Source organism: Xiphias gladius, chromosome 8 (genome assembly GCF_016859285.1).
Source record: "Xiphias gladius isolate SHS-SW01 ecotype Sanya breed wild chromosome 8, ASM1685928v1, whole genome shotgun sequence".
In the NCBI taxonomy this organism is placed as follows: domain Eukaryota; kingdom Metazoa; phylum Chordata; class Actinopteri; order Istiophoriformes; family Xiphiidae; genus Xiphias; species Xiphias gladius.
In genome coordinates this window covers 15556804-15617751 of record NC_053407.1, presented here as the reverse complement: position 1 = coordinate 15617751, position 60948 = coordinate 15556804, and the positions used below count along the sequence as shown (strand labels likewise).

The 60948-nt window shown below is 41.4% G+C and overlaps 2 protein-coding genes across 7 annotated transcripts; one reads left to right on the top strand and one right to left on the bottom strand.

The window, feature by feature from the left end:
• The first annotated feature begins 2186 nt into the window (after positions 1-2186).
• On the top strand, positions 2187-18083 carry elapor2a (endosome-lysosome associated apoptosis and autophagy regulator family member 2a). 2 transcript variants are annotated; one of them, XM_040133133.1, is made up of 22 exons: positions 2187-2473; positions 4115-4235; positions 5844-6033; positions 6117-6264; positions 7224-7313; positions 8077-8182; positions 8292-8444; positions 10646-10734; positions 10843-11023; positions 11133-11261; positions 11902-11992; positions 12089-12191; positions 12279-12416; positions 14547-14810; positions 14923-15096; positions 15205-15391; positions 15546-15642; positions 15729-15830; positions 15968-16094; positions 16505-16683; positions 17112-17280; positions 17375-18083. In XM_040133133.1, exons 1-22 carry the CDS (start codon positions 2378-2380, stop codon positions 17441-17443), a joined length of 3003 nt encoding a protein of 1000 aa, XP_039989067.1. In that variant the 5' UTR covers positions 2187-2377; the 3' UTR covers positions 17444-18083. The 2 variants fall into 2 exon arrangements, with proteins under 2 accessions (XP_039989067.1, XP_039989068.1); XM_040133134.1 differs by lacking the exons at positions 2187-2473; positions 4115-4235; positions 5844-6033; positions 6117-6264 and adding an exon at positions 6916-7120.
• A 5840-nt stretch (positions 18084-23923) lies between these two features.
• On the bottom strand, positions 23924-43435 carry grm3 (glutamate receptor, metabotropic 3). Of its 5 annotated transcripts, none has more exons than XM_040133106.1 (12): positions 43118-43297; positions 41747-41890; positions 37687-37956; positions 36827-37181; positions 36560-36790; positions 30177-30419; positions 29867-30056; positions 28357-28666; positions 28052-28245; positions 27599-27731; positions 25710-25891; positions 23924-24081 (listed from the first exon to the last, which is right to left on the bottom strand). In XM_040133106.1, exons 1-12 carry the CDS (start codon positions 43280-43282, stop codon positions 24015-24017), a joined length of 2484 nt encoding a protein of 827 aa, XP_039989040.1. In that variant the 5' UTR covers positions 43283-43297; the 3' UTR covers positions 23924-24014. The 5 variants fall into 5 exon arrangements, with proteins under 5 accessions (XP_039989040.1, XP_039989042.1, XP_039989041.1 ...); XM_040133108.1 differs by having other exon boundaries at positions 36560-36787; positions 36830-37181; XM_040133107.1 differs by having other exon boundaries at positions 23924-24091; positions 25714-25891; positions 36560-36787; positions 36830-37181.
• Between the last annotated feature and the right edge of the window lie 17513 nt (positions 43436-60948).

Here is a 60948-nt window from a genome sequence, read left to right as displayed (position 1 = left end):
TGAACATTGTAACCTCCATGAAGGTTATTCATGGTTGTTGTATTAGACTACACTAGCTTTAGTGAGGTGTACCTCTTAAACAGGCAACTTAAGTGTAAAGTCACGAGTGGACTTCCATCTCTCACATCTAGATATAGAACTTCCAATTCTAGATTTTGAATGTCCACCTTTGGAACAATTCTGCATCTGGAACATTTACATCTCACCAGGAGCTCTCAAATTTAACACTGGACATTCAAAAGTAGATTTTTAAGTTATACACTTAGAATCCGGTGTGTTGGTTGGTTCACTGTTCTCAAATCTAAACTTAATTCAGTCTGAACACAATCTGTCACAGTGTGTGACAGTATCTCTTTCCCATCAAGCGCATGGTGGACTGTAGCTATTTTTTGGTAAAGGGTCTCTCTCCATGCTGAAAATAAAATCTGATATGAACACACAGCTCCATGTCTCTCAGTCCTTTTCTCCCACACAATCTCCTATTTAAGCAGCTTTGTGTTGTAAGTGTAGCAAACCCTGACAAACAGAACCTGGGTGTGATTATGAAACGTGCCTGAGCTCTTTTCTCTCAACATGCAAACAGAGGTATAGTTTGCACTCAGTACTATACTATTGTCTTCGAAGGACCTCTAAAGTTGTAAGACTATTTAATAAATGCATGTGATAACTGTCATTTTTTAGGGATAAACACCCTAAAAGATGACAGCTTCAAAGTCAGAGAGCAACTAATGGTCGTATTCTAGAGGAATGATGTGTCTTGTAAAGACGGTAATGCATTTTAAAGACACCTGAATGAGATTTAATGACACAGCTTTCCTTTAAAAAAAAAAAAAACAGAACAATGCTGCTGCACCATCATACAAGATTGTAGAGGCACTATTCCATTAAACTAAGCAGGGTGTTAAATGTTGGAATACACCTTCTGATAACACCTTCCCCCACTCTGGGAGGGAATTATGCGCTTCCAGTATCAGTTATGCCCAGTACGCAATCACTTTCATTGGGTGTAAACAGTACGCTACATGGGTACAGCAAGCTTTAATAGTTATAGTTGTTATGATAGAAAGTTTTTATAATAGAAGGTTACAATAGAAAGGGCAATACAGCAACATTATTTAGGCTATATACTCTTCTGTGTGCCAAACATTTAAAGCATTTTAACATTCAGAGCCTTATATTATTGAGATTCACAGCTGGCACAGTGCATTGGGGTTAGACTGTTTTCGTCTCACTTTATTATTACTCAACCTCTCTAGGATTGTTAAGGCATTAGAACTTTCTGGCAAACCTAGACAGGTGTATAACTACTATTCATACCCTACCATGTAGCATACAATCTACCCCTATTAAGGTACAGTTAGCCCTCCTCCATAACAGGCCTGGGCCTGGACTTTGCAGCTGAATAAACTACACTCACTCCACCAGACCTTCCGGGTTGCAGGCCATTTATGTCTATCAAAATTATTCCATTTAGGCAAGAAAATCCAAAATCCAAGCCGGAAGTTCTCATCAATGGGCAGATAAAACAACACAGAAAGCAGCCTTAATGACCCTGCGGTCATCAGAGCTTTGCTTCCCTCTGGCGGTCACAGACATGAACTGCAACAAACTGCATCTAGAACAATAAACTCCATCCACCCGAAGCTTGTTTTCAAGATAAGGACAAAATGCAGGTACATCTTTCAAACATCTCCATTGTCACAGCGACGGTAACCAAATAAAATCTGCAACGATGCCATCGGTAGGGACTGTTGGCGTGCCTTTAGAGCCCATTGTGTTCACCTAAACACATATAGCTCACAAATGATCACACATCATGTTGTGATTGTTCAGTCACAATAATCACAACATAAATATTTTTCTCCTGAGCGACGTCATATGAGCGTCAGAGCCGGCGGGTATTGGCACAAACGCAGCTGCGTGAAGTCAGCACGTACAACCGGAAAAACACCAGGCGTATTACTAAATTGCCTTCAAATTAAAGTGACGAAAGGGTACGTCTTTGGGAAAACGGAGGCTTCGTAGCACAAAATGACCACCGGTGTGCACATCAATGAAAATCACATCACAGTTACTGGAAAAAAAATAAACAAGCCGATGACCGATCTTACTTCAGAGACGCGTCGCTAGTTTTATTTTGAACACGTCAACCGGAAGTGCTCCTGTATTCTGCCGAGTTTGGGGGCTGATGAGGCAGCCTAGGAGCGCACAGTCAGAGGATAATCGCAGGTGGCGAGGGTTACAATCTGCCGACAAGAGGCAGCAGAAGCAAGTGTCGATTTGTATCCGACCAAACCTTAACCTGTCTCTCCTGGATCCAGGTTGTTGTTGTTGTTGCTTTTTTTTTTTTTCCCCCCGTCCCCCTGGATGATCCACAATGCGGTCCTCGGCTTGGTTCGTCGCCAGTTGCGCTCTCATCCTCTGCACGCTCCGGCTAATTGACGGCGCCAAAGGACAGCGGCAGTGTAGTGAGGTGAGAGATGCCCCCGCTTGATCAATAAGGCTCCATCCATCCATTACTCACTACCCCCGCTTTTATCGTAAGAGCTCGGCGCAGGGGGTGGCAGTGAGAAAGCCGCACTGGTTGGGCTGCTGTGGCGGCACACGCTGATAGTGAGTTAGTAATCCAGTGTCCATATCAAATACGATTAAAAATTGATGACCCATTTCCGGGTCGATTTGTGGTGTGATGTTGAAAGTCATCATTCGTAGCAGGCGGGTAGAACTAACTGCACCTCAACACTTGCTCTGTTTTTAAAGAGATCAATTTTGTACAACATGGAGGAGCATGAATCTGTAATGTGGTCTGGTTTATGTTGAACTTCACCACTCACCACACCACTGCTGTTCAGGCTGTTATCTAGTTTCCTGCATGAACTGGCCTTTCCTTCCTTCTGGTCTGGCTCAACTCAACACCTCCTCAGCCCAGGATGGCAGCACGGTCACACACAGACAGTCCTGAGATAGAGGAGCAACATTCCTCTTTTATTATTGGCTCAATCTCTGTTTTCACACTGGCAGAGAGATTACCGCAGCTCCCCAGTTAAAGCCTACATGCTGCTAAATTACTGTGCTGCTGCCTTCGGCTCTTGTGCAGCAGGACTCTTTTACTGGGATGACTGCATATGACATCAGAAGTGATTACTGGTTGAAAATACGGTGAAAAGTAGAGGCTATCATGCCGAATTATGGTGAGAGGTGAATACTGAATGTCTGCCATATCAGCTATTGATCGCAGCTCTTGTGGGTATCACAAGTGATAGTGAAGGTTTAGTGCAACAGGGTTCAGAATATAATTCCATTCTCTGTAGATTTCTTGTGTCTTGAGTTTGAGCATTGAGTTTGGTCTACAGTTATGCTCGCTTCAGCCCGATTCCTCTTGCCCTTTTTCAACAGTGTGACAGGGCTCTATCACTAGGCCCACAGACACCAGAGAAAATCACTCCACACACATCAGCCTGCATGTGCCGCGGTGTCAAAATCTGGTTTGGCTCAAGGAGCGACATTATGTAAACTGTCAGAAATTAGGACACCCTGCTCTGTGGATAGAAAGATCGAGAGAAGCTCTCTGGAGGGGAGGACAGTAAGCTAATGGTTCTCACTCCAGACCACAGGTTAAATCTATTACATTCGGTGATCAAGTGTCTTGGTGTTCTTCCCGAAAACGTAAAGAGCTGCTGGTAAAACGCCTCTGCCTGTTTCACCAGCAGCCCACAGATGCCCTAAACCCCAGTCCCCATCGCCATGGAGATGGTATGTTGTGTATCCAGGGTAGAAGAGTGGTTGCGGCTTGAGAGATAACACCGTAACCGGTGCTCATCTTTTGTAAAGCCTGAGCAGCTGGATATACAAGTTAATTTCAGTGTTTGTTGTTAATGCAGTAGCTTCATCCACTTAGTCTTCTTTGATTTGAAAAACATTCTCACCCTGAATGAGATGACTCAGGACTCTGATTTGGATGGAGGCCTTTTTTGGTGTGATGTTTTTCTGATCTGCCTCTGGCCTATATTTGCTTAATGTTTTAGTCTAAGATTGGTGTTGGGGCTGATTTCTTATGCAGATGCTTTGTGTGTGTGTGTGTGTGCGCGTGTGTGTGCGCGTGTGTAATTTGCAGGCAGACTACTACTATGAGTACACGGAGTGTGACAGTACAGGATCTCGGTGGAGAGTGGCCATCCCGCAGAGAACTGGGGCCTGCACTGGACTACCAGAGCCTGTACGCGGCACTGAGTGTAGTAAGTATATGTCGGTGTGTGTGTGTGTGCGTGTGTGTGTGCGTGTGTGTTTGCGTGTGTGTAAGAGCCTGAAAGTTGATTGTATCTCACCTACTTATCAGTAGCCTGGAATTTCCACCACTACTACCTAACTGACCTTGTTTGGATATCCTCAAACCAACCACAGAACAAAGCCACGGGCCAATAACCTCGGAGCAAAACACTGTCACATAATCGCTTTCTGCTGGCTCGCTGCACAAGCCACATCATCAACAGGCCATGTAGTCGCTCAAAATTATTGCATGTGTCTAATATGAGTTCTAGTAACTGGGAACAGATTTGAGCGTTTCTGTTAGAGTATCTTAGTTAGAAACAGTAAGTAAGTTAATAGAATTTGTGCTTTTACTGCTATTGTTTCGCAATAGAAACAGATCTGCTAAGTAAGTGAGTAGGTAGTGAGTCATAAGGAGTGTTAAATTCTTCTTTTCTCGGGTGGGTTACTGACTGACATCTGACTGGTAGGAAAAAAGTGGTTATTACGGTGGATCCAGAGAGGCAAACTCTAATAGTGTAAAAGTGCACGTATGTTCTACAAGGGGGTCATACAAGTTTGTTCTCTGATTGACCTCCCTAGAACAGGTTTTCCCTGTTGGCTCAATTGAGATTATCACTGGTCAAATCTGTGTGTAAGCTAATTGTGCATCCAGACAGGTCACTCACAGAATAAAGTGCATGGGTGTTTGCTTTCTGAATGTTAATGGGAAGCTAGTGTTTGCTGACATAGTCATTTTACATATGTATAACCTGCATAAATTGAAACCATTCCGGTTACAATACTGGATTGTTATGAGGTGAGTTAGATTTTATTGAGGAATATTAATTTACCCTCATTGTTGGACTTAACAACACAATGGACAGTTCCTTCCACACTGCTTATGGTCGTTTGCACCTTCATGCTGCATACGTCTGTAAAGAAATGTTTTCAGTCCTGCAGGGGCAAGAGAACTCTTGTTATTTTGACATTTTCTGTTTCCTTCTTCTTGTTTAGACTCCTTTTTAAAAAATGTACACTAGGAGAACACCTGTTTTCCTCATAACAACTTGCCAAAAATATTACATACAATATCATTATGCCCTCAATTGCACCATAATACAATGCAAGAATTAATCAAGTTAATCGACTTAACTGTCACCAATTAATTATGTCCCCATGAAAATGAGTGCCACAGCAAACTATCCTTACATCAAATCCAACCTACGAGCGCTTCCTCTTCATATAGTATGGACTACACAAATTGCATACCCACATACATTTTTTTGCATGGGTTGCAGGTAAGAGAAAAAGCTGACAGTGTCAGAACATTGGCAGATGCAGAAGGCACATTGGCTCAGTGGAAAAAGTGCAGAGACAGACACAGTGTGTAACAGGATGTAGGGATTAAGTTCCTCGATCAGTGTGGCTACATTATAGTGATTGCAGCTGAATGCAGCAGTGATTTGCATGACCATTTCTCTGTCATCTTTAGCCTGTTTCATTTTATCCTGTGATGAGGATTTTTGTGGCAGAACGTGAAATGTAATATTCATGTTCTTACCCTTCCTCTGTATCTCTTTTGCCTTGTCCGCCAGCCTTCTCTTGCCAGGCTGGGGAGTTCCTGGAGATGTCGGCTCAGGAATGTACCCAGTGTGCAGCAGGAAGCTACTCCCTCGGCAGCGGTATCCGTTTCGACCAATGGGATTCCATGCCTGCTGGATTCAGTAGCCTGGCAACCTCCCTGGAAAACAGCCCCAGCGGAGATGACAGACTCACCTGCAACAGGTGCGTGAGTAAGACGCAAGAAAAACTGAAGGCCAGGTTTTAAGTCAGTTGTAGAAATTAATTTTATATCTTTTTCCTTGCAGTTCATCCTGGGTGCCTCAAGGAAACTACCTGGAGTCCAACAGGGACGAATGCACAGTCTCACTCATCTATGCTGTCCATCTGAAGAAACAGGGCTCTGTCATCTTTGAGTACCAATATCCAGACAACAACCTGTTGTTTGAGTTCTTTGTGAGTTTGACGTATTCATTATCTTTTAATCTTTTTACTTCTTGGCAAATTCTATCTTTGTATTTGTATGTCTATGGATCTATTTATTTAATTGGACAGTGTGTTTACATTGTGTGCCTGTGTATACACTGCTAGTGAAATGTTTTTGGGCTGGCCTGTAGAGTGCTTTATGTTTTTTTTCTCATCATAAATGCACTGAATGCTAATGAAAGTGGAAAAAAAAAATGCTTGATCTATTTGGAAGTAGCTCCAGATTGTGATCATTCTAATTAGGTGGTTCATTCAGACAACAGGATGACATACTATATATTTGTCTTACAACTGATGCTGTAGTATATCTGTTGGGGGCTCCCAGAAATACATATTGGGCAGTTTCCTGGTGTAACCACAGCTCTCTTTTACTATCTGCTGTGAGCTGACATTTTTCCACGTCACATTTGACACCTCATTGCAGTAAAAGCAATAACATTATTAGTGGCATGGCTCGCTGCTGGGACATTTCAATGGAACAGAGCCATAATTAGTGCTGTTAATTGCACCTGTGCTTTTCCTACTATGGCGAGTGAAATGATGAGTCCTTAATTAGTGCTTAATTGAAGGCAGGTGTTACATCAGTTGTGAGACCAATTTTCTACTAGAGGTACAAATAGGAAACGATGAGAAAATGTCAACACAACATGAATCTGTATCAAAAACCAAACAAAAAAAATTATTAAATAACCACTAACTAACCGTTGTTAGTTAAACAGTCCACTATCGGATTAGACAGACTGGTTGAGACAGAGCTAAGGACTGCATGGTGTAAATTTCCAGTCCTTTTGAAATATGTGTTGTAAATGTGTCACTTCTGTACTGTGTGAGTATATGAGTATACATAATGAATATTGAAGTGATAAAACACTGCCTTAAAAGAGGTGAGAATATCAGCTGATGGACACTGATTATTTGTGCGTGGTTAGATCCAGAATGACCAGTGTCAGGAGATGGATCAGTCTACTGATGCGAAGTGGCTGAAGCTCACCAATCATGGTGAATGGGCGACCCATACGGTAAGTGCTGCATGCTGTAAGATGAACAGTGGCTATGGAAGTTGGATCTTTGACAGCTGGCCTCAGTCTTCCAACATAAATGTGTTGAACTGAGGCCAAGCAGCAAGAAAAAGGGTGGGTACAAGCAGGGTGCCTGCCACAGAATGAAGCTAGCAAACCCTATTGTTGTCTCCAGTATTTTTCCAGACACACTATAAAATTAGTCCAGTCCTGAATTATGGGGGAATAGAACAATCAGCTGTAATTCTAGGAGGAGTAATCAGTCCTTCTGAGAGCACATAATATTTTTTTTTTCTTCAACTAATTTTCAAGGTTAATGAAATGAGTATTAATGTGGGCAAAAACATACTATTTTTTCTGTTTTTAATGTTTTTTGGGCCAGCTAGGTCAAACCCAACAAGACTGAAATTTTTCTACAATATATAATGAATGTAAGGAAGTTTAGCAATTTAATCACCATAGGTAGAATATTACACATATAATAGCAGCATAACTTAGTCTTAGTGAAATGTTTTTTTTTTTTTTTTTAGTCTAATCAGATTTATAACTTCGACAAATCAAATATTTCATTTTCAGAATATGCAATGCGCAGTTTTATACTTTATTTTCACGAGTTTTTTTTTATTCTGATTGTAGTGAAAATGCAGCGAAATCTCAACTCTTCAGATCCAAATTTAAGATGATCTCTTAAAATGATTTAAAGACCCTTTGCACTGGTTATGTTTGTTTCATAGTTTAATAATACATGAAATTATGTGTCTAGGTGAACCTGAAATCTGGCACCAACATCCTCTACTGGAGGACAGGAGGGGTCTTGATGGGGACCAAAGTGGTGAAGCCTGTTTTACTGAAAAATGTCCAAATAGAGGGTCAGTGACATACTAGATTTCCCTCTTCTTTTTTTTTTTTTTTTTTTTTTTTTTTAACCCTCCCTCCATACTCGGTGACAAATTGTTGCACTAATTCTCCCCCTACCAGGAGTCGCCTATACATCAGAGTGTTTTCCGTGTAAGCCGGGGACGTTCAGTCGCGTCCCAGGCTCCTCCACATGTGAACCCTGTCCTCGGGACACCTACTCTGGCCACGGTGCCAGCTCCTGCACCCCCTGTAACACCACCACTCAGTATGCAGGTATGAACACGCTCTGAATATGTGCACATCTTTTTCGGTGTGTCAGACTCTTTGGAACAGCATAATGAAGCTGTACTGCAGTAATCAGTGCAGCCTAATTGTCATCAGCGCTGCTCACAGAATCGCACAACACAGCCCAGGGATAGAAATTGAGCTTGTCGTATTTTCAGCGACATTAGTCAAACTTTAGAAGAAGAAACATGATTGTTAGTTCAGTGACTTTTGCTTCCGTGATCACAAGGGACTAGCAGATTTTGGTAGATGTTGTGTGCTCTTGTATTTTTTATAAAGCTCCTAGATTGCTTACAATTTACATATTTGTTTTCTAATATACTATTTATGAGGAAAAAAGTAATATACTCTGTGATCTATTTGTGTATATTTCTCAACAGGGATTTAGTTGAATACATTTCCACAGTCCCGTAAAACAGTCTGTGTACTAGACCCTGTTTGAGAGGGACGGCCAGCTTTTCCAAATCAAGGTACAATAGAAGGTCATAGATGATCTCTGTTATAGTAAAATAAATCTTATTTACTTAAAGTTTTGTCCAGTCGTGCTATTTTAACCTGGTCTAATGTAATTAAAGGAGGATTAAGCGATTCTACAGAAAGTCTGTTGATATTCGAACTCAACAGCAAAACAAATACCACCCCTCCCTTCAGTGCTCCTTCAGAAGCTCTGCCCCCCAAATTCATGGATGCACATTGCCAAGACAATGACAATAACCACTGGGCTAGCAGTCATCAAATAAATGACATGCACACAAACACAGCATCCAAAACACAACAGAGTGAGAGTTAATTGTTTTGATTGTTCTTACAAAACTACAGTGAGAGAAGAGAGGACTGTAGGTTTTTAGCTAAGCTAACAAGGAAGGCAACGTTACCTGGCATAGCATTTCAAATTATGCATCAATCCAAATAAATCCACTGTGCTGGCAAACTTGTGTTTTGGAAGCTTTGTGGCTATAAAACCCTCCGCATGTTGTACGGACAAATACCATGATATGGAGCAAACAACGAAAAAGCAAGTAATGTGACTAACGTTAACTAGGTTGTGGGTTAGCAAACTCTCATTACAATTGCTGCTACGAAGCTAACATTCAGAGAGGACGAGACAGTCTCCCAGAACCAGCACACCAGTTGGAGACAGCAGTACTCACAACTGTCCTGCTACTATAGCTAACGTCACACCAACAACATATCTTGGCAAACTAGAGAGTAAGTTGAATGTCTGATGGCAAGTGATTTAACGTTACAGGACACACAAGTGTGACAGTTACCTGCTTGCTATCTAACCAGTTGGAATTAGCTACCACAAGCATTAGCAAACAGGACAAAACAATACTGACCTATTGGCTCTTTTCCAGTGTTTTGTTCTTCTGACCCTCTCCTCTTTCAGCACATTAGCATGTGCCAGACTTACAGTCTTCTGCTCCTACCCCCCCCCCCCCCAAATCTCCCCTCCAAATCTCCCCTCTTCTTCTTTCTCCTGTCCTAAGCACAAGGGCGAACGCCTGCTGTTGCTGATTGGCTGTGATAGTGTTGTGTGGCTCGGCCCGAGCCACTTTGTTTGTTTCCCATTTACAGAGCCAGGGCTGTGTAGTAACAATGGATTTTTTTTTCAGCGCACACACAGAACAGACAGCTAGTGAACCGTGAGGAGACATTAGCTGAAACTGACAAAGTGTATTGGATTAGAATCCTTACTATACCTTTAATTGTTAAGTCTAATCTAAACACTATGCGATTGTTTTTTACTGAGAAGGCTAGAGTATTCTGAACATTACATATTTAATTCAGTACACCTCTTTATGCGTATTGTATGTTGTATGCTTCACTGTTGTGTTTTTCATAGTCTCCAACCAGAACAGTCTTATTCAAGGGATATTACTCCTGTTCTTCTTATTTTCTTCATTTGAATTCACATCTGGTATCACACAATTGCTTTCCTCTACAGTATTTCAAATGGAACTGAATGGTTCTCTATTTAGTTGGGATTCTTGTGTTTTATTGATTTAGCTTGATGTCTTTTATGTGAAGGCTTTGTAATGTCTTTGAGAGACGTTATTATTTATTAAAGTAGTACGGTATTTGTGGGATTCTCGGTAAATGTTAAAATGTATTCTGCAGTTGCTCATTTTATGTTTTTTTAATTTTAATTTTTTTTTTTCCCCTTATCACCACTTTTCTTTTCTAAGCTGAGGGATCAGCTGTGTGTAAGGACAGACCTCCATGTTCCAGGAAGGACTATTTCCAGATTCACACAGCATGTGACCATGAAGGCAAGGTGAGAGGGAAAAAAAGGCCACTTTTAGATTAAACGCCCGAAGGAGCCCTATTCTGTAATTACAGTTTCTGTTCAATTCTGTAACCTTCCATCTCTGTGTAATTTCAGACGCAGGTCATATATAAATGGATTGAGCCTAAGATCTGTCTGGAGGGTGTGACTGGAGCTGAGACCTTGCCTCCAAGTGGAGAACGAGAGCCCTGCCCCCCTTGTAACCCTGGTTTCTATAACAATGACACAGCCACCTGCTCACCTTGCTCACCTGGGACCTACTCTGATGGGATGGAACGTACTGAGAACTTTATGGATTTATCTTGTATTCCTCTCTGCCATTTTTCTTCAGTTAGCTTTGTCTTTCTCTGTGTGGTTTTTTCCTAATTATTATTTCCATCCACCAGCATGTAAGCAGTGTCCAGCAGGCACTGAGCCCACCTTGGGTTATGAGTATAAATGGTGGAATATTCTTCCTGCAAACATGAAGACCTCCTGTTTCAATGTGGGCAACTCCAAATGTGACAGTATGAATGGTGGGTGTTTGTTTTTGGCACTTTACAGTATGTTCAGTAGTGCTCGCTCTTTATCTTGGTCTTTTATGCCTCTCTTAAAGGTATAGTTTGACATTTGAGAAATAAGCCTATTTGCTTCCTTGCTGAGAGTTAGATGAGAAGATTGATACCATTTTCGTTTCTGTGTTGTAAATATGAAGCTACCATCAGCAGCCATTTGGCTTAGCACAAAGATCGAAAACAAGGAGAAATTGCTAGCCTAGCTCTGTCTGAAGGTAACAGAATCCGCCTACCAGCATCTCTAAAGCTAAATAAACTAACGTTATATCTTACTGTTTTTGTGTGGATTAAACAAATAAGTTTTTGCCCCTGTAAAACCACAACATGTAGTTTTTACACATCTGTTTTTGTATGAATTTGCAGCTTTTTCCCTCAGTTTCCAGTCTTTGTGCTTAGCTAACCAGCTACTAGTGGAAGCTTCATATTTACTGCAAAGGTATAACAGTGGTATCGAACTTCTCATCCAACACTCAGCAAGAAAGTGAACAGGCCTATTTCCCACTCATTGAACTATTCCATTGAACTATTCCTTTCATGTTGGTAAACCATTGTATATGTATCTTGAAATGGATGAGTAATGTGGATGTGTTCTGTCCTTTAGGCTGGGAGGTGGCTGGTGATCACATCCAGAGTGGAGCAGGAAGCTCGGACAATGATTACCTCATCCTCAACATCCATGTTCCTGGCTTCAAGTAAGTGGAGTCTTGTGTTTATCAGTCTCCATCACTCTTCTTACTATTTCTTTCGACAGTCTAATTCCTCTTTTCTTGATTTGCATCCTGTGACAGGCTCCCTACGTCGGTGTCAAGCCATTCGGGAACAGAATTTGGTCGCATCACATTTGAATTTGAAACTTTGTGCACAGCTGATTGTGAGCTCTACTTCATGATGGTGAGAACAGCTCCTGACATATGTTTGCTGCTACATATATTATTATATAGATGTTTGGAGGAGAACTTTGTTGAATGAATCTTTTAGGATGTAAACAGGAAGAGTACCACAGTGGTGGAGTCATGGGAGAGAACCAAAACAAGACAGACTTACACACACGTCATGACAAAGAATGCCTCGGTTTCCTACACTTGGGCTTTCCAGAGGACTAACCAACCTTCAGATGTAAGTACGAGTACACACTTACACATGGATATTTAACTACTTTCAACTATGTTCAGTGGAAATGTATGGTATTTGTTGTTTATCATCTATAATTATATTCGTGTTGTGAAATTTTCTTTACATCAGGAATCATTATGCACTGTTTTCTTCTTGTCAGTAACTAAATGATAGCCCTCTGGACATTGTTTTCTTAAAGTCCAAGTTCACACCTATGATGAACATTTTTTTTCATGTTCCTAAAACATGGTTTCAGTTATGGCTAGACCATCTAGCCTTCAAATGTGGCAGCCCCCTGTTACTACTAAAACAGAGCCTTATGTGTAAGCATCTTTTCTTTAAATATTTTGGCTTCCTGCCATCTGCAGACGCCTCACCACCAGTATATGGATGTTATCTAGACTGTACTAAATGGATACAAGCAGTTTACGGAGTCTTGTCGTCTTAGCAAGCTTAGAGAGCTTGGACTGCTCTGGGAACCATTGCCAGTTGATATTCTACTGTAAGATGTACTATTTAACATCTAACAACATTTAGATTGAAAATGTGAAACTTACAGTGTCACTGTAAGTGTCAATACCTTTTATTACCGAGTTCATAGAAATGCATTAGGAAATCATGATCAGCAGAAGGAAGACATGGGTCATTCAGTGTCAAATCAACAGAGGCCCCCCGACTGGCCATCTTGGATTCGCTTCATACTTCATGTAAATAATGTCATTGTACCCAGCGACTAATGTGAAAAACTTTTGGCTCGAAACTTCTTTCGTTACTGAGCTATGGTGTCTTTCAAGAAGGGTTCGTGGCCCAAATAAACAGGTGTTGCTAAAAAATTTAAAACTTCCATAAGTCATTATTTTTGAACTATTCGTGCTACATGCTTTAAAATTTCAGGCATTGTTCTACACCATTAGATGTCTTTAACTTCTAAAATGGTTAGTCCACAGTTGCATATTTGCCAAGTTATGGCTTGCTCAAAATTGTATAAAAAAATTATTTCGTCCTTAGGAGCCCACCATTTCTACACTGAACCACATCAGATCTTTTAACTTTTTACATATAATACTAATTTTATAATACTCTCTTAGAAACTAGGTGCATGTATGAAAGAAATCAAAACTTCTGATTTGAGGCATTAAAAAGGAATGAAATGATTTCACATCTATATTTCCAGTGCATATTTGCCAATGTATGACTAAGTCTACCTCTGAAACAATCATACCACTGGAAAGACCATGTTTTAATTAGTAAATGCACAAAATATAATGTTGGTACCTTGAGCAAAATTGTATTTATTAGTGTATCAAACCAGCATGTTTTACTACAAAGGGACATTCTGCAGTTCTTTAGCAACATGGGGCCACTTGTTGGGTGCAGTGACATCATTTACATGAGATAATTTACATGAGAAGGAAATCCAGGATTGGCTTGATGGGAAAATTTTCTCAAATTTGTATATTTGACACGGAATTACCCACATGTTGGCTTTCCCTGTATTTGTATGTTGTTGCAGTAGCTGTTTGAGCTGTTGAGGTTAGGCTAGTGGTTTGTCACTGGGCCTTCAAAGGATCAGAAAACCTGGCCTGCCGTATTGCGGGTGAACCCTCATGTTTCTTGTCTTACGTCCAGAAGCAAGAAAGCCCTGAAAAACTTCCAGGCAGTTTTATCATCTTCACTCAATCTTGTAAATCCACTCCACACTAGGTAAACCAAACACTCCCTTCTGTTTGGTTTTAAAGATAATTTCTGTGGTGGTGTTTAAACCAAACTACAAATCAAACTTTTATCAATCTGCTCACACAGTACCTTGCATAATGTGTGAACATTGGAGTAATGATGTTTTTTGAGGGTAGGGCATCCAGCCCAGATGCTTACAACTTCAGTACTTATAAATTACCTGTTTTGCAGGAATGTTGGTCACTGAGGGCAGAACTTCATCTTGCTTAAAGTACAAATATTGTATGTTGTGTTCCACTCATGTGTAGTTGCTGGTGTTAGAGCTTCTGGAAAAAGTTGTTTTGTCTCTGTATAAACCTCTTTACTCCACAGTCCCTTTTTAGCAGCACACACACTTGGGTCATCACTGTAGTTCATTCTGTACCTTTTCTGTACCTGTTTGTTTCTCTCCTGCAGGTACGTCGGATAGTCAATGATGTGGCGCGAATCTACTCCATCTCGGTGAGTAACGCCGTGGACGGGGTGTCCTCTGGGTGTCGGGCTTGTGCCCTCAGCACCCAACCATCCAGTTCTACTTGTGTGCCTTGCCCGCCTGGACATTACATAGACACGCGCACCAGCCAGTGCACAGAGTGTCCACGTAACACATACCTTGTCTCTCACGCCACACCTGGCCCTGATGCCTGCAAACCCTGTGGACCAGCCAGCAAGAGTGACAAGGTTTGTTGCTGATGTTGGTAAAAGGAATCAAGCCATTCTTATCATTCATTTTTGTGAAACCTCATTATTTATATGACATACAATCATAGACCTGTGTTTGTGTTTTTTCCAGGACCATAATTTTTGTTACAGCGACTGTTACTTCACCCACACAGAGGGCAATGTCACTCTGACTTTTGACTTCAGCCTCCTTGGGTCTATTGGATCACTGATGAACGGTCCGAGCTTTACTTCCAAAGGAACTAAGTACTTCCACCAGTTCAATATCAGCCTGTGTGGAGGACAGGTGTGAAGAGATGAAAACAGACTCTCACACACACAAACACACACACAAACCCTTTTTTAAAAGTTTGTGTGTACAAATGCACTGCTATATGCTCTTTCTTTATTTAAGGGTCAGCTGGCAGTATGCACAGACAATGTAACGGACCTATCAATCGCTGACTCCCAGAGAGAGAGAAGTGAAGGAGCCAACGCTGTCAAGACCTTCATCTGTCAGTCAACAATAATCCCAGCTACTGGGCGAGGCTTCCACACAGCACTCTCCTCGCAGTCCATTAACCTGGCTGACACATTCCTTGGTTAGTATGGGATCATGGGTTTTATACTGCTGTTTGCCTCTTAATAGTAAATCAATGATACAGAGGAGATAAGACAAAAGAGCAAAGACAATAGTCATAATATTAATTGTGCATGTACACAATAAACCAACCTTTCTTTGTATGTTATTAACAGGAGCAACAGTAGAGAATACACTTGATGGAATAAGGGCTAGACCAGAGCTGTACCCTCAGACCTCTAAGAAAGTCCCTGATGTCAACTTCTACTACAGGTACCTCTGTCATTTCATACTTTCCTACATCAAAAAATATCAGCTCTCTAAGGTTCTCTCTTGCTTTCTGCGTATTTGTCGGTAAGGTCCTTGGAAGCGACCTCATCTTGTGAATCAGGTCGGAGTGCAGTGGTGACACTTCGCTGTAACCCAGAGAAAAGCACTAAAGGAGAACTTTCAGTCCCCAGGTACCACATCTCTATCAATGTTTCTCCAGTTTCCTTTGTGGAATTGCTCCTAAACATTTTTACTAACAACACACATAACCTTTGTCTATCCTGTGAAGTGGTGTACAAGTGACAAAGTCTGTGTTTGGCTATTCCAGTCAGTGTCCTGCAGGAACATGTGACGGCTGCACTTTTCATTTCTTGTGGGAGAGCTCAGGCGCTTGTCCCACATGCACAGAGAGAGACTACCATCAGATAGAGGGGGCCTGCAAGGGAGGACACCAGGTGTGTGTGGACATAGACTTTAGCCCATAAGTACTGGGGCAATTTTGTTGCACATTTGATTTGAAATGAAACAATATGCTGACTTTCAGCTTCAATTTGATGCTGTTTTTGCCCCCATCGAGTGGGCCTATTTAATACCTCCCATGCGTAAGAAAGGTTATGATTCCAACACTCTTCAATCAATGTGAATGCAAACATCCTTAATGCTGAAAGTCAGCACTTTACTAGTTTTTGTTTCACTTGAAATGCCATGTGCTGGAGTAGGCCCAAAACAATGAAAAACATCTCACTGTCTAAATACTTACAGACAGCACTGTAATTGTGCAAAATTCGTTTATATATTTTTCAGTGTATGTCCTGGTTCTGTCGCATTCTTACTTAGTGCTTTATATGCGTGTGTTCATCCTCAGGACCTGTTGTATGTGTGGACTGAACCGAAGCTGTGCATGGGAGGTGTGACCTTGCCTGAAAAGAAAATGTTGCCATGTGAGGGTATGGAGTTCTGGATACGGCTCGGTGCAGGGCTGGGAGCCTTCACTGCAGTGCTGCTTGTCTCCCTCACCTGCTATTTCTGGAAGAAGAACAAACGGTACCATTTCTTTCCTCCTTCATCCTTACTCAAGATTTTTCTTCTTTACCTATTCACTCTCTTCCTCTTCTTTTCTTTTTTCTTCTTTTCTCCCTGCCACACTTTTCTCCTCTCCCTACTCCCTGTCTTCTTCACTGTCCTTACTTTTTTCTTCCCTTCTTTTCTTTGTCCTTCCTACTCCGTCACCCCAGCTTCCATATATCCTTCACGCCTCCCTAACTCATTTTTCCCTTCTTTTTCACTCTTTTTGCTTTCCTTCCCTCTCTTCCTACTTTCTCTCTTCCTTTCTTCCAGTCTCCTGTTGTTTGATCCCAGCCCTCCTGCCATTCTTTCCCCATCACAGTTTTTGTCAGTATTCATGTGGGCAACATTATTGCTCTTCTTATATTTTGCGACAGTATTGATTCTGTCACTTGTCTCTTTGCTAGGTTGGAGTATAAGTACTCCCGGTTGGTGATGTCTGCCAATAAGGAGTGTGAGATGCCAGGAGCTGACAGCTGTGCTGTGATGGAGGGAGAGAACGAGGGAGACATGGAGGATGAAGTTGTCTACACAAAACCTTCTCTCCTTGGCAAACTCAAAGCCATAGCATCCAAGGTGAGAGTTACAGTACTGTTTTACTCTTACAGGAAGAAAATCCTGCTTTGGTAAAAAACTATTGCTAAATGAATGTGTTTGTTTCTGATTTTAGGGAAACGGTGAGAAGTATGAAAATGTGCAGCTAAACTCATCTCATTCGAAAGCATTGGTGTGGAGCTAGGATAGTGGTAAAGTGAGTGGAATAGAGGGGTAAGACCAGACCCTCAAGAGACTTTCCACTGATGGACCACTTTAATAAACCACCTCCTTTATGAGCTTTGGTTCCTGGAATACCAACCGTGTGTACATATACACACATACACACATTAGGCACCTAGAGCCAGGTTCAGAGAAGTCACACTGATATGCTGGCTTTAAAGCTTGGTACGACAGAGCCGTCCAACTCGAAACATAGTACTGTGAAGCAGGTGTGTGTGATAGACACTTTCTGGTAATATTCTGATTCAAACTGATGTCAGAAGGGCTGTTAGGAGAGCTCAGGGTAAGACCAGGACCTGTTTGAGATGTTCTGTTTATATTTATTTCGGTCTGTGTAGTGTATAATATTTCTTTAGACAGCAATTTTGCCATCAGGATTGCCAGGGTTAGTGTGTGTGTGCGCGCATCTTCCATAGACATTTGCACAGACTGATATATTTTGGCCAATAAAAGCCTATATCCTCTCAATTGTTTATTATTTTGCTTTGTTGAACTGCATTGAGATCTGCTGTTCAATTGAAAATGGAGATGTCATAATATGCGGATGAGGTTGTGGTGTTGACTGTCAATGTGCATCAAATAAATGATGATGTATTTGTGTATAAGCTGACCCAGTTTGATTGATTTCCCTTTTCAGCTATTTCTTTTGAAATCTACCAGAGGACTTGGAGACATAGGTTCAGTATGTATCTGGGTAAAAATTGCTTTGAAGCAGTCAGATTATAATGTGAAAGAACAAAAACAAGAACAAAAAACGTTTCTTCTTGCAGTGACAAATGTTCACTTGGAAAACTGACAGATAATTTCTCCCAATTATGTGTAACTTGTTTTGAGATTATTTTATGAGAATTTTTAATGGAGTTCCCTTCAAGGAAAAAAGTCACAATGGTTTCTGATCCACATAGCAGAATGAAAAAAATAATGTAACCCATTACTTACACTGTAAAAACATGCCATTATATATATTTACATGTCAGACATGTAAAATAAAATGTCATCATTTTTGACATATGCGGTTAACGTTGTGTAATCAGTGTTTTAACTTCCAGTTTGTAAAACAGTTAACGGTGCGCAGCAGCTCATTTATGTTACTGGACATTTCATGAATTGGAATTATTACCTGAAAAGCTCAGTTTCTCTCAGCTTTCATGAGGGCTGAATGTCATTGTGATACAATGATACACCTGATACAATGTCTCATATTTAGAACTGTCAGAGTAACAGGATAAGGTTGTCCGGATCAAATGCATTTCAGGTTTTCGGTTGTGAAGGTGGAATGGCTATGCACTTGGCCAAATTTATTTCCTTGTAAACATTAAGCTGTCCAAAGATTCATCTCTTGTGTGGCCTAAAATAATTCAGTGCTTCAAAAGCCTCCGTTGCTCGGCTTACAAAACTATTTTATCAAACTGTAGAGCTTTGGCTTGCCTTTATATAACAGCTGTGATATGTCAGAGGCTTAAAATGAGCTGATATGTTATCCTACAAGCTGGGGGCACTGCAGTTTAGAATTTTTTTAACATGATGTATTACTTCCAAATTGGTCATAAGACAAGATACACCAGCAGTTCTGGGATTGGCTACATTTTAAGGGTTTCTTGTATTTGAAACTAAATGACCTCATGATAAATGGGTTCGAGCTGTAACCCAACAACTGTTTGTTCGGTCAAACATGGCTATGAATATAATGACTTAGCTACGTAGTGTCATAGTTTGAGTTAATGATGTAATGTGAATGTTTTATCACTTGACACACACATTCATGTTCAAATAATCTTAGGCAGCATAATAATATTATTATGGTGGAACACAGTAACTGGTTAAATTTCAGGTTCTCACACCATGTCCAAGCAGCACTTTAAGTGTGAATATTTTGAAGATATATAAAAGAACCAGGTGGGAAAAACCAAAAAATCTAACCAATTAATTGTGTGACCCTTGTACCACCATGGCTTCATCTTATGTTATCTCTGACTTGAAATCATTAAAGATATTGGGACAATTTTGTGTTGGTACTCTTCTAATTCACGACTACATATTTTAATTGTTTTTTTTTGAGAAGATTTAAGCCTCTGTGGCTTCAAGACTTCCCTTTTCTCCTGGGCTCTCCTGTAGAGGGCGGTGGAAAACAGCAAGCCTCAGCACTGTTTAATCTCATTGTCTTTTATCATGTTTTTTTTGCTCCCTTGCAGGCAGAAATTAAGAACAAAAGTATGTGCAAACTAACCTGCGTCCAGTCTGTTAAACCCTGGGTGCTGCGGGGATGGAATTTCCTGCCTGTGCTGTACAGAGGTTTTTTCATCTGATGACCTAAGCTTACCACCAGAGGGCAATCATCACTAGGCTACAAGAAAAGAGTCAACATCCAGCTCTGCAAAAGTAATAACAATAGACGTTATGATGTAGTCTGGATTAAAAAAAAAAAAAAAAAAAAACTGAAATTATCTGCAGATATTTAAAGGCGTTTTAAAAGCAACTTTTCATGTCCCTTACTTTTCTACAGAAATCCACTCTAACACACACTGTGTCAGACTGTGTTGCTGAGGGCAGCAGAGGACAGAAAACTAGTGACAGACACTGTCCTATCTTTAGCTTTCTTTCCTTTTTCTTTCTATCTATGTGATCGTTTCTTTCTCTGAGCCTACACACTGGCGTGCATTGTCCTGAGGCAGGGAGCACTCCGCTAGATGGTTTAATTGAAGTGCCATCACTTAAGGAACAGATTAGGCAGGAGTGTTAGAGCCATCTTTCAACATTTGCCAGCACACGCTATGAATAGAGCCCGTTTGTCCGTGTGAAAGTGGTGGTGAGGGGCTGTTAATGTTTCTGACAGACATCTATCTACACGTGTATTTAACATTTGAATTTTAGCTGAGATTTACTGACTTGGCACACAGGCACGCTGTACTACTTTTTTTTTTTTTTTTACAAACCAGACAGACCGGACACAGAAGGACAAGCAGACAGCACCAGCTTTTTGTTGTTATTTATTATGATGTCATCACAGCCGCGTATCATAAACACGGAACTATTGCTTTGTGACTGGCCAGTTCCAGAGTTTAGCTTGACCTCGGCTTCATTTCGCTGCAGAGATCTTGTCTTGTTTCAGAGCCAAGGGGCCAAGGACACATTCTGTTATATAGTGGTGGCTACAGCACAGAGACCTTTGTAGAGCACATGGCAGTTGGCAGAGACTGAGTAGAGGAACAATGTCTGTAGTCGATGGCTTGCTGTTTGAAAGGGATATTCACGAGTAAAGCCAATTAAGTAAGCTTCCAGAGAGAGTTAGTGGGTGCACGAGATGATAAACTGAGTGTAGTGTAGTGAGAAAGGTGATGTACTTCAAAGTGATGCATTTTCTTTACATCTAAATCCCATTTTGATTTTCCCATACACTCTCCATCTCCGTTATCTGCCTTCCCCTTGTCCCTTTTCCAACCTCCTCCAGGCTGCCTTGTTGGCATGTGCTGCGGTGGGCACCCAGATCTGAGTGCTTCAGTTTAAGTGTGGGTTACCAATCTGTTGGTTTGGCTTAGGTGGTCCTGGCGGAGACTGACTCAGTGGCAAGTTTCGCACATTGTGTGGGGATGAGGCAGACAAAGGTGGCGGGGGGAAAGGTTGAAGGGGTGAGGCGGATTGAGAAGAAGAGGGTCAGTGAAAGAGTGTGAGACTGTTGTCCGAGACTAGTCGCTGGACTAAGTGAGAGGAAAATCAGGGTTAAGTGCTCTATTTGTGCGGCCATTAAAAGCTGGGAGTAGAGTACTGGGCCTGGCTGAGCCAAATCTCATCAGTCACTGCCAAATTGAATCAGACCCAGCAACCCATTTTTCCTCTTTCTATCCTTCTTCTTTCGCCCTCTCCTCACCCCTCCTCCCACCCTCCTCTCCATGCAGACAAATACACATTCCAGCAGCGGATGTGGCAGTGGTTGTCCATAGCAACCTGCCATGCGGGGTGTATCTTGTGGGAGCAGGACTACTGACTGAATGGCTAAGCCTTCTGCTAACAAAGACCTGTGAATCTCTGAGACGCTTTGAGCTTCCATAGAGGCGCTGTGACTTCTGGGCTGTGGGAGTGCTTTACATAATCCAGCAGCAGCTCCCCTCTGCTCTGCCACATCGCTCTCTCCTCCTGCTCTCTGCACCTAAGACACACACCCAATGTAGGTCGGCTCGTCTTGGCGCATCCTCTAAAATTCTTTCAATCTATCGTTCAATTGATAATCACAGGGTGCTGTTGGAGACTGGCTGTGCAAAGGTGTAGACCGGTCAAGAAATCAATGTTCAACAGTTCGGCCTCTACCTACTATATGAATTTTAACATGGAGAAAATCACTTTAAAATGCTGGTCTGGGGAAGCAAGTAAGTGATTCTGGTCACATACTTTGTTAGAAATATCAAGTATAACAGTCACACTTTATTTTAAATAGCATATTATAGTATGTAACCATTTAACATCAGTTTAATAATAATTTACTACCTTCCTAAATGCAAAAAATTCTTGCATGAGAGGCCACTCTTTAAAATGAAATATGCTGTAATGCTAAATTAATCCACTAATTTAGGCTATTTAGATTTTCTTAGAACAACTTTATTCATGTGTCTCATCATTTATTCCCCCACCTCATAAATGTCACCCAGGAAAGAGTTTGTCACATTTCCAGCCACAAACTGAGAGTTTGATGGATATGGATGTTTTGATAAGTGTTAAGTATGTTATGCATATGAGTTCTACTCTAACATCCTTTTGTTAGCTGGGATCTGCCTGCAGCTGACACTGTGTGCTCTGCTTCCTCTTGTGAGCCTCCCTGGGACTGCCGGAGCCAGCTGCTCCTCTGTGCCTCTCAACGTCAACACATTTAACACGCATGTAAACTACACACTTCAATAAGTCGACGAGTCAATGACTTCATCTCAGTGGTATATGAACTTCTCTTCCCCTTCCTTCTTTTCTTGGAGCTGCTAAGCTGTAGAAACGTAAAATCAGTGTGATGAGTGTCTATCAGAAATATCCATTTCGTTTTGTTTGTTTTTTTTAAATCACAGACTTGAGAAAGAAGGGGGGTAGAGAAAGTCCTTTTAACCTAAGAATTCCTCAGAGTCACTGTTTCAACACTTCAGGTAAACAATCAATTGCAGAAGGCTTGGTAAGGAATAAAACTAACTGGCATAGTGTTGCCCTGAAACATGTACTCTATACTGAGGTCATTTTTACGTTTACCAAACAAGGATTTGCATCTGGTAATGTAAAACTGATTTCTTACAACCTCTGCCTGGAGCACTATCAAACATACATTAAGGCACATAGCCATATTCAAAACATACCATATCTGTGGGGCCCAAAACATCAGCTACCACCCCCCTGTATTTGGAAAAATTCAACATGTGTTCAGCAAAGCAGCCATTTTTCCTTCATTACTGGTTGAGTCAAACTAGTACAAATTCATAACCTGGTAAGACACCCATTTGTTTTGGCTGACAGAACTATCACAGCACTGTCTGTATTGACAGTTTTGAGGCAAAAGAAACACATTTGATGTACTTTTCGTCCCTGCTATTAGTTATTATTAGCAATCCATTACAGCAATCCTCTGAGGACCGCGGTTTGAGAGTGGGAGTGAACATAATGTTGCTTTGGTGAGCACATGTCTGGGACTATGGCCATTTGGATAAAGGGATTCCATGATCAGAAATAGAAAAAAGAACTTTTGTATCAAAAGCAAAACCTGCTTTCCTGCAAAAACAGCCACAGTGGGTTCTTTTTATACAGATCTAGGATGCAAATCCCATCTATCAGGAAGTGAATAGACAAATTCTCAAACTGAAAATTGTGTTCTGGCACAGTATAACTGTAAGTCTATTAGATCGATGGATTTCTTTGTACATGTCCGTTCTGGCCGTTATATCCTAACCAGTTTATGCTTCTGTCCACATTCATTCTAGGGTTACAAGACTGTCAACATTGTGCTGTTTGAACCATCAGTAGTATAATATACAAATGTACAGATACACAATAGAAATGCATACATAATCGGTTTTACAATGAGACCTACAAAAAAGCATGAGAATAAAAAGTCTGTGGGATATTGCAGGTGAGGCGAGCATAGCCACAAATGTGCATCCAGACCGAGGGACACACACCCTCCTACCATGATTAAGCGCACGTCTATTTACACTGCATCATAACAAAGCTATCAAAAACAAAGGCTCCAAAAATTCCTCCTAAAAACTTTTTTTGTTCTTTTGTTTCTCTACTTACAACAATGTCGATTCCATGTATGTACATCCCTAGAAAATAATTTAATTATAGTTACACACTTTCTACATTTGTGAAACAATACAGTTCTAGTCCACAAGGAAGTTTGTTTGTTTGTTTGTGCGTGTATTTGTGTGTATGTGTACAAATGTATATATGTTTTTGCGTATAAGTATATACAGTATGTGTATGAGGTGGGCAAAGAAGGTCGAAGGGGATAATGTCCATGGATTGGCTAACAGTCGCAGGGGCAGATTTAGAGAGTGGACTGTACGTGGTCACAGAGAGGAAGTAGTGGAGTCAACGATTTCTCTCCCGTTGCACACGGTTGGGACGTAGTGGGCACTGACAGACGCTAGGAAAAGACATGGAATAACAAGAAGGAAAGTGAAGATATTTACACAGAAAGACAGGAATGAAGCATTTCGTGGATATTAGATTTCTACATATACTTTCTCATAAAAGCATTTCTTAGTTAACAAAATGAAATCAAATGATAATCAAATGATTGTAATAGTTATGGAGGTCTAGACATTTGCGTAGAAAAAGCATTGAGGGACCATAAATGCATATTACAAATGGGCACCAACTTTATGTTACAAGCACAATGTGGATTCAACGCACCAATCCAACAGTAACGAATGGCATTACCTGGTCTGTCTTTCACAGCGTGCTTGTGTGTTTCCAGGGAGGAAGTGATATTAATGCAGTCTAACAATTTCAACAAGCTATTTAAAGGGCCAATATGTGAGTATTTTAGTTTAAAATATTCAAAAATTAACTAAGATTATCAACAGAATGTGAAGAAATAACAGTTTTGACGTTATGTTTAAGACGTCTATGTATTATGTTGCAGAGATACATACTGAAGTTAGCATGCTAACCAGCTAGCCCTGGCCCATCTCGTAATACCACTTTGTACCTCAAGAGGCGATAGTGGGTCACTGTAGTGTCCAGTCTGCCCTCAGTCCAACATGAGAGGATGAAGAAGTAGTAACTGCGAGTAGGCTATAAACCTGTGTTGCAGCCGTTCTCTCTGGGCGACATTCCTCCATTCTTTCCTCAAGCTCAGCTATTGATGCTGCTGCTCTAGCTGCTCTCTCTCTCCCTTGCGTTCCTCGACCTCTCGTGGCTCGTCCTCTACTCCTGCCATCACTATTTATGATGGTCCACTGGCCCAACGATGCCGCGGCCCACCGGGATTTGTCCCGGTATGCCCGATGGCCAGTCCGACTATGGGACAGGGGAAGGGGAGGGAGAGGAGGGACCAAAAAGCGCATTTCCTTGTTTCTTATGAAAGGGGTAGACACCCCAAGTTTCTGGTAATATACTGCCCCTTATTTGTTTGGAGTATGAATTTGACATTTGGCCAATTCTTACACATTGGAATTACGTCCAACCGTCTAATTAACTACTGTGGTGTATGTAAATATATATATATATATATATATATATATATATATATATATATATATATATTTTTTTTTTTTTTTTTTTTTTTTTTTCTTGCCTTGAAATATGTTGTTGTATGTGTTCACTTCATAGGGGCATACCTCTTCCCTAGTATCTCATATCACTGCTCAATGCTACAGCTCTGTCAGCAGAATGCCATTGTTTGCAGTCTATCTCATGAGTGAACCTTTAAATCATGCAATAAAGGTAACACCTTTGGGGTAACAGTGGTCCATATTTGGAGACCTTGCTGACTTGGGTCATAGCATTAGACTCATCAGACTCTCTGAAACTGTTCTGTGGCTGTTCTATAGGAACAAAACACAGAACAAAGGAACAAAAAAATACAGATAACAAACCCTTAGATACTTTAAAATTCAAGATTTTGTATTCCCTTTCCGCTGTGCTGGATTTTTAATGTTGAGCCAACCCATTTGAAAAAAAAAAAAAAAAAAAAAACAGCAAGGGAGTGCTGCTTTAAAAACCCCTGTCTCTTTAAAAATGAGGTAACTGCATGTAACTTACCGTGAGATGCGTATGTGGTGGCAGCCCCGCTGACACTGAAGCGATTGAGGTTAAGCCTGTGGCTGGTCACATTCTTCTGGGGCTGGAACATGATGATATGGACTTTAGGTGCAAACATACATCCAAGGACCACAAAGCCACTAAGGCTAACTGAGATACACATAGTAGTGGTCTGAACCTGCAGAGGAGAGAAGGGGGAAGAAGAGACAGTAATTACTTGCAAGACTTTGATGGATAAATCTTATGCTAATGTAGAACAAAGTAATTGCCATTATGAGCTAATTTGATGATAATAATCTATAATAATAATTTTTCAAGTGCACCTTTTGAATGAGTATTACAAAGTGCTTTGCAAAAAACAAAATAATAATAAATTAAAGCTAGTTTGATAAAAACAGAGCAAAAAAATTGCCTAAAGTAATTAACCAATCTATATGTACACAAAGCCAATGAGGCCTCTAAAGTGAGAGTGTAACTCTTCATTGGCAGACTGTTTCTTTGCAGCAATCCAGAGGATAACAATTACAGCATGGATCAATAAAAGACTTAATGAACAGAGACCACAGGGGCCAAACTAAACTAGTCTTTAACTCCATTCTCTGTGATTAATTGTACCAAATCAGTGCTAAATACAGTCTCATGTTTTTGTGATTTTTGATCACAGGCCTGCAAAAGGGTTGTATGTTGTATGTCCCTTTCAGGTTGCCATAATAACTGCTTTGTCTAGCTTTGTTTGGCTGGAAAGTGTTACAGATGGTTATAGAGTTGTATAGCAGCAGCTCACAGTAAAATCACAGTACTTTACAGAGATGCACATTAGTAATGAACCCTTCAACATCTCTTCTGTGTTTGTATATACTTATGTGTGTGTGAGTGGGTGGTTGTCCATGCTGCTGATGTTACACATCTACCTGACTAATCTTAAAGTCAGATTGCAAGGCCAAATAAATGCTTATTTCCAGAGAGAGAGAGAGGGGTGTGTGTGTATGTGTGTGTGTGTGTGTGTGGTTGTGTGTGGGGAGGGGGGACAAATGAGCAGCCCTGGCATCAGCACTCTTCTCTTATGCCCTTTGATACAGTGCTCTTTTTGTGTGTTTGTGGAAGTGTGTGCTTAAGGTGTGTGTGTATGCTTAAGATTTGTATGGATCAGGTGAACACTCAGTCCCCTTTGGTGTTAAATCTGAACACGTGTCAGCAGTTTGACAGAGCCTGTCTGTTTGTCGTCCCAGTGTTGCAGAGCTGGGACATTTGCCAGCAGAATTAGAAATTTTGTTTTAAGTTGGCACTACACCTGTGTACTCACTGTTTCATGATCTGTGTGATCTCTTGTATTAACCAGCATTGAGGAGACAAAAAACTGCTCACATAGTCACATTATAGGTACACCCCTTCCCCTTGGAGACAAAAAGCAGGTCCCCAGAACGTCAATAATTAAATTTTAAAAGGAGTAGTTTGACATACGTTTATTTACTTTCTTTCCGGGAGTTAGACGATAAGATTGATACCTATCTCATGCATGCTGTAATATCTACTGATAATATATATTATAATTCATGTCTTACTCTTAATTATTTAGCTTTAGAGGTGCTGATAAGTGTATTTTTTCACCTTTGGCCAGAGCCAGGCTAGTCGTTACCCCCAGTTTCCAGTTTTTATGCCAAGCTAAGTTAGCTGGCTGCTGGCGATAGCTTCATATTTCATGTAAAGAAATGAGTGGTGGTGGTTTCAATCTTCTCATCTAACTCTCAGAAAGAAAGCGAATAAACGTGTTTGCCAAAATGTCAAACTTTCCCTTTAGGAGTAGGGTTACACTTATTTGGGTTGGGGTCAATCCAATGTAAAACAGGGAAACAAGTATTTGAGCCTGTGTGTGCATTCAAGATACCCTGTAGTCGCTTGATGTAACATAAAAGATGGGAAGAAAGGCCAGCCAAATTATACAGGTGGTGTACATGGTGAATCCAATAAACTTGGCCTCGTTGAAGTTCTCTGGGCACTTCCTGGTCTTGAAGGCATACCTGGTGGGAGAAAATCATGTTTCTGATTAGACAGACGCCATCTGGAAAAACACTGATACCTACTCTACTGAAATGAGTATTGCTATGAAAGCAAAACTTATGAAATTGAAAAAAAAAACTAATGTGTAACTCTCTTAGAGTTGAACATTTTTTGTCAATTCTAAGAGCTCAGCACAATTGTTGAGCGCATAGGAATCTGGCACGTCACATGGCACCAAAACACAGTTAACAAAGTGCCTATGGTGGCGAACACAAAGCACTTTAGCTGGAACCTTTCAAGTAATGTTCGGGGCAAATCAAGCCATCTTTGACACACTTACACAGTACACAGGATGACCAGGAGCACGTCATATCCCAGGGACAGCAGCATGCTCGAGTCACGTACATTACACTTGAGGATGACAGTCTGCCGTCGCTCTGGCAACGTGAAGCGCCGTGTCCCTGGAACCTCCAGCAGCAGCCAAACTGACACCATCACTAACTGGACAGAGATTAGACTAAGACAGATGAACACCTGAAAAAGACGGGAGGAGAAAAAGGTAAGGTCACCAAGATCCACTGTCTGTCTGTCCATCCATTCATCTGACGGATGCAGATGAATGGACACGATGCTGCAATCGCTCACCTGAGAGGACGGGCTTATGAAGCGTGGCCTCGCTGCACCTGCGCCGTCTTTCACGCCACTGAAGATCCTGGCAATTCTGTTGGTCTTGGTGAGGAGGGCGGAGTAGCAGACGGCAAATGACGTGCCCAGGCCGAGGCGCCGTAGGGCACAGATGGCAGGAGAGGGTTTGGCTAAGAAGAGGAAAGTCATGGCGTAGGACATAAAGACTCCTGAGAGGAGAATGTAACACAGCTCCCTGCCTGAAGCTTTCACGAGTGGTGTGTTGTTGTGTCTGATAAACACCCAGAACACCAGGCCGGTGCACATGAACCTGGGGACAGGAGCGAAGTTATGGAGCCAGACAGAAAAGCAGTTTCATGAAGTCACAGTTTCAAGAGGTACTTATGAGCTTTTACACAAGCAGGACTGGACTATATATATATAACAGAATATATGAAAGTAATTAGAAAATCTTTTAGTATCATTATCTATGTTAAGGTATGGAGCAGCACAAGTAAAGTGGTCAAGAAAATCAGAATAACTGATAGTTGTAAATGTGTGTAGTATTGAGCCTCAATTGACTGTTTGCCAAGCTATGTAGCTATGCCTGTCAAGCTTTCCTTTCTTACATAGCACATATGCAGTGTAACAGTTGCAACATTAAGCAAATGTTAGCTTTATTAGCTAATTATTAGCTATTAATCAGCATCCTCACCAGTTGACAATAAAGAAGCAGCATTGCTCGTGTAGTGCAGGGCAGAGCTAGATAGTCCTAGTATTGTGAGTATGATAAGGAAAAAATTTTAACATTACAAGAGAAAAGGCTTTTAGGATGAGAACTACCTGATGTGTTTGGCAAATATAATGCTATTTTGGGTGACATTGGCAGGGGTTGCTGGAGTGTAAACATCCCCAAAATCCAATAAGAAGCATGACAGAGCTGTTAACAGTACCCTAAAGTCTAATAGCATCCAGGACACAGCTGCCACACAGTGAGGAAATACTATTCAGTAGATGTGCTAGTTGTGAACGGTCTTTTTGTTTAAAATAACCTGTAAAGCCACAAACTAATGTAATATAACATGCTCTTTGGTCTCGAATGTATGAAAGCAATGCTTTGTTGTTGTAGGTTTACAGCCTACATCAATAAAGCATTACTTTTGCTAGTTACCCACACATGCTGACAATTACAGCTTATGTTCGAGCAAATAAATAGCACTGTTTAATCCATTCTTTACACTTTTGCTCTTGTTATTTTGGTTTTGGAACAGCGAGAAAAATGTCAACCCTCCAAGCTTTTAAATGCATGTTGCTCTTTTATGAGTTTTTCTAGCGTGTGGAAAATCCAAAGCTTGACAGACCTGCTGTTATGGTTGCTAAGCCATGATTGGATAATGAATGTTTGTGGGACGGGTTTAGCGAACAGTCAGTTTCTGTAAAACAACCCAGCAGTCACCCAACACATACACACACTTACACCTCTTCGAACGGTCAGAAACTGACATCATGTTGACAGCCCTTTATCACTCACCCTACACAGGCGATAGTAATTGGACCAATGGCCCAGGCATCTTCCCACATAATGTAGTCCTCAGGGAGGTCATAACAGGATGTCAGGTCATCAGTGGGCCACTGGCCAGGAGCACAGGGTGAGCAGGTGAACTCATCAGCCAGGTATTCATGAGGCTCGCAGGCTGTACAGATCCAGCAGCAGTACTCACCTGGGAAACAGGGATAGGAACAGCAGAGCGTGACAGTCTGACATTTTTCAAAAGGTACTGCTGCCTGGTATGGTATGCCACTATGACAAAAAAGAACATAGTTGAAATTCAGTCTCCTACCTGCCTGCATTTTCTTCATCTCATTCCGTTCACAGGGGTCGCTGCACTGCGAGGTGGGCACCACTTCTCTGGGCCAGTGAATCAGATCGCTGCTCAGGCTCAGACTCTCTGCCCATTCACCTACTGGCACGTAACCGTAACGATCGCCAGAGCGCTGGTAGCTGAAGATGTTGTATCGGCCCACGCCGTCCCCCTGGGAATCAAACTTCACGACTGTCTCACTGCCCGGCGGAGAGAAAGGGGCTGGAGGGGGTGTGAACAGACAAAGAAAGGAAAAGAAAGAGATAAGACGAGTGGAAAAAGGAGATTAAAGCTAAACAATCGCAAGCAATCATCCAATTGATGTGTTATTGATGCTTCTTAAAAGCAGCAGTGAGGACACAGACAATAAGCCGTGGTCAGTTAAGCCTTAGCAGTCCAGAACAGAAAGTACAGGGCATTACAATAGTGTTTTCATTAATGAAGACCAGCCAGTTACAAAAGTATTTGCTAAGAGGCTATAAATGCCTGGTATGCTCAGTGATGTATGTGCGTATCAATGGCCTCCCATCCTTGCCTAAGGTCACATAGAGACAAAAACGCTACTCTAAATTCCAATCTGACAAAGTTTATTACCAAATGCATCATTAACAAACTGCCCATAAAGTCATATAGGCATGAAGGCAGAGGACTGAATCCCTGGGCAGTGCTATAGCTACCCACACACTGGTAGAATTAGCCTCTGGGTCTCTTATGTGAGGGAGGTACACTGCTGAAACTGCCAAATTGGTTTGTATACAAGTTGTTATGAAAGGATTACCATCTACCCTGAGGATGTGAGAACAGAAGAGATTGTAAAACTGGCAGGATGCTGAAACCATATATAAAAAGCAACAACCAAAAAACAGGGAGACAAGCAGCTATGGACTGGGAAAAAAGTCACTTTCTGAAGCGCTGCATGCAGCGTTGGACCTGACAGTGCTGACACTTGGCCATTTTGACTCAGACAAAGTGTATGTCACTCCTACAGTGCCTCTTCTTTCCTTACAGCAGAGCAATCAACTCTGTGCTGCTGACAGACTGTACAGGGCTGTATGTTATGTGCTGCTGCCTCCCCTGTCAAATGATGATGTGGCTAGGGATAGCGCAGCGTACGCTTGATTTATAAAGCATCACTCTTCAATGTATAACAAGGCTCTTGGTCTTCAGTGAACGGCAGCGTTGATGGTACTGTGCTGCCTTCCTCATATCTCTTTGTCACTGGATAACTGAAGAAATCACGGGCCAAATTCTTTCTTCAAACATACATGGGGATCATTGGAATGAATCAGAATTCAGATTGTGAATAAGCTGTGGGGCTGAAAAGTGTATATGTATGTGTGAGGATGTGCACACACACACACACACACACACACACACACACACGCATGTGTGGATGCTCCCTTAGGTTTTACTTTACAGTGTGATGGTTAAGGTATTGCTCTGAGCGCTGTGGGAGGCTGTGCTGACAGAACCAAAGCTCTGACCCTGCTGTTAGTGGTGTGTGTATATGAATGTGTGTGTACGCCCATGCAACACTGACAAGGGCTAAAGCTGTGCTATTGTTGTGAAAGCTAAGTTTGCTCAGAGAAGAATAGTGTGTCAGATGACAGCAGAGGGGGTTAGGGTTTATGAAATCCATAAATCACAGAGACAGCAGAACCCTCTATCTTTCTTCTCCCTCTGTCACAGGAAATTCTAAGTGTCAAGTCTTCTTTGGAGTTTCGGGCTAAATGTGTAGGTGACAGCTAAATGAAAAGGATTCAATAAGAATGTGCTGATAATATCTTCGGCAAAGAAGAGATATGAATCCATTATATTGCAAGTTGGCAGATAATAAAGTCTACTAATAACACAGAGCAATAAGACAAGCTGGGCCTCCTCCTCTTAGACACCCATACACACTCACAGAAACACTTTGCCACTAGCTAATTATCATAACAGCACCTTATTAGGACCTTAGATGTGTGCAGAAGCCTAATTAGCTGTATGTGGTAATTACGTGTAATACAGACTAAAGAGATAACAGCATTAGCCTACAGAGCCATTTGAGGGCGCTGTATTGTCCTTGACTTTCCTCTAACAGATCACATTCAGAGAGCAATAGACTCAGAGGACTAGTGAATGCTTCCTACAGCCAACATCAGCGACCTTGCTGACATGACAGAGCAGCTTATCAGGAAAGTGTATTAAGGTGCAAGTTAGAGCTGGCCAAGGCCACCAAGACTCCTCCGGTGACTGCAGAGAGCTGAGGCAAGCAGCCTAGGTCCTTGACTGATGGGCGCCACTCTATCTCCTCAACACTGTCCTGGGCAACATTTAAAAGTCTGGTGAGCTCCAATTCCAGGGGCCAGAGGATTTTGGTCTTGTGAATGCAACAAATAACTGCTGGGGCCGCAGAATATAAAACAAATAACTTTACAAAAAAAGCAAATAAAGTTAGGTAAGACAAACTGCTGTAAACTGTTTAACGTAGCCTGACCAGATCCCTCATTTTTGTGGAGATACTTTAGCATTCCCGCTAACTTGAAAAACACCTTATTATTCTAGCTTAATTAGAAGCATGGTGAAAACAGGCTTTTCATTCAGAAGCTGAGAAATTAATTATGCTCTCGGCCATGTCGGGCTAAAGCGAGGCCCAAGGGGGATTGTGGGTATTAAAGGCAGGGAGAGAGAGAGGAGGCAAAGGGGCTTGGGAGGAATAAGTAGGAATAAGTAATCTAAAAGTGGGCAGAAAGAGAAGCATACAGACACATAGGGAGAGGGGGAATCTTTTCTTTGTGTGAGTGTGTGACTAAAATTCAAAAGCTGGCTGTTGGCTAGGGAATAGAGAATTATATTTCCAAGTATCAATTCACCTGAATCCCCAATTTAATCCTAATTAGTGCATCAAGATTGATGCATAAATACACAACTGTACCTGTGTAGCCAACATTTCTTGTCCCTCTTTTCTTAGAATGGGATGGTTACTGACCTTACACATCTTTGCCCCACAAAGAAAGTGTGAAGGGACACATACACATCCCTGACCATATACAGATATGGATACAGGGAGGCACTCACACATCAAAAACACACACACAGACAGATCACATTATCTTTATTTGATCTCCCGGCAGATTTGGTCCCCAGGGACAGACACACTGCCTGGGCCACACAGCAAAAGGCCACAGGGGAATAGAGAACAGATAGGGTGAAGGGGAAGGAAGTCTAGAACAAGGGAGCAAAATGTATAAGAGGAAAGGTGCAGCAGCAGAGGGCTAAGGCTTGACTGAAAGAAAGGTGGTGAGATAGAGGAGACAAAAGAAGGAAATGGCAGGCCAAAAGCAGGAGGTGCTGGGAGTGAGGATGAGCCGAGAGACAAGATAAGGGCAAAGAAAAGAGGGAAGTGACAAGGGAGAAGAGGGAAAAGAATACGAGAAAAAAAAGGGGAGACAGCAAAAGAGAAAAGCAAGAAACTAACGTGACGACAGCAGAGATATAGGTGGACAGAGGAAAACCTTTACATGGTGGAATCAATAGAGAAAAGGTGAAGGATGGATGGAGGGATGAGTAAAGTGAAGGAGTGGAGGAACAAACCGGCGCAGAGAGGCGGTGGAGGCAGGAAAGCAACCTTGTGAAGTCTGAGTGGGATGTGCTGTTTTTGAATGTAGAGAGAGTAGGACACTTTCTGCGTGAGAAAGAGAAAGGAGACAGAGAGATATAGAAAGATGGAGTGATGAAGAGTCAGAGAAAGAGAGACAGAAAGTAAGAGAGTGACAGGGACAGAGAGACAGAGGAAGAGAGTGAAGAGAAAACGAGGGAGAGACGGAGTGAAGGTTGTTCTCTAGCATCTAAACGTTGCAGTAAGCTCTCTGCTCAATACGGCCCTGAAGGCACACCGCCTCTGCTAACACAGACATATCACACACACACACACACACACACACACACACACACACACACACACACACACACACACACACACACACACACACACACACACACACACACACACTCACACACGACAGTGCAGAGAAGGGGGAATATCACATCTTTCACCACTATTTGAACAGAAGACTGCGTGTATGTGTGTATATACTGATCTGTTTGCTGCAGATCGGGGAGGTGGGTGGGTGGGAGTTGAATGATGGCTTTGAGAAGTGTGTGGGTTGGGGTTGTCTGCAATTTCGTGCTGGTTGAAAAAACAAGCATTTCAAGCTGCCTCTTTGTAAAAAAGATGACTGTTTTGCACGTGGTCGTGTATGTCTCTTGTGTGTATGTACGTGCGTTTTTTTATGTTCAAAGTATGTAGCAAGGCCTCATAAAAATGCTCAAATGTGCCCCTGTGTCTGTTACTAGTTTGCTGGGAGCAGTTCCCATGATCTACCAGATCACTTCAACAATGGGCAATGGTGTCGGCTTCATTACCATAGCAACTAGTGAGATGGGGCTAGATGAAGAGAGCGGCATATGAAATCCCTCTCCTAACCACACAACATACTGCCTCAGTGCACCACATACGCTTTCAGTAACACACAACAAAACAGCCAAATCACAGTTAATGACAGCTTGCTGTGTTGTGAATGTAAAGTGGAAGGGAGGGGATTATAATTGGGAAGTGTATTGGGAAGCATGAAGATGTAAGTGAGATCAAACTTTGATGCAATGTAAAGAGTTTCTAATGGAAATGCATGTGTGTGCAAGAGAAGGAGATGGGAGAGAGATAGAGAGCGCTGAACAGTGTTGGTTTTCGTCAGCTACAGATCTGACTGAGAGCACTGCGGATGGTGATGCTGCAGTATTTATACCCCACATTCAACCTCAACGCACCTCGGCTCCTTACTTCCATATGGAAGGATGTATATGTACAGCAGTGACAGTGAGTCATTCAGGGCTAACCAAAAACTCAAAACAAACGCTGCCACATTTCCCAGTTCGACTGTTCCGCCACCCTCAACATCCTCGTTGTCTGATCAAGTAAGATTTATTGAATGCGTTTTTTATCAATACAGCTGTTTGCCATGCTGTCACCGTCGTCACTGACACTGAGCTGTATAGAACCTCAAGATCCTTGCACTTGCTCTTACTCTTTCTCTACCGCAGAGTAAAGGCATATGCCTCATGGACATACATCAGTTGTGAAAAGAAGGGATGGAGAATGGGAGAGGGGAATGCAAGGGAAAAAAATGATCAGACATGGAGATGTAGGCAAGTCACAGCGGGATTCACACCTCCTCTCCTCTCCTCTCCTCTCCAACTAAACTTTCTATATGTGTAAATCTGCATATATATTCTGTCCCTCTCTGTATGCATCCTATCAGGGAGTGGTTATCAACTGCGACTGCAATAGCCTTGACTATATCCTCTCACTCTTTCTTTCTCCCTCTCTATCTTACTCAGACTCTTCCTCTCTCTTTCCTTCTTGCTGTCTGACTCCTCTAAGACAGAAATGGTCCAAGTCCTTTGATTTGGAGCAGAAATGAAGTTGGGGAATTTCAAAGAGAATCCTCTTCTTCTGCTGATGCACGCTGTCCCACTCCGGCATTGCCTCAGTGCTCCCTTGTTTCTTCTCTCCTTCCTTCCCTATCTCTTTTTCTGTCTTACTCCCTTTTACCTTACCCCAAACTCGCTTTTCTCATTTTAGTCTACCTGTCAGTCTTATCTTTTAGCTTCCTTCCCCCTCGCTCCATATGTGATGCCATTCTTGTGTCCTCCATGCATCCCTCCTGCTCGCTCTCCCCAATGTCCCGTGGCAAAGCTACCATGTTAGTGCTGTTTGTCTAGCTGTTTAATATCTACTCCTGGTCACGGTTGGTGGAGGAATAAGCACCTCTAAACCTGTGTCAGTCCCCGAGACACAGCAGTTTATTTATAACGCTTCCTTTGTACGCCATCTGTCAGTCAAGCCAATCCTCTGTCTCTTCTCTCCCAATTCTACAGAGACTGACAGACAGGCAGCCTGCTATAGGAGCTATTATAACACACACAATCTTGTTAGTGCAAGAGAGAAGAATATGGCTGACGGATTAACTGCAGCTCTCTCTCCTCAAAGCAACTTTGTAGTATCGTATCAATTACGCATGGGTAATAGGTGTCAAAGGCAGGCTGGCTCTGGCAACACACAGCAATTAAGAGGATTTGTCTCAGTACTTTTTATGTTCTGTTGCTTGGCTGCTTTGGCTGAGGAGAAGGACAACATCCCTGTGTTGTTCATGAGAGGACTGTTAAGTACGCACAGCACTCACATTTCTGTCTATTTCTTGCTATCCTTCCCCTTTCCATCCCAACTTCCTCGCCAATGTTCCCTTCATTTCACTCTTTATCTACCTTGAACACCTTATATGGGACTATTCACTCTCTTCGCCATGCTCTAGCTGTCTTACCTGTGAAGCTGACATTAAGGATGTAATCCCTGTAGAGCCTACGCCCGTCCAAGGCCCTCATGCTGTCGCACAGCTTGGTGGTGTTGAAGCACAGACTCCGTTGCATATTATGGAGGGCATGAGCCATAGCGTACACCGCATTCACCACAAACATGATCTTTGACTCTGGTTCAAAGTTACTCTTGTCCATTGACAAGTCCTTGTCACACGGTGGGAGGAGAAGTGTCTCTCCTAGTCCAAAACCTCCCCCTCCTCCTGTTCCTCCACCACCTAAGGAACACTGGAACCGCTGCTCCCAGAATTCCCTATACCAGGGATTACGATGGTTTTTGACCGGGTTCAAGCTGAGGAAGTAGCGGTTGAATTCTGGCAGAGGATTGGCTGCCAGCTCAAGTGTGATGGCTCCTTCAGCGGTGATCTCATTTCCCTTGACAATGCTTTCCTGAGCACCCCAGCCATCGCTGGCCACCCAGATGAAGGAGGTGTTAAGCCTGGCAGCAGCTGCCAGCAGCTCTCTGGCATCATCACTGCGCAGGAAGAGGACGGCCACACGGGCATTTGGCTTCTGGAGGAGCTGACGGATCACAGCTTCGTAGGACTTCTTAGCGTTAGAACGCCCGACCTGGACAGGAAAAGGACACTGAGGTTATAACAGAAGTACTGTAAATTCTCCTCCTACGACCAAATAAGTTTAAGGACCATATTTGCAACTATTTATCAGTATCATTCATATGAAGAAACAAGCGAAAAATGTGTTCTGTGCTTAAGTCTCACACCAACATGCACCTCCGTGGCAAATTAGATGAAAAATGTGACTGTGAAAGTACCCAGAATGAGTTCTTGGAGATAAGCTTTCATTTTCTGGTTCACAACTGATAACACAAGTGTAATTTAAAACCCATTTGTGTGTAAGACAAGATAAGACATGGAGACAAACTTTTACAAGCTCACAAATTTAGGTCCCTGTTCATTGTTACTGTGCAGCTTCAGGCCATGTATCAGTGTGAAACTGCAGATTAAAATTTTGACTTTTTGATATTTTGCTTTGAGCAGTGAGTGCTTATATTCATGCATATTGGACCAAAGAAAGAAACTCATATTCAATTGAATTCTACTGCATGCCTTACCTTCTCTGAAGTGGCGATACAGATGTTCCTCATGCGTGCCTCTTGCTCGAAGGCCTCTATACCGGTTTCACCATAATCACCCTCTGATGCCACGGTGGACACGTATGTCCAGTTGAAAGACCGGAGGATCTCGGCCATGGCTTTGGCCTGGTAGAAGTCGGGGGGCACCGTGCGGGCAAAGTAATCATAGCGGGTTTTATCACTGAGCTTGGCACTTGTCGACGCATAGCTTATCTGAGGGATCTGGAAGAGCCTGAGAAGATTGGCAACCTGAGGGGAGAGATACAGAAAAATGAGACATAAATCAGATTAAACAATTCCATACCTACTTTAACATAATTTAACTATCAAATCTTTCCAATGAATCATAGGAACTTAACTTTTATTGACTGATTAGTATGTTTCTGCTTCTGTTTTTCTAGCACATGGAGATATGGTAATATTTTGCTAATGATTTTGTTCCAGAATAAACAAAATTATTTAGAATTATAGAAAAGAGACGTACATTTTTGTTAGAGAGACTAACAACATTCTCTGCATAAGAACGTAAAGGATAATTCCCAAATCTTTATTTTTAATTAGTCCTTTTAATTTCATGTAGCTTGAGTTTGATTTGAACTCACTCATTTGATCACAATAATTTATTTTGATATACAGTGTGAGACAAATTTGATGTCTCTGAATCTTACTGTATTTTGTCCCATCAATTTCTGATTCATTTATGTAAAAAGGTATAAAAGGTCTGCTCTTTAGGCAAAAGTTGTCCACCAGTTACAGCGGTCAGGTACGCCGTTTGAAAGCATATGGTATAAGTCAGGCCTGTAGTGTGGAACTGCATTAAACTCAAGACTGAATGCAGTCAGGCAGCCACTTGTAGTGTTTACAGTGCAAATTTTTTGAGAGGTTGCAGCAACAAAGAAAAAAGTACACATAGAGAGTGGGAAACTTGAGGATGCTCAGAAGAAATGATTAAGCATCTCAAAAACAAAAACAGAAGAAAAAAACAATTTTTGTACTTATTAGACAGGATGACAAAACCTCTCTCTGTAATGAAAAATTATGATTTCCCTAAGAGCCACAATAGAATTACTAGAATTAACCCTTTCTCTGGTATCGGCATACCAGACACTGCTACAAAGGATATGTCCACCCCTTGGATTGCTTGGAAGGTGTAACCATGAGTTCAGATCTACTCCTTGCCACTGCTGAGTTTAACATTTTTGAATTGATGAGAAAAAATATTTGATCAATACTAAGTATTCCACACAATAAAGACATCAAAGTAAATAAAGTAGTGTTTCAGTTTGTAGAGAGCACTTGTTTCTAATATGGTCCAATGGGGCAAAGGCAGACCAGAAAAATCAAACCCAAAAGCACCTAAAGCTAATCATTTGCACCACAACACTCACTGGGAAAAAAAACTTCAGTTTCTGTGTAAAAGACGATTTTGGCAGCAATAAATTAAAGTTGTCTGCATAATGATCGTCAGCCATCAGGGAAATAATGTGTTTGTGAGTAATGTCAAAACATATCAACAAACAATATCATTAACTGCAATAAAACTGCTCAACCACAGCTATTTAAAGACATGCATAACTGCAGGGTTAGTGTTTTTGTGTTAAGGGGTTTCCCTTGAACGACTGGTCTATATTGGAGAGCAGATCTCCATTTGGATCAAGCTCTTCAGTTAAGCTAGTAATGAAAGTTTGATCAAATATGATTGGCACATTGACAAAAACCCACAAAAATAATTGGAAAGATCCTTTAATAAATGTATTTTTTTTTCTCCATCAAAGGAAAAATTAGAACATATTTAGAAGGTTGTTGCTGATAGGAATTGCTTCATGCATAATGTGATTATTTAAAGATAAAAGACAATGCAGAAAGTGTAGCAATATATGCACATGGAGAATCAGAGGATAACACACACACACACACACACACACACGCACACACACACACACACACACACACACACACACACACACACACACACACACACACACACACACACACACACACACACACACACACACACACACACACACACACACACACACACACACACACACACACACAAACACACACACACACACACACACGCGCACACACACGCACAGAAGTCCAATAAATCACTGACTCATGCATTAGTGATGGACATGATCTGATGTCCATATAATATTCTCTTTACTGTTGATTGGGGTTTGGTCATAGTCTCTTCAATACAATTTTAGTCACAGACGCCAACACAAACAGTGCAAACATAATTGATACACATACTCATGCACACAAAGACATGTAAACATACACAAACAAATGTACACACACAAATAAGCACAGACAACACAACCATTCTGTTCTTGCCTCACTTTAATCCTTTTAGAGTGCGTCACTCTGGGCTTTTCTACTTTTCATTCACAGCTCACTTGATGAGCTGTTTTGACAACATGTCAGAATCTCATTAGACTAATAATATAGAAGATTAGACACAGTTGCAATCATATACATACATATACTGATGTGCCCAAGGACAAGTCGACACATACACAAACACCTGCAATAACACACAAACACACACACACACACACACACACACACACACACACACACACACACACACACACACACACACACACACACACACACTCACATGGATGGCTGCTTATGGTACAGTTTTTATGGTTTTAAGATGGCAGTTGACCTAAATGTCAGGGAAGGTCACCCTGCAAAAATGTAACTGCATTGCTCCATTACCTGCCACTGAACAATGACCACAGCTAGCTAAGAGGCCTGTCCGTAGGCATACGGAGGGTTTACTCTGTTAGTGAGAGCTGAAAAAAGGAAGGGAGAGGTACTGTAGGAACCAGCTGAATATGAAAGACGAGTAAAGAAAAAATGAAAGGGAAGGGGGAAAAAATTGGTGCAGTGAAGGGGTGCTGTGTGTTCTTTCTGCTTGGAATGCAAGTCACACACACACACACACACACACAGACACATACACACACATGTACAAACGGAGGGGAGGAATGATGCCTGCTATGTAAATGCCTTCAAGGCATTGAAGTTTAGTTGTGCATGGTTAAACATAAAATAATTCCCTATTACTTCATTTGGAAGCAACAGATAGACCGGCCAAGTGGAGAGGAATGAGGGAGTAGCTGGATTAGCTTCATTGGCAAGAGAACAGAAAGCAGAGAACAGTTTGGGTCTAATAAACAGCGCTGCTCTCAGAATAGACAGGTAAAAGCAACAGCAACAAGGGGCAACAAGAATGAAATGCAAGAAAACAAGGGATTATTATTTTTGATGAAGGACAAGAAACAGAGCAGATGTGTTAACAATGGCTGCCCCAGGAAGGAGGAGGAGGAGAAGAAGGGGCTTAGGTCAGCATACACTGAGCTCTCCTCAAATAGCCGGGAGAGACGCCTCTGAATGCATGTAAAGAAGGAGAAAAAAGAAAAGCAGGCAGTGGTGAGAAGGAAGAGAGCAAAGATTTAAGGGACTGAAAAAAAAAAGAAATACATAAAATGTTAGAGAGAAGAAGAGAGGGTGAGAAAGAGAAGACAGAGAGACAGTTGCAGAGATTAGGGATTAAAGGACTGATAGGAGGAGGCTTTTGTGCAGTCACAGAGGGGTAAAGCAGAAGGAGGTTTTATGCTAAACTATGCAAATTACCCAGATCTGTGACAAGTGCTACAAGAGCTGGGGAAACACACAAGAACACACCAATGGAATTTGATTTCAGAAACAAGTACACACACACACACACACACACACACACACACACACACACACACACACACACACACACACACACACACACACACACACACACACACACACACACACACACACACACACACACACACACACGCAGTCACATACACTCAACACACTGGCACTGCCATGTCACTGGAAGCCAGCCTTTGCACTCTTGGTCATGGAACCTTTGCCAGAACGAGTAAAAAAAAAAAAGAAGCTACCAAGGAAGTTTAAAGTAAATGATGGTGAAACATGTTTGTACGAATATTCGTCTACCTGCATGCTGTATGTGTTTTACCTGTATGGAGACGCTGCTGAAGGACCCGCCTATGACTCCAGCGATTGCGAGTGGGCTGTCGTCCTGCAGGGCATAAGATCCGTCTGGACAGATGAACTCCGTGTCGTCCACCTTGGTGAGGGAGGCTCTTACAAACTCAAGAGCCTAGGCAACACAAGCACAAAGATATTTTAAATCAAATGCTTTGCACCATACTGTGTAGCATATGGTCTATATTATCTATTTATTCTTAATCAGCCTTTTAATTATGTTCTTTGAAAGAAATATGCTACATAAAGAAAGACTGCATGTTTTTTTTTTTATGACGTAGAGTTTCTATCTTTTTGAATTAACTGTAAAAACCCATTGCTTCACACTAGGGGCTCTTAAATGCTTTCAGTACAGGGTCCAAATTGCAAATTAACTCCTATGAGACTGAGGCGCATTATAACATATTTCTGGTCTGTGGACAAGCAGCCAATGTACCTACAACCTATTTAGGGAACCCTAATGTCAAGAATCCGGGGTTCGTACAATCAGACAAAGAGCTCATTGTATAAGATCACTAGATGCATCATCCCAGAATAGCTCTGCAATAAAATACAATAATCTTTTTGAAGATAATAATCCCTGAGGGGAAAGTGCTGTCTTTTTTTTCTTCTTTTTTTTTTATCTGGCTCATTTCACTCATCCCAAATAGCTTAAATTTCTGTTTCTCATCAAGCATTTGCTGTTATCATTTGAGGTCTTTACCCGAGTGGATAAAATAGAATTTTGAGGGACGTTTACTTTATCTAAATATTATCTTTTAATGAGACCTTATAGTTTTACTTGATTTAAAATGGAAACCTTGCACTTTTTACTTCTGACACCACAACTTACTTACTTTGCAGAGCAAAAGCTCAAGTTGCCAATCAGGGCAAGTGAACAAACAGCTAATTAAACAAACTATGTGAACTGTGCTGTATCTAAAAAGTTGTATCAGCATTCACAGGTAAATGCAGTTACAACTTAGCGATCTCCAACACAAAAATGGGAAACCATCTTGGATATTAAATGCTCTATATGAGATATAATTATAAACTACACTGTTCAAAGAATATATAACATGCTAAGCACATGGTTTGTTGCAATTAGGTAAATTACCAATGATATATCTTGGCCATGTATGTTTGCATAAGGCGAATTTGAGTTTGAAAGTAAACAGCATCTTGTGCAAACGAAAGCTAAAGTGATTCTGATTTACTACACCCTAGAAAACATGATGTGAACAGCATTTTAAGTAGATGGCAGGCAGCGTAAGCTTAAGATGAGAAAAGTATTTTTAAATACTGTCCAGAATCATCCCTCATTCAGAAACAGAGTTTATGTACAGTGATCATACTCACGCACCTGCTCCAATGCATAGGTATCTCTGGAGCAGGTGTCCAGGATGTGGACCCCAAGGGAAACACCGGGCAGCAAAGTGTTGTCCATATTAATTCTGTCTATAGCGAACAGCATGGCCTCAAGCCTCTGGATCCCTCTGTCCTCATTCACACGGCCACACTCCTCCATCCCAGCACCTTTTTCGTGCACGGGGAACAGGCCGCCGAGCACCAAGTCGCCCTCGATGCGGATCTCACGGCGGGACTGAGGTGGGTCTCCAACGGAGAGCAAGACGCCTCGACACATCATGACCAAGACTAAAGCGGGAATGCAGGCCACCATGTTGGTCTCAGGGAGGGTTAGGATTGTCAAAACGTGAGGAGAGGCTTGACAGAGAGTGAAACAGAGGGAAGTGAGGGGCTGAGGGTGAAGGTCAGGGGTGTGGGGTTAAGGGTGAGGTCTACAGTGCGTGGTTGGGTTGAGTCAAGTGGCCGCGGATGCTTGGGTTGGTCTGTGGCCCATGAAACGGTCAGGGAGAGCTGAACTGGACCGCACATGGAGGGGTACACCATCTGGACATCAGTCCTGCTTGGAAAGGAGAGGAGAAGAGAGGATGGAGACATAACTCAGTAACACATGTCACAGGAAAAATCACATAGCTGTTAGAGGCTGCACAATGAAATACTTTTATAAGTGTTACTGTAAAGTATAAAGACAGCAAAGTGGACATTTATTGGAGTTTGGGGACAATGTTAACAAGGGCTCAAAGTTGTTTCCGCTTCACAGTCAAAGCCAGGCCATGACTAAAAGGGTATGGCATTGTTTGGAGATTGTACCCCATTGTTCTCCAACCTCCCCCTCCCTTACATCACCCTGTAAACTTTCTTCTTGAGAGTGGCTGTGTGTGTGTGTGTGTGTGTGTGTGTGTGTGTGTGTGTGTGTTTGCCCACTGGTTGTATCGGGATTAGCCAGCTTAGATGGCTGGTTGATACATGAGCCCAGCCTTCTCATGCCACAGATCAGAAAAGCTTCTCTAATCTGATCTCTGTTCCAACAATTCTCTGCTCGTCCGTGAGTTTATACCCCTAAGTATGTGTGTGTGGGTCTCTGTGTGTGTGCATTATCAGATTTATTGCACCCCCATCTCGTCCGCATAATTACAGTGTGAGGGCTGAATGCATTTTACCATGAAAGAAGCTAACTGACAACAATGAGGCCAACAACAGCTGATGCTGTTGTTTATCATAGCTTACAACTGAGCTAAAGCTATCTCTCTGTGTTTTGACCGTTTCGTTCACTAACATTCTCCACCTCCACTTTTGCCAGGGACAACCTAAAATATTTCAATATACAGAAGAGCCAGTGAACTTTTCAACAAACATAGCATGTCCCAGGTCAAGGGAGGTTACGCTGCTGTAGGCTCCACTTATTTTTCCTTCGACGAGGAAGGATTCATCTGTAGATACTTGCTGGCATAGCTGGAAGAGGTGGAGTTAGGGTAACTTGTTGGGTGAGTTTTTGGCCATGTTAGCTGTCAGTCGGACAGCCGTCCACTTTTGTCCGGGCTGAAAAATCTTGACAACTATAGGATGGATAGCCATGAAATTTGGTACAGATATTCACGTCCCCCTCAGGGTGAATTGTAATAACTTGATCCTCCGACTTTTCATCTAGCAGCACCATCAGGTCAGAATTTTAGTTTGCCCATTACTTTGGTTTACATACCAGCAAAAGTAATGACATTGCCATCAGCCTCAGCTGGACTTTGTAATTGGTGCTATAATCAAGTGTTAAGCATGGTAACGTGCTAAACTAAGACGGTGAACAATTAAGAATGTTCAAGTTCAAACTACACAGATTGATCTTACACCTGGCCGAGATCCAATTACAATGATCAGTCTGAATGATCTGAAAGCATTCTGTTTGCAATGTGTTTTGTATACATTATACACCGTGCATTAACATGTATTTTTCCTTATTCAGATGAGCAATCCAGATATAATGCACGTTAATACCAGAAAATGGGGTATTAAAGTCAGCATATCCAAGTGCGTTGCTGATTTGACCTTTCTTTTCTTGCAAGTTCCACAACTTTATGTAAATGCATTATCAAGTTGCTAGATGTCCAAAGATTCCGAGACTCAGCTGTAAGAGATAACATATAACCTATTCTTACTCTAGTCTTGCTTTCTTTATGTGTTTACATCTTTTAAACTATTTAGCTAATGCATCTCAGTAAAAGCCCTAAGTAGGAAATAGCTTTCTTCTTATAAATTCTCTCATGTCTCCCTTGGAGTCTCTCCAGTCCTCTGGAGAGATAAGACAGAAGCTGGAGGTTGACGTTAGATCATTCTAGACCAAGGAGCAGGCCTGTAGTGAAATATATGTTGATTTCTGGCATCTCCGGCCTAAACCCTGGTTTGTGTGTGAAATAGAGAGAGAGAGAGAAAGTGTGTGTGTATGCCTCCCCTCTTTGGTGGGCAGGTAGGAGGATGAAAGCTTCTCTTAGATGCAGGCAACTCAGATTTCTCTGCAGGCGGCTGCCATACCTTTACCACTCTGCTCTGTAATATGACACACACGTACAGACAAATACACACATACCCAGACAAACACCCACCCACACACACAAGCACGCACACTCAAATGTACGCACTCACACACATGCACAAACAGACACCTCTGCTTCTCTGAGGGGTTGACCTAAAAGCAGAGTATTTCTTTGTCCTAACTCCGCTCTCTCTCAACCAACAGAGATCTGAATTAGGAGACACAGAGAATCAGGATATATGATAAATGTATGATTAATGATTATTATAGGAAGAATTGGAGTGTTAAAACACCCTTTGAACCACAGGTAAAATTTGTCCTGTGTTCCCTGATATAGTCTTTTAAAGTCAGTTGTGCCCCTGTTGAGTTTGCTTTAAGAAGTTGTTTTCCCTCAGAATCCCACAGGAGACTACCCGACATGCATTTGATGGCCATATAATTTAACTTCATGTCTGTTCCTGGGGAAGGACATTAATGGTGTCTTTGAAAGATTTATATCTTTTCTCCAAGCTGCCACACATACTCGATATCTGTGTGTCCCTACTATGTGTGTTTACGTTTGCGCACCGGAGAAACAAAGTAGATCCCTTTTGAATGATTTCCAGTATTCCACTGAAATAGCTGGAGTTACTGGAAATAAAAACTTTAAACAAACTTACATCATTATTAAAGGCCACTTTGAAAAATAACGCAAAGGGGAACTTTGTAATGAGGTCACTTTTGAGGACAACAGGGCTGAAGATGTGGCTGTGTGTGTTTGTGTGTGTGTGAGTGAGTGCATGTGTGTACACGCGCATACTCATGGATATTTGTGTGCTGTGGAATATAAAATTGTATATTTATGGAGCTGAGACTCAAACAACAGTTTTGCTCAACGCCTTAATTTGACAGTATGCTTTAATGTAATTGGCAGCTCTTGAAGTCAACTTCCCAGAAAAGTGCCAAATAATATCTCCCAGCATTTTTACACTGTTCTCATGGTGTCCACTGAAATTGAATGTTTGCTTCATTATAACCTCTTGGAAAGTGCCCAAACCCAGCTTCCTGTCTCAAGAGCAACTGTGCAAGCAAAACACACTGTGAAACAGAAAACATTTCACTTTTTGTCCCTTCTGCTTTATTACTGAAAATATTACCAAGCACAGGACATTGCACTTGAGTCATGAATATATTGCACACTATTTAGAGATCATAGTATTTTTGCATGTTGGAGATTCTTTATTAGAAAGCAAGTAAACTGTTTTTCCATGTGGCATATTTTTCAAGTATGCCACAGCTCACATCAGACTGGTGAATGCATTTTTCTCTTCTTTCAGGCAGCCACTGGCCACAGATCATGTCAGTTCATTGTATATGGAAATTAGCAATGCTAAGACTTAAAGCTTTCTTAAGATACATAATACACCAAGGTAAACTTTGTTGTGTCAAAGCAAAATTATCATTGGCTGTAATTTCAGTCTGAAGCATTAAAATAGGTTAAAAGCTCTAGCATCCAAGATTTCAGATTAAGCTTACTATCACCATCACATTCACAAGCTCTGCAGTCACAAAATCAAACACAGACCACCATAGACTCTGTAAAAGGATAATGTGAAATTCAAAAAGCCTCTTGCATTTAAAGCTTTCTGTTTGGCAGCCAACTCTCAAACCTCAAATACCACAGCTTCCCACCTTGAACTGGAGAATTTTCCACCATAGTGGTGAACGTTTTTTTATTTGTACTGTATGGTGCCCATGGTCTACCTATATCATGCTGCGGCTGGTGTTTGCTTTATCATTGTTCTTCAACAATTTCATTCATAAATGAAAACATTTTCACTCAGTGTAGTGAAATGTAGCTCAAAATATTGTCTGTATTATCTGCTTCATATGTAAAAAAAATAAAAAATAAAAACAAACAACATCAACATCAGCTGCTGACAGCTATGGCAAACCTGAAATACCCACACTGTAATGTGAAATGACTTAAATGACCAGTAACAGATATGTGATGTGTAAATCATGCAATCACTGTATAGTCCTTTAAAGGCATAGTTCAATATTTTGGGAAATATGATTGCTTGCTTTCTTGATGCGAGTTAGATGAGAGGACTCTTATATCTGTGTGTTAAATAAGAAGCTGTAGCCAGGAGCCAGTTAACCTAGCTTAGCACAAAGACTGGAAACAGGGGGAAACAGCTAGCCTGGCGACTCATACCAGCAACTCATATTTGACACATTATATCTTGTTTGTTTAATCCATACAAAAATTGACATGTAAAAAGGACAGACTATTTCTTGGCTGGGTGCAGTCATTTCTTTGAGTCCAAACCATTAGGAAGTCAGTGCTTCAGGTCAATAAATATTGCAGCACATAACACCTTCTGTGAAACTTTGTTTTTACACTTTGGTTTGAATGAAGCTTTACAGGTGCTGGTAGGTGGATTTTGTTCCCTAGCTGTTGTTTTCAGTCTTTAATTTGTATTAACCTAAGATAACCAGCTGCTAGAGAATGGCATTGTTCTTCTCTAATTCTTGGCGTGAAAGCAAATAAGTGTATTTCCCAAAATTTCAAACTATGTTATAAAGAACATTACATTTACATATATAATTACTTATTACATACGTACATCATAAAGGCGTTAAATGTCTTACCTGAATAAAGAAGGATAGGAGCAGATGGCAGCTGGCACATGGCAACATTGCCTCAGACACCTATTAAAGAGAGATGGGAGACATATTGTACATGAGGTGAGTGAACAAGAGCCAGAAAACAACCTGACTGTCGATAGAAGAAGAGGAGAGAGGATCAGATTGAGGAGGAGGCTGACTACTGACTCTTCTCCCTGGGAGCTATGATGCAGTGTAACATCTGACAGACAACCCCATTTCACCTCTGACCCTGCTCAAATCTGTAGTCAGTGAGTAGGCTGCATACGCACCACCACACTCCTCATGTTTCATTTTCTGTTTCCTCCATGGCATCCCCTCTGCATCCTTTTCCTCTTCCCCTCTCCCACCCTCTCCCACCCTCTCCTTGCTGGTCCTCCACTCTTCCTATTTATTTCCAACTCCCTTGCACCCTCCACAGCCCTCGCTCTTCCCCTAACAGGCAGGGCTGCTGTGGATGACACGTATCCAGCTGAGATCAGCCATTCAGGGTCGATGGACCGCAGAACACAGAGAGGAGAGATAGCCCCACAGCCCTGCCCTGGCTGTGTGTTTTCTGTGTTTTCTTTCCTCTTTGTCTGTGTGTGTGTTCATGTGTGTTTGTGTATGCTTGTTTTTCTGTCTATTGTGCACCTCACAGAAGCACAGCTGCATCGGTGATGTGACTCTCACAGTATGTGGAGACACTGTATGTGCATGTGTGTGAGTTGTTTCATTTTGTTGTTGAGCTGGGCTGTCAGAAGCTTTGCTAGTACAGAATAGACATGCACGCTGCCAGAGGTTTATCAGTTAATTCAACCAATTGCTTTGTGTTTTTCTCTCTCTTTCCATATCTTTCTCCTTCTATCTCGCCTTCTCTATTCTGGAGATTAAGGACAAATAAGTACAGTGTAAATCATTAGTGCTGAGGGAATATGAATTGAAGAAACATGAATTCTGGAAGACAGCATATGTATATTCCACCTCAAAATGTTTGAAAAGTGTGCTACTTTTATTTTGACCCTCACATAACAATTACTACGTGTTTGTGCACTTTGTATGTGTATGTGTACGTGTGTGTGTGTGTGTGTGTGTGTGTGTGTTTAGACATGGTGTCCCAACTTTTGACAGTCTAACGGGTGCAATGGGCTGTGACCATTAATTATTTATGCAGTGCGTTTTAGGCAGAAAAGACTGATGATCCATAAATAGAACAGAAAGATATCAGAAAACAAAACAGACAAACAACAGGCAAGACACCATGCACATCCCTCTGTCCTCTTAAAGCAACCACTTAGTATAAAAAAAAAGGATACTTGCGTAGGTTCTGTCCATTCATTGAAAACAGTCAAAGAAAAATTACCGGGATTCAAATTTGATTAAATAATGTCCGGGCAACCGTGCACCCAATCAAATGAAAGCTTCTGTGTGCTAGCTCTGGAGAAATGGGTGAATCTGTGTAAGGTGATGATGGCTAACGTGGGTTAAACCCCAGTTCATCACCATTTACCAATTAAAATCAATAATCAGCTACTCTAATCTCAGATGACTATTGATGTTTTGTTCACACAGTCAGATAGTAAAAGCCTGTTCCTGTATTGATAAATCAGTCCATTTTGTGAGGTTCAAAGGTTAAAGGCCATATCGTGTTAGAAACATAGAAATGGATATCTGAAATTGAAAAGATTAAACCGCACAAGCATTGATCTTTGGTTAACAGCCAAAATGCAGCTCTAGAGCGCAATCCACATGCTGTTACACAACAGATAAAGAAGTACATTTATAATGAAAACTGGATTAACCCATACAAGAAGTGGTTAGCTTCAGGGGCACACAGACTAAACTGTGCTCTCATGTGCAGTGGGTACTCCAAAGGGATTCTCCACTAAAAGAGCTTTTAACCTTTGAGCACCACACAACGTCTACAGTGGGAGCGCTCAGCATTGTGGACTGTTTTACACAGTACATTTCATTGCAGTGAGACCTTCAAAAATGGTTCACAACATGAGGACTACCAATTAACTGTCAGCTTTAACTGACAGAAAATAAATCAATAATTTTGATTAAATTTCAGTTTCATCGTTCATTTTAAGTCATATATCAAGCCAAAATGCAAAACAACTGCTGAAAGTCAATGTGTGAATTTTCGGCTTTTCTCTGTTTTATATCGTTGTAAATTGAATATGTTTGGGTTTAGGGCTGTCGGTTGCACAAAACAAGCAATCTGAAGGCATAACCTTGGGCTCTGAGATATTGTGATGGCATTTTACAGATCAAAATGGAGCAAATAATTGTTAGTTGCAGCCCTAGATTTATCTGTCATGTCTCCCCATTGAGTTTCAGTCAGCTGTCTCTGTCTTCGTAGTCTTCACATTGTGTTTTTCCTGAATTTTGGTGGTCCACAACTCGTCTGGCATGGCATGATTAAAAATGGCTGTTCAGCCTAAAAACAGACCAGGGTTAGTTGCAGATCCGCATTTCAGCACTGTAGAGGGCGGCGGGCCTGTCAGAAGGAGAATTACCCCTCTGTAGATAGCATCCATCACCTTTACTGTCATATAATGACCCTGGCAGTCATCGTGGAGCATCAGTCAACCTCGCCATGGCACGAGTGCTGCTGCATCCCACTTAATTCATGTTCAAACCTGGACAGTCTGCCTTCACTGCAGCCGGTACATGAGTTGTACAGAGCGTTACAGTGGCCAGGCAGAGAGTATATGGAGAGTACTGACCACAGTTTACCTCAGACAGACGTATAAATATAATTGGTTTGGACAGACACACAAGACTTCCAGGTGGAAATAACGTTGGTTGGTTTTAGTTGTTTCAGGTCGGTTGGTCATGTGTGGAAACCAATTACGGCGGTCATCCCTCACTAATTATCAGAATTTAAATAATGTACTAAGATTTTGATTTGCTCCTTCACATTAGCTCTGGATTTGTCCTCATCATAAATGTGAGACTGATTATTCCCACTGCAGTGCAACAGTCTAGTGTAGTGGAACTTCTTATAAAGCATGGTATTATTTGTTATTTGGTATTTTCAGAAAGGAGGTGTTTTTTGACTTGTTGCAGAGTGTGTCGTAAAGCAAAACATTCATTTTTTGTGTATCTGAGTTGTGAGAGTTAATACAGTCACAGGATTACATTTAATACTACTACTACTACTACTACTACTAATTATAATAAAAATAATAATGCCAATTCAAACTTTTTGCAAATTGCTGTAAACACTGGGATTTATTCATTATTTCACAGTGACATTCACAGCACACATGCAGTTCCCAGGTGTGAGGCAGATGCCCACACAGCAGTGAGCAAGGAAAAGCTGTGCGGTTGGATTGAGAGGGTTCCCCCTTTGCGTTAGGGTAGTGATTAATATCCAGGGTAGAGAAAGATTGCCTAGGTTATTGCGTCTGTAATGCAATCATAAACTGAGAGGGATTTAAATGTTGGAAAACGCTGTGCATTGTCAGATTACTTTCAAAATGCATAGGAAATATGTCATTTATGTTGTAATTATACTTTCTGTTTATGTGTAACTTTTGTTTTGCTTTTTTCCCCCCTCTTGATTAGGACCATATGTGGTATGCAGCAATGATTTGTTTTTCTTTTGAACGTGAACTTCAACTGCCGGAAGGATTTATTTGTGTTGGATGTTATTGTTTGTCATGTAATCCCTTGTGTGATGAGCCATTTCAGTGGTTATGACAAAAAAATAAACAAATCCCTTCATTAATTTATGCAACAGTCATTTAGTATTTCAATTTGCAATGGATAAAACAATTTAACATGTGACATCACTGACCCTTGACATTGCTACAATGAGGATGTAGACCCCCACACTATTGATATGTGCAATCTTCATTGTTTTAGTGATGTGCCTCGGGCCTGAAGCAATGGCTCAAAAATATACCAAAAGGAGATGTAATTGAAACACCCTAGCCCTCCATTTGTTTGGTGTAATATCACACAATTATTCACAACAGTGAAAAAAGCTCCCACCACCAGCCAAATAGGATATAAAACACCGGAACCCACATACGTATAGATTTGTAGCATTCTTTTCGGTTTTGCATCCCCGCCGGATCGTTATCACACTGAGCGAACATTTTAAATGATTATCTATGTCGGCTGCTGCACCAAGTCAGTTAAACAGCTGTCATCAGATATAGGCTAGCAAACTTCATAATTTTAACAGACATTAACAGATTCTGGGAGTGGTGAGTTACCTGCACCCTGTACCTTTCAGGATGGCACTTTGCATTGATAGTAGCCACTGCGTGACCAGCAAGCCACGTTTCACCATTCATCTCACACACGCACACTCTCTCTCTCTCTCTCACACACACACTGCTTCCCTCCTCAAGCTCATCATTTATTAAAGAGTCTGATCTTTCTCTGAGACACACCATCACAGCTGTACATCCCACTGCCCTTTCACTGCCTCATCCCCCGAGTGTACATATGTGTGTGTGAATGTCTGTGCATGTCGGGACAGGGGGGATGTCAGTGAATAGACAGGGGAGTGCTAACACTGCGTGTGTATGTGTGTGCTGGTAAGCGTGTTGCGTGTGTGTGTGTGTGTGTGTGTGTGTGTGCGTGTGTGCGTGCGGCACCGTGTGTGTGTTGTGACTGTTGTTGCTGATGAGAGTTGAGCTATGGGAAGCAGCAGTGATTTCCAGACACTTCGCTGTTTCTTCACTAGAGCATAACAGTGTGAGGAACGTGGAGCGGAGCAAAAGTAGTTTTACAAAAACTTGAAAACCCCTGAATTTCAGGAAGCCTTCAAGAACAGAAGGACTCAGCCTGTGGTATTCATTTGAATCTTGTAGTGCATATAAATCTAAAATATTAGTTCTACTTCAGAATTGTGATTAACAAAAAGACTTTTCAACAACTGCAGCAGTATCATAGCTTCGTCAGTGTCAGGTTAAAATAGATATCTGCTGCACGATAGCTGCAACATACCATAAAAACCCGCTGCTGTAAATTAAAATGTGAGGATCCTACTAGCAATTTCAGCTGTATGTATTAATATCAATAATTTTTCATACCCTGGTGAAAATACTGTAACCCTGAACTATTTCACTGAGTTACATGCAGGTAATCCTGTTCTGTTTGCACAGAACAACATGGGATTCGAACATGTCGAAGAAGCTTTTAGGGAATTTCATTACACTTTCTTCTCAAAGTTCAAATGTTCAATTTATCATCCGTAAAATAACAAAAATAACAGTGTTCCCAACACTGATTACTAAAAAACAGGAAGTTAATACCCACAAAATAAAACCATAGATAAAAACGACACAAAAATATATTCCATAATATAAAATACATAAACATTCACACAAACTTGTCAGGTTAGCAACAGCAAAAATACTCTTTCTGGCTCTTTCCTCACTTTTTCTTCAATTCCTCAACGACCGCAAGTTACTTAAGTCACTGTTACCAGGTATATGTTGCACTAAATTATTTCACAATTACTGTCATCTGAATATAACGTCTGAATATAAATTTCCAGGGCTGCTCTTTTTTTTTAACTGAGAAAATGTACAAAGGAACTATGCTGTAACTATCGTATTGAGGCAAGTGAGCCCTTTTAGACATGTAAAAAAGAAGCCTATATTATTCAAGGGAGGACTTCAATAAAAAGAACTGTCAAAATCAAATCAGCAGAGGCCAAGATATCCTAATCCTCAGTACCTAGTATGAGTCAAACTTACATTAATTCTGGATCCACAATTTTATTGGTGGGTCTTGTCTGTGTTTATGTTTTCTTTTTGATGGCTATTTTTTGCAGTATTACCTAATTTGTGGATATATGTGTTTATTATACATGCTTCAGTTGTTGTTTGTAAGAAACAAGATATTGATTTTGAGTGACCTACCTGTTTTATTAGTGCGTTAGACTCCCCTCGACTCTGCTGAGATTAGAGCCCATGTTTCCATCCCCTTGTCTTCAGCGCCGGTGAAACCAGAGAGAACAGACTGAAAGAGGAAAATTTATTATTTATTTTTATAATGTACCCAGTGTGACCATTATAAGCACATTGTTTAATGTGATGTTAATTTCATTTATGCTTTGTATGCTTTGTAAAAGATGGTTCTACAATGAGTTAAATCAGTCACGTTACTTCAAAATGAATTCAGCACCATGGACAGCAACATCAGGCTCTTATATGCTGAAACACCTGTAGAGCCTCAGAAGTACTCATGTATAGAAACACTGTCAGCCTATACAACTGATTATATTTTAAAATAGGGCACAGAAGAACCACTGGCAGGTCAGTGTCGGTGTCCAAATTAACAGAAAATGGACTGCTTTTGTATTTTTTGCCTTTTCTCTGGCGCAGTTGTGGTTACAAATGTTTTACAAAATATCTGTAAATATTTAGAAAAATGTTCCTGCAAAACATTTAGAAATACTCAATATTGTTTTAATGTGTAATGTCACAAATAATAAAATTTTAAGTAACATTAATAAAAAAAATATTATCATTTAATCATGTACTCATTGTTTACTAAGGATTTATGAATATTCATGTATTCACCAGTATATTTAGACACACACTGGTCACTGTTTGTATGTATGTCGGTGAAGATATTAAACACTTTCCAACTTTGACGACCCCGGTGGCAGACAGTCCTGCCCAGCGCTACCAGGATGACTGGGCTGGTGGCAAGACTGGACTGCACCAGTTTTGACGAGGAATGTGCCCTTTTCCATTACAACAGATACTACACATAGTGGCTTTATGGTGAGTACAAGCGTCAATGCGTTTTTTTCAAGGGAGGTTGTTTATAAAGCAAATTACATTACATTCAGTGCATTAAATACAACGTGCTTTACATTTTAAAAGAAGGCTTTAAGGATGTTTCAATTTATTACTGTACGGTACTACTTAAATACAATGTATAGCATCAACAATCCAAAATTTGTACTTAATTTACACTTGAGCAAGTAACGATTTTAACACACTCTGAAGACTTCTAAAAGATATACTTCAGTACAGGTTAAGTAAGGTATGAGTTTTTAGCATTTATTAATAAATGAATAGTTATCAAATTAATCATCAAAAAGTACTATGTAGATTCAAGCACTATAACATACTTTGGAAAATATACCAAAGTATAACTTAAGTCAGGCACATCTAGTATATATCTAGTTTTTATAAATGCACTTAGACTACACTTACAGCATATGGATGACCACAATACTATAAACTGTACATCACAGTACATGAAAAGAGCAAAAGAAGTACAAAAAACGTATGAAAAATATATGACAATATGAAATTGTGTTAGAATGGTTTCTAACACAACTAATATACTAAAAATACACACAATTTTTACGTGTATGATTCTGCCATTAGTAGGAGACACTTTTATCCCCAACCAGGCCATAGTTAGCTCTCTGTCACTTAGTTGTCCGTTCAAATTTCGAGTGTTCCATGACATTGTTTCATCTGCTTTCATCTGTCTCAGCTGATACAATACTTTGCAGCAGATCACTGAATGACCAGGCCACTTGTCTCGCAGGAGGTACCATATGCTCTGTGTATACCATCGGCAAGATCAAGAAGTCTGTACTCTACTTGTGAATCATTCCAAGAGGGACTCGCCTGAGATCAAAATGCCCAAACTGAAGCGCTACCTGCGGGAACATTCAAAAAAGAAAAAAACAAAAAAAAAGAAAAGAAAAAAAGACAGAAGATTTTGTGGGGCTCTTCTCAAACCACCGATCTACTCTTAAATATCCTGACCAAAATCTTCTAATCTTTTGAAAAATCAAACAGTCACCCCCTGTAAGCATGAAAGATTTCTGTAAACGATTTTTGGGGTTTGTCCTTCATGGAGTATGCTGCCTGACGAAGGCTGGAGTTTGTGTTCCAGATCAGTTCCAGTAGTGACAACATGTCCACACAACTTCAGAAACCACTCAACATAATCCACTTTTTTGCTGTCTATCCTTACGCTCGGTACTTACTATATGTGGTTTAACACACTTTAATCTTAGTCCTCATGCATAATCCTGTCAGTCTTATGAGCAGGTGTGTTTGCACATGTTAGAGTGCCTTACAGGACATATGGGTGGAGAGCAGAGTAGTGGATTACACTGCAGGTGAGGCGTCAGAAGTTCCTATGGATATTTTGATACTTATTTTTGTGCTTTGGAAACAGATCGGCATTGGATTTAACTGCAGCTGACAGGAATTCTAGCTGACCATAGCTGCCACTGTGCTTCATCTATAATAAAACAACAAACTTTTTACAACTGCTTTTCAAGCTTATAGGGGATGAGAATTTGATACTCAAAAGATAGATTTTGGCCGGAGAGCTGCCTTGCACAGAAACATGTGGCCTTTACATAAACATTTATTTCTTTTTTATTACTTTACCCCAGAACTGACTCTATTTTTCCTTCCATAGCTATAACTCTATCCCCGGGGTTTCCATTTAGGCTATCAGAAGTTAATAAGAAATTGAACTCTCGGGAAAACCATCAACGTGCCAGTACATCCAGAAATCTGTCACAACACACACACGTCCACACGTAACTCCTCTGCCAATTCACATATCTGTTAAACCTAGAGGACATCACTGTTGCTTTTTCTATGCACTGTGCTAGTACACTGCTAACGATGAGATTCTGCACGGCACGCCGTCCAGAGAGCGGTGCTGTGTGGCAGCTACAAGGCCATTTGTACACACACATACACACAAAGATGCACAAACACAAGCTCATGTAAGCACATTTACTGGCACAAAAATGCTGAAACTCAAGGCCAAATCCATTCACTGACAGACGATTGTCCCCTGACTCGCATATAGATGCACACTCACAAACACACAAACGCATCTAAAGAAGAGCGTGTATGCACATCTTTAAGGTTTAACAAGGCCACCAAATCCCCACCCACACTTGCCACCTCCTCCTACATCGTGTTTGACCCTCCAGTGCACACAAACACACACACACACACACACACACACACACACACACACACACACACACACACACACACAGACAGATACTGACTGGTGTACAAACTGTAATGTTGTAAGTGTGAATGAACACATGTATGAAATCACGCTAATTTCAAGTTGGGCATGAACACATCTATGGCACACATATCTATATGTATCTATCTATATCCACACATAAGCGTGTTGCATTGTATCAGCAAAAGTCAGAGGCGAACCAATGTAATATAGTAAGGCTTCAAAAGTGCAAAATAGAAATAAGATTAATGTTTGATATTATTATGTGAATAACACGTAATTGTCATTTTACAAACACAGACACACGTGCATGTACACACACATACACACACACACACACACACGCTGACCCCACCCCTAAAGAAAATGAAAACTGTGCAAATTCTGCATTAATCAATGCTTTCATTCATCTCTTACTGCCACACGATAAATGTGTTATTATTATTATCATTTTTTATTATTATCATTATTCTATTATAGCAGTATGTCTGCTATGAGACCGGCATTCAGACATCAAGCAGTACAGGCACTGCCCACCCCTCCTCTGAGGAAATGTTTGTTCTTTCACTCCTCTTTAATAGAGCACATAAAGAATAAGAGTTCATTTAATATTCTCATTTTTTTCTGTAATAAGCCCATCTTCTGATGTTGCAATTACAATTCCAATACTGTAGACATAGTAAGTAGTTATCACAGAGGAAAATAGCACCATGATTTTGTAAAATATTGTGACATGTAATTGTAGTACCAGCTTTTAGTGTCAGGGCATCATTCCAAAAAAAAAAAAAAAAAAAAAAAAAGGAACATTATCTTATCCTTGTCTGCTGCTTGTCATTTCAGGAAAGTTTTCCCTTTTAATTTAGGAAAAGAGAAAAAAAAGGTACATTAACAGCGAGCCTAAGTTATTTATCGGCTAAGAAATAACTGAGCAAAGTGTATAACATGTAAGGTCACTCTGTGCTCACTGGTGAGTGTTGTAAAGACACACCTGCTCTGCGGGAACAGGCTCCAGCCCAGGAGCCTCGAATCTTCGTTTGTCTTGTCATGTTATCGGGGCTCACAGTGGAGGGTAGACTCGTTTGTGGTGAGGAGCTACATGTGGGCCATATGCAAAAAATAATGTTCCTTGAAGAACTAAGTTCAAGTTCTATCCCACCTTTAGGCTCGGAAACTGCAGGAACACCGGCAAGGCTCTATGTCTAAAGTCTGTGTACGTAACATCTGATCTGAATGTAGACATTTTGGTCCTGCCGAACCTTTAGCACGGGTCCACGCTCCTCTTATAGCGGGTGGCTGTTTAGAGGCGAAGGGAAAGTCGTGCCACTGATAAGCAGCGACCGGATCCGGTTCTCAGACCCACCTGTATGCCCGTGTTCCAGAGACGCGCTACCCGCCCATCTTTATTCCCAGGAAGCTTAAAACCGCGGGACATGCCTCGGTGCGGTTCTCCCTGAACCCAGATAACTTCTCCACGCAGCGTGATCTACGCAACTGCAGATACTCTTTGTTTCACCTTCTGTATCTTTACCATGCATCTGCCGCCGAGGTTAGCTGCCGGGGCTTTTCTCTTGATCAAGACCCGCGATCTGCAGAAGCATTAAAATAAATACATAGGGACCACGTTTATGCAGTACAACTGGGTGTTCAGATCCTGCGCAAAGTTCAAAGCAAATTGCTGAGCACCGTAGGATTGGCTGACGCGCGCTCGAACGGTCCCGGACTGACAATTTTTCACTGCACCCTGTCGCCTAACCCGTAATCTAAGCCTGCAACACATTTGCCCACCAGTAAGGAATATGTTATATTTGACCTACCTTGACGACTTGGATCCTTCAAATGTTGCGCACAAATCTTAAGCTGGTGGAAGTTTGACTTAGTCTACTCCTGATCCCTCGGAGGAGTCGCACTGAGAGAGAGGATGGGCGCCACTGCTATGCGCGCCAGCTCCGTTTGTGTGTGTGTGTGTGTGTGTGTGTGTGTGTACATGCGCGTGCGCGAGAGAGAGAGATATAGAGAGAGAGAGAGAGAGAGAGAGAGAGGAGAGAGATGGAGAGGGAAACAACAGACGTGGAGAGCTGTAGCCCCTTGCCAAAGGATGCTTCAGTCTCCTAGCAACAACAATCGATCTGGCAAGGGTACATTTTTATTGGATAAAAAGAAAACTTAGCCATTCACCCCCCTTAGCACATGTTTACCACTCAGAATAACAACTCCAGCTTTACTGAGTGAAGAGAGAGACAGTGAGAAAGAGAAGAGAAGAGCGAGAGGGAGAAAGAGAGAGAGAGAGAGATGAATGTTTTACATGTGTGTTTGAGATGCAGGGTGATGTACAGAATTCATCTCTTCCAATCTGTCCTTGCAAACTGACTCAAAACATACATGGTGAAGTAGAGAGACTCACATTCCGTATTTTTTTTTATTTCGTGCAGGCTCCATCAATGTTTAAACACATTATTGCACTCTATGATGTCAGTGACGTAGAAAAAAAAAACTGGGAGAAGAGCACTAAACATGCTGCCCATGCCTCATCTTGTTCAGGCATATTTGAAAAATCTGGCACTGGCTGCATGGTTCAGTGGTAGAGATATAGCCCGTCCAGACCTAAAGACCTTCACAGCTGTGACTAGAAGTCTACATCTAAAGCCTTTACCATACATCACTATCATGATGCTTGATATATGGCAGATGCACACACATACTCTCTATTTTTCTACAAGTTAGGCGTCCGCCTCTCTCCCCCCGTCTCCCCCTGTTTTTCCATCATGAGAACAGAAACAGTGGCACTCAGTGGCGCGCGTGTGTTTGTGTAAGTGCGTGTGCACGCACCCGCGCATATGTGCACGTGTAGTTGTTTGTATGATAATGCACGTGGAGTCATTAGAATGCAAGTATGCAAGTGTGCAGCTCCTACTGAACAGAAAATCCTCTTCACGCATGATTGAGTCACAGAGCGTCCTCTCTCTCTCTGCTCGACACAAATGCACACACACATGAACACTAGACACATGCATGTGCGCGCGCGCGCACACACACACACACACACACACACACACACAAACAAACACACACACACACGCGGGGCACCCAGTCTAGAGGCCTGATTTCTGTATTGTAAAGTTAGTCAAGTGCATAGAGATACACTGTCTGAGGGGTTTCTTAAAGCAGTTTTTTTGATTGCAGCTACAGGCCACAGCATGTTGTTTTGCCTGTTCTGTGTGAAGATGTATGACGACAGGAGGGTGAAGTTTCTGACTAGCTCATATGTTTTCCGTGTGTATGTGCTTTGTGACACCATATGGCATAAGAAAACTGTCTCTGAAGATAGGCTTCGGATGGGTAGAGATTGATTTGTCGACTGAAGAAGTAAGGTTAAGAGCATCCACTTCACACCTTTGTCATACACATGCATGCACGGACACGAGGTGGTAAGTGAACACACACACACACACACACGCACACACACACACACACACACACACACACACACACACACACACACACACACACACACACACACACACACACACGCACTTGCACCCAGTGTCAGTCACAGCTTTCACGGACTTCATCCCTCATCCCTGCCGTTCGAGTTCGGAGATGCTGGCCACCCTAATAAAGGCCTCATTGTCTGCATGGCGTGCATATATGCAGAAAGCCCAGAAAGCCAGCTT

What these genes read in the sequence shown, in the direction of transcription:
- elapor2a (XM_040133133.1), top strand. Translation starts at nt 2,378, where the DNA reads ATGCGGTCCTCGGCTTGGTTCGTCGCCAGTTGCGCTCTCATCCTCTGC. An exon ending in GAAAAATGTCCAAATAGAGG is followed by an intron (nt 8,183 to 8,291) that starts GTCAGTGACATA and finishes TCCCCCTACCAG; the next exon opens with GAGTCGCCTATACATCAGAG. An exon ending in CAAATGTGACAGTATGAATG is followed by an intron (nt 11,262 to 11,901) that starts GTGGGTGTTTGT and finishes TCTGTCCTTTAG; the next exon opens with GCTGGGAGGTGGCTGGTGAT.
- grm3 (XM_040133103.1), bottom strand. Translation starts at nt 43,435, where the DNA reads ATGGTGGCCTGCATTCCCGCTTTAGTCTTGGTCATGATGTGTCGAGGC. An exon ending in CCTTAATGTCAGCTTCACAG is followed by an intron (nt 30,420 to 36,559) that starts GTAAGACAGCTA and finishes CACCCCCTCCAG; the next exon opens with CCCCTTTCTCTCCGCCGGGC. An exon ending in ATTACTATCGCCTGTGTAGG is followed by an intron (nt 28,667 to 29,866) that starts GTGAGTGATAAA and finishes TCCTGTCCCCAG; the next exon opens with GTTCATGTGCACCGGCCTGG.